The sequence below is a fragment of the Megalops cyprinoides genome, chromosome 16 (assembly GCF_013368585.1).
Source record: "Megalops cyprinoides isolate fMegCyp1 chromosome 16, fMegCyp1.pri, whole genome shotgun sequence".
NCBI classification, from domain to species: Eukaryota; Metazoa; Chordata; class Actinopteri; order Elopiformes; family Megalopidae; genus Megalops; species Megalops cyprinoides.
The window spans coordinates 16243777-16314599 of NC_050598.1; the positions used below are offsets into that span (position 1 = coordinate 16243777).

The window sequence follows — 70823 nt, forward strand, 5'->3', positions numbered from 1 at the left end:
TGTTTTTCTTGCTAAGGCTCAACTCTGTGTCTCAGGTGCCAGAATGGCTGACTGTCTTATTTCCATATAATGAGCTCTTATGAAACCTCCCTCACAGATAGTCTTAATCAAGTTTGGTCATTGTCTGCCCAACCAAGCCCTGCTGTTTCTCTACTGATCACACACCAAGATTAAAACTTAAAAGTATGTCTAGGATTTCCAGCACAGTAAGCCCCCCACCCAGCTCCATTAGAAAACTCGAAGCAGCTCTTTTTGCAAATGGGAGGGATGGAAAATGCAATTATGTAGAATATTTTTCTCTCTCTGTTTACAATTTATTCACTTAGGGAATCCTCCCATTTGCCCAATTCCATTTCTCTCCGACACAGCACATTTCAGCACTCTGGAAAAACTTGGACACAGAGAGGACATGACCTCAGCATATAAATGGATCAATCACCTATTGACTTGGACATGGAATGAACACACAGCATTCATGCTGCTTTGGTGTAATTTACAATTTTTCACTTCAGCATATCCCCCTTGAGACGTATTTCTTTGTCAGAGTAAATAGTGCCGTGCACTATTGTTAACATTTTACCATCAGTCTAAAGCAAAATAAATCAGACCAGATCCGGCATCTACAAAACAGCTGTCATCCTGACTTATTATTCCAAATGCAAGACCAGCTTTAAACGCGTTATAGAGCAGCTCCCTGCTTGAAAAGAGCCTAACTGCCGGGTGGAGCTGCAGCTCTTGCCCTGGGTCACAAGCCACAGACTACTGCATGTGCAGCTTCGGTAATCATCATTCTTTTCAGACCAGTGCAAGAACTACAGCCCTAAATGGACTTGTTTTACCCTCTTCAGACAATCTGGCGTGGTATTGAATGCAACGATGATGTTTTAAAAAAATCATATGTTTGGTCTGAGGAGTTTACGATAGGAGCTAAAGCCCTACCCTGCAGACAGATACACTTTTCTTCCTCAAGCAAAGGCACGTACACACGTCATTTCCAATTTGCTTGCATTGATTAGTTTTTCTTTTTTATCTTATGCTTTTTTTCTTGTCTATGCTTTGTCATATTTATAACCGTAAAACAATTTCTGTCTTTTGTTTACTAAAAACAATTAACGTGAGACTAAATGAAACAGTAGCAAAGAGAGCAGTGTGATGGTAGATGGGAGTGATGTACATGTATTACCACTGGCGAGGTCACTGCGTGGAGCAAAGCACTCCTATTCTCAGCCTGCAACTGCCAGCCTCCACGGAAGGGGATCACTCTTGGATCCTGCATCTCCTTTAAGGGGAACTGATACAGAGTGTAACTGGTTGTGCCACCTTTGAGTAACAAAGTACAAAAGGAGATTGTGTGTTGACGTGATAGGACACTTCCAGCGGCATTCAAACTTGTGGCAGGTATAGACGCTCAGCACAAAGTCATATGACGTGTCGATTAAGCGATCCTGCGACGTTTGTTTCATGAAGTTGGGACCTCTTTTAACACACATCACGACCATTCTGAACTGTGCTTGTGCACTTTTTCCACGTTTAGTGTTAAGTTTATCATCGCTGTATGTTGCATGGAAAAGTTCCCTCCTGACAACAGGGGCAATGTTATGGCTGAATAACTGCATTGCAAAGCAGAATCGCATTGCTGTTTTTTGACAGTCATATCGTGAATGCAATGTGAGGTTGTAAATCTGTTTTTGATTTTTATGGCAAACAACATTTTCATTCTGTTTGACAGACGAACAGCGTATTATCACAAGGAAGCAGTGCGCGTAAAATCAAGTCCGTACTTTTACGCAACTATTGTGATGATAAACTGCATTGCAGATGTGTCCGCAATCTTGATAAATGATGCCCCTTGAACCTAAATCATTCATAAACTGAAATGCCGTCCATTAAAGGAGTTTGCTCCGCTGTCTTTTTGGGTTCTTTTTGCAGTTTGTATTTGTGTAAATATTTAATTCTGTTCGTTTCAACGTTTTTTTTTTTTTTTAATTGTGTGCAGTGTCGTACTTTATCTCAACTGAAATGTTTCAGATAAGTTGTTCTGGAGTAGTAGTCGTTCTCTGGAGGTGCTTTCTACAAGTCTCCTGCAAAAAAGTGACACGCTTTCTGTTGCCTTTAGAGAAGGTAAATGAAACCAGTAGCTAGCATTAGAACTCTGCAAATAACTCTTCAAATGTCATATGATTTAATATATAATAACCCACCAAACCTCTCATATCACTTATTTCTTAAATAAAATGATTCTGTTAAGACATGGTTCCTTGGCGATCTCAAATTCATGAAATTCAGTATGAAAATGTTGCATTATGTGTACTTAGGAATAACATGCAGCTTCATTTATAATATTTTAAACAAGCTGGACGGCGTGTAAACGGCAGCATCCAGCAGCTTCCCTAAGTGATTTAGCTGGGCGCAAAACATCTCCAGAGCATGCTGACTAAGAGACCTTCACAAGATGTGGGCGTCACTTCAAAGCTGTGTTTTCCGCGAACTTCATTGGTTTATGAACTGCCGTTAATGCAGCTCAGACCAAAACCTTGGGGTATTTTGAAAGCATTTGTCTTTTGCACTACAATACAACAAAAGCTGGATGCACGCTGTACCACTTGTGCGCCTCCATAAAAAGACTGAGCTTGCAAATTAAAGGTAAGCGCTGTTGTTCTTGCCGTTGCTGACTGAAATAGGTACATGGGTAGAGGCTCGTCGATCCTGCATGAGCTCGTAATTGCCAAAGATCAAGCAATATTCCTGCTGCTGGACGGTATTATAGCTATATCTCACAGCAGTCTTTCTTATTTCTCAACCGAAAATAAGTTTGTGTGGTTGTGTGTATCATGTATAGTTTATGTTTGTGTCATAGACACACTACCCTAAGCAGAATAATCACAATATCTGACAAGAATGTCGCATGATGTTTTGTACATAAATTTTGGTAATGGGGGATGAGGAACTGGTGAACATATCATAAATGAATGTCTTAGACCTATACTGTATTAATCTGTACCACTTTGGTAGTGATGAAATGAAATATACACTCCCAAAACCTAATTATTACACTACTAACTGACAAAAAGGCACGATCAAAGGCAACCACCAGTAAAGGTATTTTTGGATGGATTAATGTCTAACTCAAGCATGCAGTTTTAAAGGTAGCATTACTAGAATCACATTGGTAGTGTTTAGCTGTTGCTAGGGGCAGTATTTCAAACTGAATCGTGTTTCTGTCAAACCGACCTTTACCTCCATGTAGTTACACATATTGACAAGGAAAGTTTTGGTGTTAAATTATTAATCAATTTATAACACAAATGTGGCATTACACATAGGTGAAGAGGATGATACTGAAAATAGGAGGCAGAGGTGGAAAACCCCGGTTTCAGAAAGTAAAAGTCCTGCAACGTATTTGTTCCACTCATGCACTACACCAGCTCAATTTAATTAGCGCAACTCTTCAGCCAGGTAGAGAGGCTAATTAGTGAAATCACCTTGTTTAGTGAATGGCTAGAATAAATACATGGTAGGACTTTTACTTTCTGAAGCCGGGGTTTTCCACCTCTGATAGGAGGAACAGAAAAACAAACAGCCCAACCCATATGTCTGCATCCCACCCCTGTATTTGTCAAGGGAGGTGCATGAAACATTTTGTCCCTTGCTTTACACTACACAACGTTACATTATATTACTGTCATTTAGCAGACGCTCTTACCCAGAGCGAACTATTGTACATAGGTTACAATTTTTATACAGTGGCATTTCTACTGAGGCAATTCTAGGTTAAGTACAGGGGTACAGGAGCAGCACACCAGTGGGGAATCAAACTAGGAACCATTTTGTTACAGGCCCCGCTCCTTACCGCTATCCTACACTGCCACCCAAACATGAAAACCAAATTGTGACCCCCCTCCTGCTGGATAAAGGGAGAATGCTGAAATATTCTGCTCCTTTGGCGTGATGTTTGATTTTTTGGGTCTAGTTTTTGGTTTTGGCTCTACCGGAATAGTCAGTTAGAAAATCTGGAACTGTAAATTGAACCACTGCTTTTAGGGGAAGGATGGGGTTTTGACATGTTGATGCACAGGGCAAATCATGCACTATCAGTACAGAAAGGAACCTACACTCCAGACTCATCACTAAAGCACAACAGTTATTTCATTCTTGTTTGATCTATGATAATTATTAAGTTGTGGTTGAGATCGGCCTTTGCAAAGTGCATGGGACGAACGTGTGTGCAGGTGGTTTAGATTCAGTTAATTAAATTTATAAAATTCAGATAAACATCTTCTCATTTGAAGTCTGATAATGGCTTCTTTTAATCTTAATGGAATCAGTTATGGGCCACCGGCACTGGTATATGATCACACATAATGTAAAGAGGCACGGTTCTCCATTTAAAAAAACATTCTGCTAATATTTTCACTTTTCAAATTATGTATATGCAGGTATAGCCCTTTCACATGTTACAAATATCACTCAAGATGAAGATTTCCCCAAACACCTTAAAATAATACTGCAACTGTGGTACATTCATTTTCACATTAATATGTGGCACATTGAGCATCTTTAGACCTAGAAAAACAATTTTCAGTTAATTGTATGTAGTTCTTGAATCGGTAAACATTTCCTGCACACTGTGGTAGCTGATTATATGAACAGGAACATCAAGTTGACTATGAAGATCTTATTCAGTGTGCTTGGATTTGGATAGAAATGAATGCTGATAGATAAGTACACCTCAGATTGAGGTTTCTAAATCAAAGTTGCCTCTCCCTGCCCATCCCTGATCACGTTTCTCATGTTGACCTTTAAAGACTGCATGGATTTTCCCATTCACAGATACAAGTGTAGAAAACAAATTAGATGTGCTTTACAAAGTGACCGATATATGGTAGCATACTTGGCTTATCTTGTCTAGTCAGGCTGCACGAGCAATAGTTGGTTTGAATAGTGTTATGCTCACACTCACTGGTCCGGGAGTGTTGTTAGTCTGGTCTGACAGTCTTGGTCATTCACCTTGAATGGATACACTTCTGCTCTTTTGTGCAGGAAGTTTCTCTGGATAAGAGCATCTGCTAAATGAATATAATGTAATGTAAAAGGTTTCTCATCAAGGCTGTATTTTCACAGAGATGTGGGGAGGTCAAGACAGATCAGCCACCATGTAGTGATATATATTATGATGTCTGTGTGCAGAGTTATGGTTCTGGTTTAATCTGCTGCCCATATCAAGAAGCTTCTAGTGCTTTCTCAGAGCAGGCTTGGCAGTGTGACAATGAGAGATAAGAGCGCAGTGAAACCACAGAGGAACTTGATACATCTGCAGGTTAAATGTTCTTACTTGTTTTTTTTTGGGTTTTTTTGCAGGCTGTATATGTTGTGTTTCAGGTTGTTTCAGGACATGTTTTTGTGTACAGATTTTATTGTATCAACTTGTGAGGATAATTGATAATTGTGAGGCTACCAAACAGCAATTTGGGTCCTGTGTTAATCTCTCTTCTCCATCTGTCTTGTTCGAAGATGTCTGCAAATAGTTCTGCCGACAGCAACCAAACTGACATCGCCAACCAACAGTGCGAGTCTATTGATGACTTCCGCAACCAGGTCTACTCCACTGTCTACTCCATCATCACGGTGTTCGGCCTGGTGGGCAATGGCTTCGCCCTGTTCGTGCTGATTCGGACCTTCCGCCAGCGCTCAGCCTTCCACATCTACATGCTGAACCTGGCGGTGGCTGACCTGCTGTGTGTCAGCACGCTGCCACTCCGGGTGCTCTACTATGTCAATAAGGGCCACTGGGCCCTGGGCGACTTCCTGTGCCGCGTCAGCTCCTACGCGCTCTACGTCAACCTCTACTGCAGCATCTTCTTCATGATGGCCATGAGCTGCACCCGCTTCATCGCCATCGTCTTCCCCGTGCAGAACCTCAAGCTGGTCAGCGAGCGCAAGGCCCGCATCGTGTGCATCTGCATCTGGGTGTTCATCTGCACCACCAGCTCGCCCTTCCTCCTGTCAGGCCAGCATCTGGACAGGGAGACCAACAAGACCAAGTGCTTCGAGCCGCCAGAAAGGAGAAAAGGGTTGGCGAAGCTCATGATGCTCAACTACTTCTCCCTGGCCGTGGGGTTCATCATCCCCTTCCTGGTCATCCTGGTGTGCTACGCCGGGATCATCCGAACCCTGCTGACAGGCTCCAGCAGCATGAAGAAGCAGAAGACCACCCGCACCAAGGCCATACGCATGATCGTCATCGTCATGCTGGCCTTCCTGGTCAGCTTCATGCCGTACCACATCCAGCGCACCATCCACCTGCACTTCCTGAGCCGCACTGATGTCTCGTGTGCGGACCAGATCTACATGCAGAAGTCGGTGGTGGTCACCCTCTGCCTGGCTGCCGCCAACTCCTGCTTTGACCCCCTCCTCTACTTCTTCTCCGGGGAGAACTTCCGCCACCGCCTCTCCACCTTCCGCAAGTCCTCCGTCAGCTCCAACGCCACCCACCGCCGCAACAACCACAACAGCATCCCACAGGCCCCGGAGGAGCAGAACCGGCTGCACGGGTGCAGCAGCCCACACCACAGCCAGTCCTCAGCCGGCCTCCTCACTGCCCTTAAGGAATAAAAAAGTATCCAGGTCCATTAGAGAGGTTCCATGTGCAGGATCGAGAGTTTATAGCTTTGTTTTTTTTTTCCTCTAATAGGAGCAAGATTTAGTCTGATAACTCCCAAGGGGAGTAAGAGAGTTGAAAGAGAGTCAAAGAGAGAAGGAGAGAAAAGTTGTGTGTAATTGATGTTTAAGGACAGGTTTCAGGGGAGTGGTGGTCACACCAGAGGTAAGGGGTAGGGTAGCATGACCCTGGTAAGATGGGGGAAAACTGGTTTTGTGTTTGAAAAACGTGTCCTCATAATGAATTTATTAAAAGTGTATCAGTCCACATGTTGGTTTACACTGGCTTGGCCTGATAAATCTATTTCTTACTGCTCACCATTTTTTACCAAGGACATGAATAATCAAGCTATGTAAGTCTCTGGCAGTTGATATTGTATCAGATGTATGATTTAAACAAGCTTGAGAACATTACAGATATAATCGTTATCTTAACCAGTGCTATTTCATCATTGTGGATTTAATGTGCAATTTTTCTGGCAATGTGCCAGACACTTAAGCATGTACACAGTCTGCACAGTGTGTAAATCTGTTGTGTAATTTTATTGTGCTGTTATAAATATTGTATATTTCAAGGCTGTATGCTCAATTTAGCTTTTTTGCTACAAGTGGCAATGTATTGTGTGCAATTTGTATGTTACAGTGGATGTAAATGTCATGTAAAAACATTATAAATACAGTACTGGATGTATATGTGCTAATGTATGTTTGCATTGCATGTTCACTTTATTCATGTTGTGAGCAGGATAAAGTTGATCTTGGCAACAAGGAAATGAACTTGTTTTCCATTCTTGTTATGTTTGAATATGTTATTGTATCAATGAGTGTTCTGTTGGTATTAAGATGTGTTTCCTACCATATTTTAATGTGAAAATATGATGGTGATGGTGCTGGCAACTCCAAAGTTTAAGAGAAAATGTAACACCAAAACTACTGCACTGCTGCAATTACTGTCTGAACAAAATAAAGATGTGATGTTCCATGTTGTAACACTGTCACAGGAAGTCTGTAACTGGGAGGATAACTTTATGAGTGAAGGGCTCTTCAGACACAAGGTTCAAAGTTATTTCCAGTAAGAAGGGGAAAAGAAAAAAATCACAAAACATAACAGATAATAAAAAGTAATTAAACAGCCACAAAGCTTATTTCAAGAAATCAATGTAAAACATGATTTTAATACAAAGCAAAGGTCATAGAATAATAACAAATAAACCATACTTCAAAAGAGTTCAAATCAAGTTTAAAATGGTGAGTATTAAAGCATGCATACACAAACAGTGGACAAAAAGCTTTCCCAGCTTCTGGTGAATAGACAGTAATGGTTGGCAAGGAGTATGAAAACTTAACATACTTCCCAAAGTTAATGTCATATGCATGAATCATTATCATAAATGTAATTACTTTTCATTTCTGATTCCAAAGAACAGAGAATCACCATGTAAATGAATAAATAGTCACATGTTTTTCAGACAGCCAGATCCAGAAATACTTTTCATACTGCAGCCCACACTGCTGCTTTTTTGGTATCTTGTACTTCCTCAATGACTCAGACAGCAGGGGTTTCAGTGATACTGTGCACCCATGAAGCCATGAGTGAGGTCACGGGCAGGTGAAAGCAAAATCAACACTGACACACTAAGTGCCAATCAAATGCTTGAAAACATGAACACCTGGCTACAGTGTACACAGGATGCGGGAAGTCTGTGTCCATGACCACATTTCATCCTGCCTGGAAGCTCTGCTAGTCAGCAGGATACAACCCAGGTGACAGCACGTAAATGACACTGTTCAAATTAACATAGAGGCTTGTCTTCCATGTCATATTTGGAATATTTGCATATCTGAAAACGCGTCAGATTTCACTTCCAAACTGTAGTAGCACACTCCTTGTTGTATACTACTCACTTAATTTATAGTGTAGTGTCAAATCAATTCTCTCCATGACCAACTTATCAATAGCCTTCAGCGTTTGCTTAGAGCCGTGTTTCCCAACCCTGCTCCTGGAGGCACACTGTCCTGCATATCTTCTATGTATCCTTCCTGCTTGACTAAATCAGGTGTGCTCAGCTAATCAAAAGTGCCACTGATGAGTTCAGTCAGGTAGGTAGAGCAGGGATAGATAGAAGATATGCAGGACGGTGTGCCTTCAGGAGCAGGGCTTAGAGCAATCGAAATGCGTCTGTCGGCCATGAAATACATTATCTCACCTGCTTAAAGTCAACAGTCCACTCAATAATTATGAAGAACCTAACCCTAAGCTCATATTGGGTGTCATTATCTATACTTTTCATAAAATGTTTTTATAATCAGGATCACAAGTCCATTGAGAAAAATGGCAGATAACTGGCTTTATCGGTCAGGGTTTCTTGCATCTTTTCCATATATTTGAGGGTGATCAGAAAAACCTTGAAGTGATCCTATTTCCTACGGCATGCGCTTTTCGATGAAAAATATGAATCTGATTTGTTAGCATTCATTTATATTTATTCGCACATATGCTAGCTTAAGTTTTGGGTGAATGAAAAATATATATCTTTATATTTAGCACGGTGCTTATATTTATGGTATAACGGCTCACTAGATTCCACTGATAGTAAGTTTGACTGACTGATTTTTTCCGAGCCTTTCCTGACACCTTATGACCAACAAGTGGTACTACATGCTCCAGCGAAATCAGCCGTCTCACTGCTGGATGTCGCAGCAGCTATTTGCATGGGAATCAAGGTTGTCTATCAGCTTTGCCAAGTTAATATTAAGGCTACGGGGAGAAAGAGTGAGTTCTGAAACTATTAATGGGAGACGGGAGATTTTCATAACAAACTGAAGTGCTCTTCAAAGTAAAAAAAAAAAAAAAAAAAAAAAGAAGAACAAGAAGAAGAAGAAAGAAAGAAACTCCTGGTGCATCTTTCTCCCAATTAAATTTGATGAGGTGCTGGATGCAACCTGGGGAAATCTACCCCACACTCCATCTACCCAATCGCCTAGTCATATTCCTTTAATTAAATGTATCCGTTACGTTCACAAGCCATATAACACAACCCTTCTCCCAAGGACTTGCGTGTAGCTACTGAAAAACTAGATTGCTAGAGCCCGCTTAAAGTGTGTCGACACTACAGGATGCTAGCTGATGAAACCACCAAAATATAGTTTTACTCACTGATCATGATGATTTCTGTCGAATGATTAATCCACTCCGTAGTATCAATAAAACACTGAATTTAGGGTGGTGATGTCTATGCTGTATGTATTCTCTTACGCTTTATGGCCCACAATGGATCAAGGGAAAGATCCTGGAGGACAAAAATATGGTAATGATTGCTTTATAGCGTAAGACGTGGGATTACTTTTGTTTAAAATAGCCTAAGTTTCAGTGTTGTCGATGATGCTAACCCTCCCAAAAATCAAATCTGGAACCGACGATTAGGCTAATTATAATATCGACTGATATGTAGAAAAAACATTGCCTATAGATCTATAAGCGTGTAACAAATTAAATGAAACTGAATGCAGTGATCGGGGTGTTTAGTGGTGGGAAATCATCACACTAAATGAAGTAGCCTAATCAGGATGTTTCAGAGTGGAAAATCGTTTTAATTGCAAGAGATGTGTTGCACTACTTTAATGACCGTGGCTGATTCTTTGGGAGTCGGTGCATGGAGACGTTAAAATCTGTGTATACAAACTTTAAAATGATTTTCTTTTACTCAATGGCAGCAGAATTTACAAAAACAGACCTGGTGACCGTTGACGCGACACCACTCGTTACATGATACTGAACAATCTGCTCAAAAAATCATATATCGTGAGGTGGTTTTGCTGTTGTTGATGCAGCTGTTATTATGATAGCTACTACAAATTATATCACCGTAACTAATTGTGATAATGATGGGTAACAGCTACACCAATAATGATGCTCAAAATGATACCCTGGCTTGGACTGGATAAAATGTCATCATTACCATAATCATAAACTATACATGTGCACAGTTGACCATTAGCTTACTATTAAAAGTTAGTCCATTTCAACGCGATGTCCCTAAAGCAAATAGGAAATAAGATATTTTCGTCCGGACCTGAACACATTTTAGTGATTTTGAGAACGAGACATTTTAAAGAAAGCCTAACTCTTAGGTCCTTCTCCAATGACCGACAATGACATTGATGTCTGTAAGTCCGCACACTTATTACACATATGACACATACAAGTAGGCATTTCCCTGTCTTGGCATGATCGCTTGACTCGCCGGACACAGTCAGCTATAGCGGCTGGCAAAGGCTGGTAGTGCGCATGTTCTGGGACAGCCTGTGATGGCGGTGTAGTCAAGCCAAAGCGGGCGAAGTAAGGAGTCACTCCAGTTAGGAAAGGGGGAGCGGACAGGAGTGTCTAACGAGAAAGAAAATCAAGGAAAACGCGTGCAGTGTACGGAAAATTCCTCCAGGATTGTAACTTACTTCAGTAGCCACTGGAAGTCTAAACAATCACATGAGAGCTCCGCTTGACCAAACTGTAGCCCGTCAGCTCCTGTACCCTGGCAAAATTGCGGTAATCTAACATTTTCTGGATTCTTTTTAGCCAGCCAGCTACCTTTTTCTTCTCGCTTGGTGTTTTGAAGGTAGCAATAGCTAACTTGTTAGCAATGAACGCCTAGCATAGAAATATAACCTTAGCAATCTTGTTAGCTGCAACATAGCTAGAAGAAAAAATCATTTCTTGATACTAAAGGTGAGGTAGCATTGCTGATGCTCCCCATTTTATTATTTTAATTTTAATGTTAATTTAGATTCCCAGCCAAAAATGTTTTGGATGAGAGGAATGTGCCCAGCGTTATCTTAACTTACTTCTTCCAGATCCAGTAACGTTAGGTAGTTAGCTATCTCGCACAGATTTCTAGCACTAGCTGAGTTGTTAAAGACGAGTGTTTGCACTTTTATAACTTACAGATCATCGTAGTTAGCATAGCCAATTGCGTAGCCTATATGATAAAAATCCTTGGGTGTGTAATTGTTGCCTTTTCTAGCTTGCTAGCTAGCTAACTAGTGTCAAACAAATCTTATTGTGGCTTAATAACAGACCAACAAATACTAGTCGACCAATAACCAGCTAATTAGTGTTAAATGTAGACCGTTGCCGGTAAGTAGGTGACTAAGTATTTTAACTATTCACGCAACTAAGCAGCTGGCTAGCTCAAGGTTGGCAAGCTAATGTTAGCTACTTATGTTGCAAACTACAGATAATTGAAGCAAACATAATATTTAAGAAATTCCCCAACTGTATAATTGAATAGGGCAAAAACATTCAGATGACGAGCTGGGCAGATGAGGTAACAATATATTGTTTTACTGTTTAATTTATCCTCCGTATTCTTCATTATATGGTTAGCTAGCTGGCTAATACATCAGCTGTTCGCTATTCTGCTGGCCAACAATAAAATAGAAATTACGGGTAAATATCCATTTTTATATCTCTCAGCCTGTGTCGTTCACTGGTTGAAAGTATTTATAAATATCTACATTATTTTTTTCCTATACTGCACAGTTATGATGGCTACTTAGCAAACCCCAGCTACCCAGACAGTTAGCTACATGGCAATATTTTAAGCGTTGTCTGGCAATGCCACGTATACTTTCAGTGATGTAAATTGCACACTGAAGTCAGCTGGGTAGTTAACGTTAGGTAGGCTATCTAGCTAATGTTAGCTGGATACATTCCTTGCTCTGTGGCCCCAAATGTAGCTACAGTGCATACTTAATGAAATGGTGTTTAACCTCACTGTATGGCTACTTTCCTTTATGGTCTCCTTATTGAATGAATGTGTAGGCCTTTATATGTGGTATAGTTCTGTGATGGAGCTATTTATTATTTAGCGGCGCAGGTATTAATTGATGAGGTATGCATTATTGCAGTAAAGCAGGCATTCTCAGGTTGATGATTTTAACAAGGTTTTCGTAGAGCTAAGTAAAAACCATTATGGTAAAAACCATTATGTATATAGATGGATATAATATGTGGGCTGTTCCTACAGTCATGTAGCGTTAATTTTTCCCACTTAAGTACATGATAAAGTTGGTTAAATAGATAGAACACACAAGCATACATAACTTCATTTTTGTGACCATGCAAATTGGAGAGATTTTTGGAGAATTCTGTAAATTAGGATAAAATAATTAAAAAATAATAATTTAGACACATCAGATATGGAGTTAAATCAGATTGTTCAGACATCAGTGAGGTCACAGGTAGGTGAAATTGTTCAATTAATATCAAATAGTTCAGACTGCTCTGAATATCCCCTGCTCTCAAGAACTAAAAGTATTTGATGATTTTGATAATTGAAATTGGTCAGTTAAGATCAAATTGTCCAGACTGCTGTCGGTATTCCCTGCTGCCAAGGTTAAAAATGTTTGATGATCTAGATAACTGAAATTAAGACACATGCTGCTGTAATGGGATATGGCTGTGCCACTGTGCTCCAACCTTGAGGAGGGAGGAAAGAAAGGCAGAATTCCGCCTTGGCAGTTTGGTACTGAAGAGAGGCTCTACATGCAGATTGACCCATGCTCTCACAGTCACACAGGGAAGTTAGTGAAGTGCCTTACTACTAAACTGGCAGTGCTGGCCAGCAGGGATGGTTGTGACTTGTCCTAGTTCAGGACCCACTGATGCAGCTCCAGTTATTCTGTGTATAGACACTGGAAGATTTTTTTTTTTACAGACTTTATGCACAAGGTATGGTTTGTTAGTGTTAATTACCTCTCCTGTTATAGTTTTAAGTCTCCTCCAGTTCAGCATTGTTCTTTCCCCTTTCTTGTGTTTCTTTGTTGGATAGGGAGTTGTCTAAATTAAAAAAAAAAAAAAACTCAACTGCAAAACCTTGGATTATGGGGATGTAATCCAACGATCCTGGATATAGGTTTATTGTGAGACAGTAAACTGTTCGGTTGGTCCTCGTGCCCCTCAGAGTGCTTGCTGGCTTTGTGTACGGCGGCCATGCGGCCGGGGAGGAGCAGGGCCGATCCCGGTCCTCTCTCAGGATGTCGGCATAGGGGCACTGACCTCCGCACGTCCTTCCTGCGCCAGGCCTGGCTGTGTGACCGGGCGGAGGAGGCGGCCCAGCCGGAGGCGCGCATGAGGAAGCGAACGGCAGTAAATCATGTGACGGGAAACTGTGGTCAACCCTTCAGGAGGAGGAGGGGGGGGGGGGGGGGGGGGGGGGGGAGTGGAGACGGAATTGTTTTGGTTTGTTTTTGTGGAGCGAATTCTCTCTCTTCCCCCTCCTTCTTTTGCTCCACGCCGTCAGTGAGGGTCGCTGCTAAACAGTGTGTAAATCCTTTTTATGCTTGAAGGATGACAAGAGATAATATGCGGACGGGTAGCAAATGTACGGCACTGCTCTGTTCATCATTAGAGTGAAGCCCGGAGTCTTGAAAACCAAGTGTCCTTAAATGCTCCGTGAAGGTAATGCGCTCAATTACAAATAAGTTGTTGATCTACGGGCGTACTGCTGAGCAGAAAATGGCAGTGCGTCAGCATGCATGCTTACAGAAGCAGGGGCATCTTAAATGCCACAGTTTCCACCCGTTTTTGATACACCAGTGTTGTCGAATCGGTTGCCCGCAGTGAGGCCTGGATGGGTTTGTGTCTGTCAAGTTCAATGTGCATCTCCTGGAGAGACTATCCAAAGAGTGAGATTACACTGCGTCGTCCCTTAACACGGTCATATAGGTGTGCCGTTTGTCTACTGAGAGAGAAAAGAAGATGGATGAATTGAGTGGCAGGTTGATGAATGGGTTACAGATGAGTGCAGAGTAGACTGAACAGGGGAGGCAGAAAATCTCTCGATTCTTGTGATGTCTGTATATTTCAGAAGACTTAAATCCCTTGGGACTTCGTGTCCTACATCACCATTAAAGCACAGGCCCTTGAGAATGGTGGCAGCTCCTCTCTGTATTTCTCTTCTGTCACTGTTTCGCCTCACTTTCGCTCTGCTGCCCCATAACGCCCCTGTTTAAAGGAACCTTGTCCACTGACCCTTCAGTTTCTCAGCGTCTTTTCCCTCGATTGCTTACCAGCTCCTGCCTTGTCAGGCCTCATTGTTTCCGGCAGAGCTGATCATTTATTCATGACCTCTTCTTGATGCAGTTGTATTGGGTCTAGAGATGCGCTGAGTGTCATTTCACAAGTGCTCAAGAACAAGTTATATCTGCAGGCTCATGGGAGTAGAAAAAGGCAGCAACTGAAATTAAAATATGGTTGAAATAAGAATAGAGTTTTGAATTTGGAGCAGGTTGATGTATATTGGCTTTAGTAAGGTGATTAAGGACATTTGGGGAAAGTACAGTTTGCAGGTTGAGGTGAGAAATGGTGGTGGTAGAGAGGGAGACGCAATACAGATCTGTCTCTGTGCTCCATTTACATGTTTATTTAAATGGGCAGCTGTGTAGCACAGTGGTAAGGAGTGCAGCTTGTACCCGAAAGGTTGCTGGTTTGATTCCCTGCTGCGACACTGCACCACTACCTTTGGACAATGTAGTTAACCCACAATTGCCTCAGCAAATATCCAGCTGTATAAATGGATGAACCTGTAACGTATGCAAGTCGCTCCGGATAAGAGCGTCTGCTAAATGACAGTAACGTGATGTAAATGAGCTCATGAAAGGCTTGGTCATGACGTTGCTGTTTGCATTAAGATCAGTGGCAAACTGAAGGGCTTAGTGGAATAATCCCGCAGCAGTCCGCATCAGGTGAGTCAGAGGTCAGCAGGAAGCTGACGGAGGTGGCTGGAAGTGATGACGCCTCATGCGGTCACTGCCCTGTCGGTTACCGATTACGTCACGATTCTTTTACAGTTCATTTCTGTCTCCTCCTGTGGCCTTTTCTTCCTTCCTGTGGGCTGTTCCCACCTTGCAGTGGGAGGGGCATCCGGTGGAGCTGGCACAGCACAGCGTCACTGTGGAAGCTAGCGCGCACAACATTGCCTTTTGTCCCCCTTTGTAATGCACAGACGGGCAAAGTTTTTCCAAAAAGAAGTCTCAGATTCTTAGCCGTTAATGAGGTGGGTGTTTCCCAAGCAGCCGGCGTTGCTGGAGCGCTGCAGCAGCGCCCCCCCATCTAGCCCGGGCTGATTTTTAACGCAGGGCAGGCTTCCGTCACGCTGGCATCGGTGCGTGGCGGCGCGGGACTGTGCAGATAGGGCAGGCTTGCCGGTCCGGGCGCTGTTCCGCAGCGCTGCTTGAGGCCGAGCGAGTGGAGCGTGGCTCGCCGCAGTGCCGCAGCAGCGCATGAAAGCCGGTATTGACCCGGGAGGGGGGGAGGGACAGGCCTGGCAGTGTCCCGGGCCAGGCGGCGCGGCCGGGGGCCCTGCGTGCGAGCAGCTGCTGAATGGGGAGCTTTTTACGGGCTGGTGCGAAGGAAAGGGGTGCCGTGTGTGTGTGTGTGTGTGTGTGTGTGTGTGTGTGTGGGGGGGGGTGAGGAGGGGGTGGATGGTGACTTTCACGCGGGCAGCGCTGGATGTCAAAGAGTCATTGTGTGGCATGGGGTGGCCGCTGGCATAGGAGTGCCTGGCAGTGTCGGTGCCCCGCACCCCCACCCGGTTTTTTTGAGGCAGGCCTTCAGTTAAGGCTGCCTGTGTTCCTTCAAGTCAGAGAAAGACTTGCTAAAGGAGTGATGGAAAAGCAGTCCAGTCCAGTATTTCACATTCAGCAGAATTTGTGAAAGCAGATATAAGCAAGACATTCATGGAGGGCAAGTGTTTCTGACACTTGTGCCATTATTCTGTGTTCCAGCCTGCTTTAGTGCAGCATAAAAAGGGTACAGATCGTCTTCTCTAGACTGCTGGCAGGCTGATCAGACAGTGGCAGTGGGCGTATTTCTCTGTACATTATGTCCCTAACATGTGTACACCTTCCAGTACAGTTGTGTGAAGAAAGTGGACTGGTATGGCCTTCACTGAGGTGAAAGCTATCATTTTGCTTTCAGCTGATTTGATCATGTACTCTGTCAGGGAGCAAATCTAAAAGCAGGTAGATTTTATAGCCCGTTTTTTTGTAATAAGATGCACTAAGGCCTCTCAAAACACTGCAGACCCATGGTGACAGTGCCCACTGAAAAGGGTTTAAGTCGTTTAATGTCATTTTCTGTTTACATGCATACTACCTCATTTTAGTTATAATGGAATTATAACACCATGGTCTGTCAGTGTGGAAATGGACCTCCACCAAGGGGAGGAGAAGATTGATGACGTCCTAACTCCTGGTGGGGAGAGAAAGAGAGTTAACCGTCTGACAAATCCCATCAGCTGTCGTCCGGGCCTCTTCCTCTCTGGGCGGGAGCTTGCCACTCAAACGTCTTGACTGCATCTCTGATATCCACTCAACCCCCCCCCCCCCCCGGCTGCACTTTCGCAGGGAAGACAGACAGGCAGCTCTCTCTCCCCGGCGTTTGGGCTGTCCGTTAGCAGTGGGTGGTGGAGACTCTGCTGGGTGGTCGTATGCGTTGCATTGCATGCGTTCCCTCTGCACGCCTGCGTTTCCTGTTTACCATGCCGGCTCTGTGTGTATGTGTGCGAGGAGGGGTGTTATTGACTCCAGATGGGGGAGGAGGGAAGGCTGCCAGCTGATGCAGTACAGTGGAAACCCAGGGGTCGAGCAGGGCTTTATCACTTCCACGCTAGCACGCTTCTAGTCCGAGCGCCTGAATTGGGCCTTTGAAGTGCGGACAGAGACTGGTGCGTGTTTGTTGTTGTCTGCCTACAGTGTGCTGCTGAGTCATTTACTTGGTTGAACCAATGAGAACACTTTGCTCCCCGTGGGAAAAATACTGATTGGTTCAAATGAGTGAGTCGATGATCATGCATGAAGGCTCCACCCGTTTTTGTGGTTCATGAAGACTCACCATTCTCTCCGTTTAATCACGTGTCTCTCGTTCCCTCTCAACAGGAGCTGGTGTCAATGAATGCTCTGCCCTGCCATGATGACAGATCAGCCCCCCCCACCTCTGGAGGTCACGCCCATGCTGGCTGAGGTGTCGCTCGTCCCGCACATGCTCGGTGGAGACGGCATGCAACAGGTGAGCGGTCACGTTAATCAAATCGGCACGCAATCGGGTGAAAGGTCGCGAGGCGAATTTTTCTAAAGACTTCCATCTTGGGTTTATTTAAGAGACTTTCAACAAACAACAAGCGCAATTTTGTGTTGCCTTTTAAGGAGTTGTTGTATAGAGAGCGCTTTCAGATTGAGTTCATAATCCTCTGCCAGGGCACTTCTTCAAAGTGTAATCTTCTCTCAGACCTTAGCTGTCTGTACTGGTCTGTGTCAGAAGCCACCTGAGGTTCTGATCTGCAAGATCAAATCCAGAGAAGGTGTCAGGTGAAGCATGCCAGGCATTTGTACACCCACCTCATAGGGCTCCTTACTGGGAGTGTACCTGGTAAGTCTGACTCAATTCCATCAGGGTTCATTTTCATACATTTTGTATTCCAGAGGAATTTAAGTGAATTTAGGGAGTTCAGCAGAGATTTGCTGACTCCCTTTTGGGTCTGTTGTTGAGTGAAATATTCATTGTTTGCCATCAACAAACTAGCGTGGAACTGGAAAAGAAGCAAGAATTAGATGCGTAATTCTCAACTCCTGTTCTCTCTTCCTTTCCTGTTATCAAATTAACAGTAACAGTTATCACCACAGTTTGTTTCTATGTCACCCAAACAGAAAGCCTCCTGATACCAGGAAAGCTCGTCTATCTCCTTCTCTCCTACTCACGCACTCACACCAGCACACAGTGGCCAGAGCAGTCCACAGTCACGCCGTATGTCACGCACACAGACGCAACGCTCAGTCCCCGTTGAAGGAGAGCGGCTTGCAGAAAGCACGGAAGGCAGCACAGTGGCTTCGCACAGCATGTTTCTGTGCTGGACGCATTCAAAACAAAGCGCCTTCTTTGCTCCAAATGACGGGCTCCGAGTGTTGCACCCCCTCTGCAATGCAGTTTCCCCCCCCGGGTTGGGAGGAGAGCGGTGGGGGCCTTTGGGGGGAGAGCAGTATCAGGACTGAACCCTCAGCCCTCCTCTCTCTCTCTCCCCCCTGACCCTCCAGCTGCCCCTCCACTGCTCAGCGTCTGCATTCCTGACAGGCAAGCACTTTGCCAGCACCATTTCCAGTAAAGCCGGGGGAGGAGGGGGCTGGAAGCGTACACATCCGGAACAGAGCCTCGATGGCCCCTGCGAGCCGCGCGCTTCACGCAGAGATGGCTCCTCTACAGAGAGGACGCTGTTTTTATGCAGCATTTACACAACATTGATACAACGTTTTGTACGAATCGGCATATTGCTTCTTCACTTAATTTTTTTTGGACTGTTTTACAAAAAGATGAAGATCCAAAATCCAAAATCTAATTTGCAGAAATGTTCCCTGACATAAAGGAAATGTCAAATATGATATGACTGTGTGGAAAGTTGCAGACCTCTGCAAGTGGTGTTTCTTTCTGAAAACTGGATATTCAGTCAGTAAGTGTAACACCACCTCTAGTGTCTGAGGCCCCATACTGTTATATCTGTCTGAGCTGGGGGTTTTCCATTACCTCTCACACACAACCTACAGTATCTCTGAGCCAGAACAGGAATGACGATCCTTATTTGAGTGTTGGAGGAAGATGCCATGCTTGTGAACACGTGTACGGCCTGTGCCATTTTAATGATCGATTTCCGTCTAGACAAATGCAGCACTAGGTTGTCGGTTTTTTTGTTGTGTTAGCATTGGCAAGTCACTGGACACTGAAGGCTAAGACGGGCCCTTAGGACTTTGGCACTGAAGTCATCTAAGGTGGGCAATCGCATTGTTTCTAAAAATATTCCCAAGAGGATGAAGGTGGTTTTGCGGCCTCTCTTCAGGGACTGTATAAGCGGTTTGACGTGACGGAGAGGGGGGCGTGCTCTGAGCGGCGGCGACCCCTGGGACCTTCCGCCTACCCCCCGCCCACCCTGACATCGGGAAGACAAAATATTTACACTGCTCTCTCGAAACTGCATCCTCAGCCTAAACATATCGCGGGATTGTTTTTCCTCGTTCCGCCGCCCGAGGAGATGACCTCCCGGCGCACCGCTGGTTTCGGCTGCGGGCGGGAGGCTGGAGAGCAGCCCCCCTCCCCCCCCCACACGCCCACCCGCCCTGCCCACAGCCTCACGCAGCAGCGGCGGGGGACCTCGGCTTCAGCCTCTGACAGTTTATCTTCCTCCGCGGTGATGTCATGCCCAGCGATTCCGTCCCCTGCCCTCTTCCCCTCTCTCCTTGCTGTATACATACAGAGGTTTTCTCCCGCTAGCCTGCTCGCTCCATCCCCCAGGCTTTCCTTTTTTTCGAGTGTTTCTGTTTGTGGGAGGATCTCCGGCTTGCCTCGGTCAAGGCCCGCTCGTCCTCTGTTCTCCAGTCCCCGCCGGACTCCTTTCTTCCTGTCTTCCTCTCCCCATCCCCCCCTCTCCCCGGCCCTGCTTCTGGCTCCGGCTCCCAGGGATGGCAGTGGCTTTGGGGGCTGGACTTTACATTCCTGGCATACTTGTGTCCCTCTCACACTGCCTGTATCCTGCATTCCTGACATACTCACCCCCCCCCCCCCCCCCCCCCCCCCATCCCCACCCCCACTCTTTCACGGCTCTTTCTCTTCGCTTTCTTTTCCTCTCGCGCACACATGCTGCACAGCGCCGCTCGCCCCACACAATCACGCTCTGTTCTCACACACTCCGCACAACACAGTTCTCACACCCCTCACAGCAGAGCGCGCTAGGCGTCTCTATAAAGGGGAACGAATCTAAGAAAAACAGTAAGATATAAAATAGTAAGATATCTCTCTAAGCTGAAGCTTCAGCCAAAAATCTTTACTGTTCATTAAATGAGGTCTTCTTAGCAACCTGTTGCATTCTCTATAACGAAATTCAAATTAATAGTGTCACACTCTGAACCAATTATATGACTGTTGTTATCAAGAGTCTGATTAAAATATGTAAATTGCAACTTGAAATGTTAAATTATGCATGGAATACATCCATTGCTTAGAGGTGGGTCAGATGCCCTGTATCTACTGATGTGTTGTTCATTTTCCCTGCAGGCAGTGTCCAGGGCTTCCTGCACAGCTTATATTTTTGCATCTTATGCCATTGTGTACTGCTGAATATATACTGAAGCAATTCTGTTTGGAATTCAGCCTGTTGTCTATCTACAGTTGAGATTACTTCCCCAACCGTAACACTCCTGGCCAAATTACTGCTGCTGATTAAAATGACCGTGATGGTCTTTTTTTCTCTTATATTAGCATACTCCTCTCCAGTTAGCTTAGATACATTTACCACCTGACACCTTTCAATCAGTCAGTTAGCGAGTATCTTTGATAGTCTTTTGAATGGCCACATTAACTAATGGCTAACACGCACAGAATTGTAACTCTTTGGGAATTGAGTGGGTCAGTCTGTCATAGGTTATATTTCTTTCCAGTCTTCACCAGAGAGTTGACCCACAGTGGCACACATTCCTAACCTAAATGCACGCCTGTTTGAAATGCCAGACAAGCTGGTCTCAGCCTGAAAGCAGCCCTGAATCTATTCTGTGCCGTCCATTCAGCGCTTGCTGTGTGGATACAGGTGATGCTGAAACAGGCTGCTTCAATTCATTCATATTGCTACTCGGTATACTCGGTGTCTGTGTGTGTGTCTGTGTCTGTGTGTGTGTGTGTGTGTGTCTGTGTCTGTGTGTGTGTCTGTGTGTGTGTCTGTGTGTGTGTGTGTCTGTGTGTGTGTCTGTGTGTGTGTCCGTGTGTGTGTCTGTGTGTGTGTGTGTGTGTGTGTGTGTGTGTGTGTGTGTTTGCGCACGCGCATGCGCACGCACGCAGCAGCCCTGGTGTACATTTCCCAGGGTAGGGTAGTGTTTGTCAAACACAGCCTGAGCCCAGCACACACAGGCTCCGAAGGGGGGCAGACAAACAGACTCTGTGTGTGATGGTATCGGCGTGTTTGCATAGTGCAGGATCAGGCCGCCGCTGCTGCTGCTGCTGCTGCAGGGAGCTCTCCTCCAGCCCTGTACGCGGCATGAAGCTTCCTCACCCATCGAATACGCAAGGCAGGCATTGGCTGGACCTGTGTTTCAGCGATCAGATCCAGGCCCGGTCATTAGCTTTAAATTCAGCTGCAGGCGTTTAACAACATACGATCAACATCATATCACTGTTTAACTTGCTGTGTTTCCAGTAGAAGTTATAGCGTTCATGTGGAAAACGGGGACGAGCTCAGTCGAAACTGTACTTGCTTTGAGCAGTTATGGAGCTGATGTACAAAGTATGTGAATATTTACATGCACTCTTGCACAGTTCATTGATAAACAAAGGTCACTAGAGGCTGAAGGTTTCTCTGTGAGAAATGTAGACGATTTTCTGCAAATGTCCCATATTTTTTGATGTTGTGGTTTGATGAACAGAAAACGGTCATTATTGTTTTATTCACAGGTACTGTAAAAATCGAGTAATCTAAATAATCTAAGTAAAATCCAGTGACTGCAAATGTTTCTATAATTCTTTTAAAGTGTCTTGGTCTGGCAACCAGATGGCCAGGTGGGCAATGCTGTAATCAAACAGCATGAATCCTGGATGAAAGCTGAGTCAGTCACAAAATAGAAGTCCAGCTCATTAACCACTGCTATGCTGATGCGCTTAGCATGGATAGGAGTTGTTGCATATGAACTCAGCTACGGTTTAGTGATGGCGAGCCCGAGCGTTAACAGCAGATGTGTGTCTGTCCATCCGCAGATGATCTTGGTGCAGGTAAACCCAGGGGAGACCTTCACCATCCGCACCGAAGACGGACATGTCCGCTGCATTGCAGGTTGGCACAGGCTCCGCCCCAGTCCTGTAATGTCATCACCTGAATGTGATAACTACCTCCAAACTACCTCCCTTTCACCATATGCTGTCGTGTTGTTTCACTCTGTCTGTATGTGCCGTTTCAGGTCCAGCACACGTGCCAATGGTCTCCCCAAATGGCACCATGCCCCCCATCTTCGTTCCCCCTGGATATATTTCTCAGGTAGGTTCTGGCCCCACAGCTCATAGTCACTGCACTCTGCACTTGTAATAATGTAATCGTCCGCACTGACAGGAGAATAAGATCATGTGGGGCTACACTCTTTATGAAGTGGTTATGTGTGTCTGTGAAATAGAACGTGTTGTTCAAGCCAAGTGGATGGAGATGCATGTTTTGTGTGACTGCATTAGAGAGACTTCAGAGAGCTTTTCTCTTGAGAGGTAATGAATCGGATGCATTAAAGCAATAACAGGATTCAGAAGTGCTTTATACCTCTGTTCAACGTAAGTGCCTCGTTAACATAGCGGCATCCAGTTATTTACCGCAGCATCTTTGAGCTTTTACAGGCTGACCACGTTCCTGTCGTCTCCCCTGCAGGTGGTGGAGGAGAATGGCATGCGGAAGGTGGTGTTCATGCCCCACGCCGCCGAGTTCCACCCCTCCATGCCGCTGCCACCCCCCCACATGTCCCCGTATCTGCCTCCCCACCCCGCCATGCTGCATCACCACCACATCTACCCCAGCGAGCTGCCTCCCCAGTACATCCCCCAGATTCCTCCTCCGCAGGTCTACAGCGAGCAGGGTGAGTCCTCATTGGCTCTCGGAGATGCCCGTCACCTCCACAGGAGCCTATCGCGCTGCACGGTTCTTAGATTAGGTTACGTACAGTATCAGTCAACAACCTCGACACACTTGATTAAGATAATGGAAACACACATTCAAAGACATATAGATCTAAGCACTTATGCCTAAATGCTTGAAATTTGTTCTGTAGACAAACATGAATACTGAAGTTAATGTCTATGTATGAGTTTCTCTCCAAAAAAAATCATTTAAAAAAAAAAAACATTTTTTGGATATTTTGAAGAATCTAAAATATTTTTTAATATATATAATATTTTTTAGTTTTGATTTGTTTATAGTGCTTTTTTGGTCATTGCATAATTCCATTTGTGTTATTTCATAGTGCTGATGTCTTTACTGTCATTCCAAAATGTGGAAAATGGTAAGAATAAAGAAAGAAATGTGTGCCTAAACTTTTGACTGGAAGTGGATATGCAGTAGCAGAATCAGGCTTGTGCCTAGCCGCCCTGGTTATTGACAGTGTGCGCCTGTCTGTTCCCCCTTGCGCACGTGCGTGGCTTGTGTGCGCGCAGACGTGGTGTGTCACAGCGCGTCCGTGCCGCTGCGGGACGAGCGCGCGGCGAAGATGCAGGAGCAGCTGCGCAGACGCCTGAAGGACCGGCAGCTGAGCGCGGGCGTCGGCGGCGGCGTGCAGGTCAGCCACAGCCCCCCGCCGTCGCCGCAGAAAGGGGGCCCCGCCGCCCTTCACAACGGCCACAGCAAGGGCCCCGCGGCCCCCGCCGCCTCCTCGGCGCCCTGCAAGCACAAACCCCCCAGCAGGACCGGAGCGTCGCCCTCGTCCTCCCCCTCGGAGAGCCCAGGTAAAGGAGAACCGCTCCAACGGTAATGTTTTCGTCATAACGAGAGCGCCCTCTACTGGCGGTGTTTTGCCACTCTGTTTGAGCTCATATGTGTCCGTTGTCGATCCAGCCTGTTCATTTCCTGTGAGCTTTGTACGTTGTCTTCATCATTCAGATGCAGAGGCAGAAATGAAGAAGGTCCTGGAGCTGCTGTCTAGTGTGCGCAAGCCCACGGTGAGTCAGTCAGTGTGTCTATTTGCCACTGTTGGTCTCTGTCTGTCTGCCTCTCTGTCTGTCTGTCTCTGGCAGTTTATCTGTCTCTCTTTAGAAGAGTCTAATGGGTACAGGGGCCTGCAGTTTGTGTCATTAGCATCCAGGGAACGTCCCAGTGGCTCAAATGATAGGCCTAATAAGATTAACCTACACTTCCTTGTTTAGTATATTTGGTGTCTGTAGATCCCATTACATTTTGTCTGTTTTGAGTGAAAGGTGCAGTTTAATTTAATTATATGCGAAAGCTTTTTGCCTTGCGTGCAGTAATGAGACCTCTCAATCTCCCTCTCCCTCTCCCTCTCCCTCTCCCCCACCCCCACCCCCCCCAGGTGTGTAGTGTTACTTCTCGCTCAGCCGTCCTGTCCTGGCAGCCCCCCCTCAGCCTGCAGAACGGAGACGCTCCCCCCCAGAGCACAGCGCTGCCCCTCAGCTACGAGCTGGCCTTGTCGCACAACGGCAGCGAGGGGGACTTCAAGCCCATATACCTGTGAGTGCCATACCCGTCCTCAAGGAGAGAGGGCTGACATGGTGTGGCTCACATAGACTGTGAGCCAAAGTGAAGGATCAAGCTGGCACCCATGCTGCCCTAGCTTGAATTTGTGTAATATCGGATCTAATTTGAGGATGGGTAGTGTGTGTGCGCATTTGTGATACAGACCTCTTTCCGACACCTGGGTTAAATGACGCATGAACACCGTCTAACACACACAATAACGTGGCATGTTAACTGTCACCTCTGCAAATGGATCCCGCGGATGAAACATGCTTGCCAGGTTATATGTAGGAATTGTGAAATAATTGCATATTGAAATCACTGGCCTATATTTCTGAGTTGTAAAGGGGGCCATTTATCATGGAATCCCTCCAGTATGAATTTGGATTATTTTCAGGGGGGACCAGGGTGCTGGCAGGCAAAGCGTGTGTGTGGCCACGCCAGCCAATCGGTCTTTTTCTTCTCCGCAGGGGGAAGGAGACCAGCTGCACAGTGCAGGACCTGCGGCCAGCCACAGACTACCACGTTAGGTGAGATGCTCGCGGTATTGCACGTGCGCCTGTCCGTCTGTCTGTGTGTCTGTGGGTCCCAGTGAGCCTCACTGCCTGCCTGTCGTCTTGTGCCACAGGGTGTGTGTGTCGTGCAGCTCAGCGAAGGGATCTCCCTCGGAGGTCACCGGCTTCACCACAGAGGGCGGCGCCCCCGACGCCCCGGCCCCGCCCCGGCTCGTTATGCGCAGCAAGAGCTCCCTGGCCCTGCAGTGGAAGGTACTGCGCAGCCAGGACACCCTCACCCGCAGCTGCGTGCAGACACGTGTCCAAGTGAACCTTAGATGGCCTGTTATGTTGAAATGATCATTGTTTCAAATCGTCCTTTTTTATTTCACAGGCACCCAATGACAACGGATGTAAAATTACTGGATATCTCCTGGAGTGTGATGAGGTAAGCGTACTTGGTGCCCCCCCCCCCGCCCACTGGTGGATAAAAGAAATGCTAAGTAGAATAGATACCTTTTGCCTAATACCTGTCATTCTTGAGCGGATTTGTTGTGGCAAAGACATCTGGACAGGAAAAAAAGTGAAGGCATTCTTTTTCCTGTCCCAAATCCTGTTTGTGTATGTCTCTCCCTCCTCCGGTCTGTCACTCCTGCTCATACGAGTCTTTCATGCTGTGTCACCAGGGAAAACAGAGTGCCTTTAAGGAGATTTACTGTGGACACGCAAAGCAGTACAAAGTCATCCGTCTCACCCCTTCAACAAAATATGCCTTCAGAGTAGCTGCTAAGAACAACGTGGGAACGAGGTGAGTATCGGCTCAGCACAGCACCTTCTGGTGGTTAATTTGTTTTGTATTGATACATGGTGTGGTGTGAGGCTATGAGAACGCTTAGTGGCGTGAGGACGGGTTTGCATCTCTGTCCCAGACTTGCAACTTTCCCCCTCTCCAGTTCGTCTGGTTTCTTTGTGGATATTTTAGTGATGCGGATCAGCACAGGGGAAAAGGTCGTGGAAGATAGTCCTGAGCGTGATCTTAGGAAGCCAGTCTTTTTCCAACTCAGCCCTGGAGGAGAGGTATTAGGAACTTGGTGTGGCAGCTTTTATACTTCTATACACAACCGGCCGTATGCTTGGATATCTGATGTATCCGATACTTATCTCTACCTCTGTAACAATAGGCAGTTGGAGGTAGGAGTGCGGTCTAGTGAAAACTTACTTAACCTGAATTGCCTCAGCAAATACCCAGCTGTATAAACAGACAACATGTAAAACTTGTAAGCTTTGTATGTCACTCTGGATAAGAGCAGCCGCTAAGCAAAGGTAATATTGACAAAGAAGCGCCCCCCCGTGACAGGGTGTGGGTGTGTTTGACGGCCATTCGGCCCTTCGTGTCCGCTGTTCGGAGCGTTGGGAAGGGAGGAAGTGGGCGGATTGTGAAAGAGGGCTGCATGACTCAGCTGGGGATAAAGCCAGCAGTGTCCTGGGCTCAGAGCGGACGCTTCGGCCTCAGGGCGTCTGGGCCACAAATTAAGAACTCGTGGGAGGACTCGTAGACACCTTCCAGACACCTTTTCCCCTAAAACAATCAGGTAGAAATGACTGTGATGGAAGTTAACATTGGCTTGCCCTGTGTGTTTGCTGTCTGTCTGCTGCGTGTTTGGCACTTGAGAGAGAGAGAGAGAGTGTGTGTGTGTGTGTGTGTGTGTGTGTGTGTGTTCAACTCTGTGACACCGTTTGTACCCCGCAGCGCGTTCAGCGATGTGCTGACATGCAGCACCGCCGGCTGCGCCCCCGCTCCCCCTCAGCCCCCCCGCCTGGCCGGGGCGGGCGTATCCTGGCTGACCCTGGAATGGAGCGCCCCCTGCGGGCCGGCTTCAGACAGCGCACTCACCTACACCCTGGAGATGGAGGAGGAGGGATCGGTGAGTATGCAGAAGAACACTGCTGCTCGTCACTGCTCTTCCTCTCCCAGTTTCAGCGCTGGATTCAGCTAGCAGCCTGAATGCGCCTGATGGCTATAATGATCATGGTGATGGGATGCCGTGTTGATCAGGGCTTGTAAATGGTTGAGCGCCCTGCTATTTTGTTCTTAAGCAAAGCAGTTTAACTGCTTCAGTACATAGGCTGGTCTTTAAATGAATGAATAACATGCAGAAAAGTAAGCTATGCAGTTGGGTCTGGATGAAGGCCCCTGCAGTTAACGTGTGCTGTAATGGTCCCATTGCAAATGTTGCCGCAGGGCTACGGCTTCAAAGCAAAGCACAACGGCGACGAGCTGTCCTGCACTGTGAAGAATCTTCGCAGGAGCACCTCCTACAGGTTTCGGGTGAGTACAAATTTGGACGCACCCTGAGGAAGGGCTAACGGTGTTTTTTGATAAATATGTAGTGTATCGCACATTCATCCCAAAAGACCCACCTGAAGACCCACCTCTTAAGACTGCATCTCGGTTCCAACCTCAGTCCCCACCCCCTATGTTTGGTATTGGGATGTGTTTTGGATTCTGCGATAAAGTGACTGATGTAGTGTTGTTAGCCTAGCCTGACGCTATTGCCAGTCTAACTTGAATGAATACACTTTTTGTTCTTTTGTACTGGAAGCCACTCTGGATAAGAAAGTTCTGCTAAATGAAATGAAATGTAATGTATCAGTGAATGTGGAGTGGTAGAGTGGGTGCAGCCTGACTGTACAGTGTGAGATAAGGTGTGTGTGTGTGTGTGCAACCTGTGCAGGTGCTTGCGGCGAACGCTGAGGGCCGCAGTCAGCCCAGCGCGGCAGTGGAGTTCAGCACCTGTCCTGACAGACCTGGCGCTCCTGGAAGGCCCTCACTGAAGGGCCACGCCCAGCCAAACAGCCTGCACGTGGCCTGGGGTAAGGATCTGGGGAACACAGTCTCACCTATGGGGGCGCACTCATATACAGACACACACTTTCACACCCAAAGATGCTCTCATTCACATAGTCAGAAACACACACACACACACACACACACACAGTCACACTCACTCACTTCTATCTCTTATTCCCTTCTTTGCAGATGCACCAAAGGATGATGGGGGATCTGAGATCACACAGTATGCTCTAGAGATGTGCACGAGTCATAGTGGTAAGAGATCATCGATACATAACATCCAGATGCTCACAGCTTCACAGCTGTCACATAGTGATAAGGAGCAGGGCTTTCAGCCGAAAGCTTGCCAGTTCAGTTCCCCGCTGGAGCACTACCACTGTACCCTTGGACAAAGTACTTAACCCACAGTTGCCTCAGTAAATACCCAGCCGTATAAATGGGAAGCATGTTAAAAATTGTCGCCGAAGTCGCTCTGGAAAGGAGCATCTGCTAAAGTGACAAAGTAATGTAATGTGTTCTCGTGCTTCTCAGGGAGCCAGTGGGAGACGGTCTACAGTGGGCCCTTGAGGGAACATGTGTGTGATCGCCTGGAGCCGGGAACGTGGTACAAACTGAGGGTGTACTGTCAGAGCATGGGAGGCCACAGTCAGGTACACAGTCCTGCATCAGTTCACACTACAGTACACATAACGTATCTACAGCACAGCTTTCATAATGCCTATCTTCAGCATGGATCTTATCGTGCCTGCGTACACCGCACCTGTGCTTGCGCAACGCATGCCACCAAATTTCATCACGTGACACACATATCTGTAACCCAGATCTCATCGCAGAGCACACACACACTTTCATACCGTTATCTGCGGATATGGTCTTATTATATATTGCACGTCTCCGCCAGCAAGTGGGAGTTATTAGCTCAGCCCATCTCGCCGTTTCCCCTGTAGGCGTCAGACAGCCTCTCCGCACAGACAGCCCCTGTGCCGCCTGGACCGTGCCAAGAGCTGCGACTGGCGGGGAGAGCCAAGCCGCGGGAGATACCACTGACATGGGGTGAGACGCACACTGTGCACACACTGCTTTAAAGACACACGTTCCTTTTTTATATTTTTATTTATCACTCCTTTGTCCCACTATCTTTTATTAAGTGTTAATGTAATATGTGTTCACACACACACACACCCCCCGCAGGACTCCCGGACCGGGATGGCGGAGCCCCTGTCTCGCAGTACGCGGTGGAGATGGCGGAGTCGCTGGAGGGCTCCCGCTGCCCATTGTACCAGGGCCCGGAGACAGACTGCACCGCCAGCGACCTGCTGCCCGGCCACCGCTACTACTTCTGGGTGAAGGCAGCCAACCAGGCAGGGGTGAGCAGTCGGCGACAGCATGATAGAGCCACAGGATGCTCAAGCTCACAGTTCATGTGATTCTTTCACATTCCTTGTATACTAGCATGGACAGACCATATTGCAGGTATTACACATTACTGGATATAGTACCTAGTAAAGTTTTGTTACTGCATGTCTGCAGGCTTGGTCTTGTGTGTCTGTTAGCATGTTTGCTGTATGTTGCAGTGGGGCACCTTGTCAGAGGTGTGTGAGGCCTCCACAGCCCCCGGACCTCCGGAGCAGTGCCCTCCCCCCGAGCTGACGGTGAAAACGGCTACATCAGTGCTGGTCAGCTGGGAGGTGAGCTTGATGTTGGTTCTGTGTAGTCTGCAGAGTTAGAGTGCCCTCTGCTGGAAAATTTTGACAGCGCAATGAAGAGGGGATACTAGTGTCTACCTCAGTTTGACTTGACCTGTGAAACCTCAGATTATATATCTTGTATAAAACATTAAAGCTCCTCATACTTAAATATTGCCTTCGATATGCTTTCACTCTTACTGAACCTGTTTACACAGCCACATTGTGTAAATTTAAATTTTATTTTTTTTGTTTATAACACTCTATTACTCAGTCTTCTCTCTCTCTCTCAAACTCATGACCTTCTCAAACTAATAAGGGACTTTTATTTTTGCCATCTTCTCTGTCTTTCCTCAGGTCCCAGCATGCAATGGGGCAGAGGTTAGCGAGTTCAGGCTGGAATGGGGGGCAGCAGAGGGCTCTATGATGCTGATCTACTGCGGTTCCTCCCCAAGTTACGAAGTACGGGGCCTGACACCGGCCACAGCCTACTACTGCAGGGTTCAGGTAGGGTAAAGCCCCACCTACTGAAACACTTGGCAGTACATCTGTAAGCACTGGCCCTGGTTTGGTGGGTCATTTGTTAAGTGTGACATTTGTGTATGTGTTTTTAATTTCCATTTCCATTTAAGTCCACCGAAACTGAAGTGGGTATGTTTTTGCACACAGGCAGTGAATGTTGCAGGGGCTGGAGTCTTTGGGGAAGTTGCCATGGTGACGACTCCTCCTTCAGTGCCTGCCGCAGTACGATCAGTAGAGGAGGTAGCGGAAGAGACCCTGCCCGAAACTCTACCCGGTCCTGCCTCCTCATGTCTGGCCTTACGGTGGGAGGAGCCCTGTTGCCATGGTGCAGAAATTACTGGCTACAACATAGACTTTGGGGAGCAGCTCCCCCTATCTGTTGGGAGGACCAACTACTGCGTGCTGGAGAACCTGCAGCCGGACACCACATACAGGTAGAAAAAAACAATATGCAAAGCACAAGACAAAATAATGTATAGTTATTCCTGTGAATAACTAACACATTACAGTCCCAGAGAGTCCAGTCAGATTGTCTGTGTAACCAGCAGAGGCAAAATGTAACAGCTCAGCATACTTAGTATGGAATCTATGTCCTCTCACCTCCACTGTGTGATTTATTGACCTGCTGGTCTCTGTCTACCACGCGTAGGGTACGAGTGCAAGCGGTCAACAGCGTCGGGGCGGGGCCTTTCAGCGCAGCCTTGAAGGCGAAGACCCGGCCCCTACCCCCCGACCCTCCAGTCCTGGAGTGCGTCGTACCGGGCCCTCAGAGCCTGAAGCTGAAGTGGGGGGAGGGCCCCAGCCGGCCTCAGCTCAGCGGGGCCACTCAGTACTGCCTGCACATGCAGGCTAGTGCAGACCGGTAAGGGGTGCAGGGAACGCGGAGCTGAAAACACTTATCCCCCTTCACCTCGGAAAAGTGTGGCCAATGTTTTGTATTGTCGTCTTGTTCTTTTCCAACTAAAACATGTGGCAACACAGTGTCCCTCAAAGCATCGGTGCAGGCTTTTCTCTCAGTAGTTGAATTGTTTTTATCAGCTGTTTTTGGGCCGTTAACTGGTTACACATTTGAATTTCAATGTCGATCCGTTTTAGTTATTTCCTTTGGAGAACAAATTCCGATACTAATTTAAAGCTCTGTCTTAATGTCACTCTTACATGTTGTTTTAACTCCGAGTCTGAAGGGGGAGCTGTGTGTGAAAGCTGTGTAGTCATCCTTTAAACATGCTGTTCTCTTGTTTGCTCTTCTCGCTTCCCTCTCATGAGCTAATCCTTTTACCCCACAATCCTTCTGTTTTCTGATCCCCGTATATAGATGCAGTAGTTTTCCCCTGCATTTGTTTTGCCTGAAGGAGATGATGTTGGAAGTCACTCCTTGAGTCAGGCCTAGAGGGGTGTATGAAACAGTACATGAGCATGTTGCAGCTTAGTTTCAAGCAAATGTCTGACCCTGGTGGGTTTTTTTTAATGTGTTTGTGTCTCTCCCAGGTTGGTGTGCATCTACAGTGGTCCCTGTCACACTTTCAAGGTGCAGCGTCTGAGTGAGGCCACGCTGTACCACTTCAGCATCCAGGCGCACAACGAGGCCGGGGTGGGACCTCTGTCCCCCCTGTACAGCTTCAGCACCACCAGGTCACCCCCTCCCCAGCTCAAAGGTCAGCGCCTTCCCCAGCCATCTGTCTAAAGTAGCACTGGTCATTACAGGCGTGTTCCCAAAGCTCAGCACCTGCGCTATCCGCCCAACCACATAAAGTAGCGCTGGAAGTGTTCGTTTACAGGCACGTCCCCAGAGGCCAGCCCTGCCTTCGTCATGCACTTAAGCTCTGCTCTGTCTCTGCTCTCCGACAGCGCCAAGGGTCGAGCTTCTGGACTGGAACCGCTACGAGGTCACATGGGAGGCCCTGCAGCCAATGAGAGGAGACCCCATCGTGTACACACTGCAGCTGCTGAGGGGGCGGGAGGCGGAGCAGGTGCGATGAGGCCGGGGGCCGGCCGCAGGCGCGCGCTGGAGGAGGACGAGCGATCTAACCGATACTCCACTCGCCCGTGAGATAAACATCCTGTCTCTTCTCTCTCTCTCTCTCTCTCTCTCTCTCTCTCTCTCTCTCTCTCTCTCTCTCTGCCTCTCTCTCTCGCTCTCTCTCTCTCTGCCTCTCAGCTCTACAGGGGCGCGGAGGCCTCCTTCGTGTGGCAGGGCACGGTGCCGGCGGGCGAGTGGCGGGTGCGCGTGTCGGCGGGGCGGCAGTGCCAGGACGGCGGCGAGCTGTGGGGGCAGCACAGCCCCAGCGCCGCCCTCCCCCCGACGGAGCCCCCGGGCGCCGCTCAGGTGGAGTCCAGGGCCGCGCCCGGAAACGGGGCCCACCCCAGGAAGGGCCGGAGCCTCACGGACGAACAGTTTGCCCTGCTGCTGCTCCTCGGCTTCGCCACGGTGGCCATCCTCTTCGCCGTCATCATCCAGTACTTTGTCATCAAGTAGGTCTCGCCCAGCCCCGGGAGGGGCCAACAGTGGGGGACAGCTGAGCAGAATTCCCGTTATAAAGCCCCGCCCCATCACACACAATGGCCTGCTACATCCAAACGGAGATACTTTAATTTACTTCAGATTATTATTATTGTTATTATTGTTGTTATTATTATTATTATTATTTTCTATAGAGGAGAACTGTTATATCATATTTGTTATAGCAAAAGGTACTTTTCCATGTTCCTAGTTTCTGCTTCTCCATGACCAATTATGACTGTGAAAACTGTGATAGTTTGGCTTATCGATCGGGGAAAGCAGTGCGCTGCCTGCAGCACAGAGGTTGACGTGCTGAGCAGTGTCATGTACTGTCTTTAGGGTGGGGTAGGGAGGGGTGGTGAAGGGGACAAAGAGGACAGTCGAAACGGGCAAAGGCCCGGGAAATGTGGGATTGTTCCTGAGCGGTCCCGGGCCTCTCCGGTGAACAAATGCACCTTGCGGCTGTGAAGACTGAAATTTCCATGTACTGTCGTTCATTGAGGAAACTCCTTGCTGTGGGAACTCCCATCTGCACAGATGCATTATGGGATCTTCACAGCATGAGGGGAGGGCATCCCGATGAGAGCCTTTTTTGTAAATCATCATTGGTTTTAAATAAGCTCTCTCATCTAATTAAATCTGTGTTAGTCGTAACAGTTAACACTAGAAAATGATAAAGGGAGGTGGTGCCAAAGTTTTAATCAAAATGATTTACATGCTCTTGGAAAAAAAATGAACCAACTCCTCCAAGAGGGGTTAGGGGTTGGGGGTATGTATGATTTTAGTTATTTTTAAGCATTGTTTTTAAACACCCACTAACATCATTATTAAGGATAGACTTCTAAGAAGCAATTTATTTCACTTGAGAATTTGGGAGGAATAGAGTTTCTTTCTTCTGATATTGCCAGTATATGTATATATACATACATGCTTTGTTTGTGTATATATAGATAGAAACTACATATAAAAATCTATGAAATATGCATTTGTTATAAATGTCTCTCTGTTTGGCTCAAACTGAGCAATTTAATCCTTTTCTGCATTTGCTTGAACTCGATAAAAGAATTGTACTGTTTTGTACATCCACGCAGAAGGAAGAATGGGTTGTCCTGGGCTTTTCCAGAACATGTGTTAGTAGTGAAACACGGTTTGCCTATGGGCACGTGGCTGTTGTACTGTAGGATATACGAATGGCTGTTGGATGAATTCAACTTGCGATGAGCTGAAACCGTGTAGTGATGCGTGTTAAACTGGACCCCCTCAAAACACAACCAGACAGGAAGGACTTCTGGGAGTAAAGGAACAGGAAGTGAAAAGGTTCCTCTCTCGTCTCAGTGTTCCTTGTCTTCACGGTGATAAGCGTGTCACAGTACATGCCGTGTACATGTGAGTCCTCCTGCTCTTCCCGTGGCACTTTGACAGCCCATAGTTTTGGTTGGGGGTGAATACACAGAAGAGCAAGCGGGAAGGTCCCAAAGCATTTGAAAGGGTATACTAGCTACCCCCCCTGGAGTGAGGTTCTGGAACAGCGTTGTAGCTGTGAAGTAGATTGTACTGAAATTTTAAAAGGATGACATCCCTTAGTCATCTAACAGAATCATATTGTAGCATTACGGCTCTAAATGGTATTGGTCAGACTGATGTCAGTCACACTTTCTCTTTTTTCTGACTGTTTGTTCCAGTTTGAGTCAAAGGAAATGAATGTCTGACCTTGTAATAGCTACAGATAATGTAATAACATTTTATCATGCAATGCATTTTGCATCTATAATGTAATAAAACCTGATAATGTAAGAACTTCAGGAAAATGTAATAAACCTGAAGATAACATGACAGTTATTATGTTTTCAGGTGAGTAAAAAACTTTAACAGATGATGTAACTTCAGTGTAATGAATAATGTAGTAATGTAACTTGCCAAAATCACTGTCTTTCTGTGGTCTTGTTCATTTTAATTGTCATATGCACATGCACGCACACACACATTTTTTTAACCCAATCGGTTAGGCCTATAGTGAAATTAAAAGCAGTTTTGTTAGGCATTCTGTCTCATCCTAATTTCATTTCATCAAAAATAACACTTTCACATTTTGAATTGGTTAAGTTGAATACCCATTAATTGTGAATACAGTACACATTTATGAGACCCCTGTGATGTTCTTTATATAGCTTGAAGTATACATTGTTTCTTATTTCAAGATTTTTATCCTCACTGATTTTTATGTCAGTTACATTTCATTGTCAGGAAGCTGTAACTCTTTTGTCTGGTATTTGGTAGTAAAACTTGAAATATGTTTCAAATTAATATCGATTGTCTATCCTTGTGAAATCCTCGTAGGATTTCAGTAGTTTGAAATGCTGTTATTTGCCATACTGAAAAAGTATGTTTTCCTCTTAGTCTTGGAGACCATTTATGTTATTTTTTTCAACTTGATAGAGAGGTTATATATTTTATGCTATGTTCTCTGGTGAAACATCCAAAAATAATGCATCATTTTTTCACAGTAAAATTATATGTAATATATATGTGTGCTTGTGCATATGTGTTCTTGTGTGTGTGTGTTTGTGCATGTGTGCGTGTATATGTGTCTGTGTTGGTGCATGTGGTACTTAAAGTGAATAAGACAGCGTAAAGAGTGATTTTGGTAAGTTATTACAGATTCATAAAAAGGTTTATTCACCTAATAACATCACTTTTATTTAAATTTTCCGTTCAAATGTATTACATTATCCAGAGCTTGCTACACTATCTGGGTTTATTACATTATAAATGCAGAATCTATTACTTTGTAAACAGCTATTACAGTATCCAGATTTATTACATTTTCAGTTGTTACAGCCTTGTTGGAAATTTTCTTGCCTTTTTCAGAAAATTCAAAAGTGCCATGAGATTGTGCAGAGTGGGCATACCCTCTCTTTAACAGAGCGAATGTCCCATTAATCTGAAAATAAACAGCTGAGTCTCTGCCCTGTGCCAAGTAATGACTAAGCCCTTTGTATATAAATCTGACGGTGCAAGCCACAAATTTACGGAAATATTTTTCTCTGGAATAATCTGTATGGTGCCTGGAGCCTTGCCCAACTGTGAGAGCTTGCTTTTAAACTGCCCTAATGGATTTTGTTTTACTTTTGGTTCCCCATTTTAATCTGTCCTCCATTAGTCATGCCTGTTTTCCTGCTCTGTGCAGCATACTGCACTGCTGACTGGATACCTTGGAGTGCTGTAGTTGAACTCGCCGACCTGTTTTTTTTTTTTTTTAAACCATGCCCTGGGTCTTCTGCATACCTCTTCATCTTTCAGATTTAGATTTAATGGGAGTTCAGCTGCTAAAGTTGCTTAATGAGCTGGAAAATTGAACTTGAGCGAAGAGGTAGTAACACAGCAGTTGAAAAGAATCATAAGCAGGGAAGGGAAATTCTTCCATCGTGATAATCGATTTGTGTGAACCCCTCTGTTTTGAAATCTACCTGTAGCTACCCCCAGACCTTCCCACTGCAATATCCCTTTATTTCAGGTCCAGGGTTGAGTTGATATAAGCTTTTACCAGCAAGCTGTTCATGACGCAGTACTGTTTTATACAAGACGCTTATCTCCATGGCATCTGCACACGTTTTACTCGTGTCCAATTTGTGCCTGCACCTGCCTGGAGAAACTCATCTGTTAAAGTCACGCCTTAGGTGGTCTAAACACAAGAGAGGCTGGACACATTCCAAAGATGTTTATTCTTCACTTTTTATGCTACTTTTAAATTTTTGTGTGCAACTTTTTTTTTCCCAAATCTTTTTACAGTGTTAACAAAGGCGTGCTCATTGATCACGCTCGCGTAGGCTTCCGATTTGAAGGCAACATCTTCCAAGTCGAAAGCTGCTCGCGTCTTGGCGGGGTGTGTGGCACTTGGCGGTGGAAGCCAGATGGGGACTTGTGTGACACTCCCTGGCCTTCTGTCGGTCAGTCTCTGATGCCTTTGGCTTTCATGAAATGCCTTTGTTACTTTCTGAGCTGCTGCTAACTCTGTTGCCAGGTAACTGGCTGTGTGGTCTGAAAACTTTAAAGCATTACCGGTCATAACTGATTATGTGATCAGTGTGGGAATGCGCTTATCCGTTATCCCCCTGAATGATGCTTATGGAACTGTAACGAGTGTCCGATACGTGTATGGCCACGTTACGTGGGCTACCCAAGCTCAGCAACCTGAGCTATGAACACTGCTAAAGGAGTCTAGTCTAGACGCTGCCTTCACATGTTATATCAGCCAGTATGTTCTGTAACATACACAGGGAACCAGAGCTGCTGCTTTTTTATTCTTTTACAAATATTTCATAAATAAGAGATGTTTTTTTGTTGTTGCTGTGTTCCCTGTGCAAATAAAAGTCAAGGATGCAACCCCCCCCTCCTCCAAAGGACCAATCAGTGTTGTGTGTGGTATGAATGTAGCTCCCAGTTAACCATTTTCTCACATGTATTCATGCAGATATTAGACAAGGTATTAACCCCCCAATGTCTCCTGTGTCTCTGTCTTCTCGGCATTAGTTTGTGATCAAGAGAGCTGTGTATTTGTCCCCTGGACCTCCTCTTCCCACGCGGCTGTTGCAATAAACACAACAGGAAAGCACTGGCATATACTGCGGGATATTGCCTTGTGACTCGTGAGGCTGCAGTATGCCATATTCTGTGCTCTCAGCAGTTCGTCACACTCTTAGCCGTGGGTCGGGCGTGGCGTCACTTTCCCCCCTGCCTCATCCTCCCATGACAGGAGGAAGGAATCCTCTCTCTGACTCACATGCGCAGCGCTGAGATGTTGCCTCAGCTACAGAAGTGCTCAGGGCTCTACAACACCCTCTGTGTTCTGGGTTCTGGCTGATTTGAGGATTGAACTGGTCCGTTCCCCCATTAAATTGTAGAGTCAGTCAGGATCAGCCATCCTTTTAAAGTGGGAGAGGTTGCCTCCATTTTAATCTGAGAGCTGTTTATTCTGAGGGAGCTGAGTTCCAATCAGTGAGGGAGGAGCTGTTGGTGGCTCATTTCATTTGTAAGAGCCCCAAAGTGAGAACTGCATGAGCTGTAACTAGGTTGGTTTCTACACTGTACTGTGGGGGCAAACGCTATACCATAAATTTCTGTGATCCCCGTGGGGTAAGGGAACATTTACAGCTGCTCTAGCATCAGTCTTCTCTATGAAACCTCTGCTGCCAGTATCAGTAGAATGTAATGGTCTGCCTGTTACATCACATTTTCCGTTGCATTTTTAAAAGACAAATATAATACATTCCAAAAACCTTGTACGTTATCAGCATTGTTTCTTTTTTCTTTTTCTTTTTTTTTTGTTTTTATCTTTATTGCTGTTTTTTCTGTTGATGTTCTTTTCATAAACACATGTTAAAGATAAACTGCCATGTATTATGTTATTACTAAATTGTAACAATCATAGATAATATATTTAATATGGCAAATAAATTCTAGTCCTTATAGTAGTTTTCCTGTTTCCTGCCTCTTGTTTTCTCCTGTGTCTCTCTCTCATGGTGAATCTGACTTGGGCATGGTGCAGAGGTGCTTGATTTTGGGTGTTGTAGTTGACTGTCCCACTCATTGCTCCACTTTAAAAGGAAGAGGAAACATCCATTTGCTTGCATTCAGTAAAGACTGCAGCGAAGCAAGCAGCGTTTCAACTGACTGGTCATGTGAAAATGTTTTGGAGTGATGCTCACCCATCACAAACTGTATCCCTGTCACCCAAACAGGGGCTCAGCTCTTTAAAATGGTTGTGTGCTGGGTGCTGCTGCTGGTAGTTTGCACTGAGGAGCAGGCGGTTGGACATCTTCGTCAGACGCTAGTGCAGAGTTCCGTGTTTGGCGTGAAGGTGACCTGGCTGGGGCGGCTGGACCCGGCTCCCCTGGGGGACCGCGGCAGGAGGGTCCGGCGCAGGGCGGAGCGGTGCCGCGCCGAGACCAGCCCGTAGAGGACAGGGTTAATGGAGGCGCTGAGGTAGAAGAGCAGCATGGCCACCAGGTTGAAGTTCTGCGAGGCGGCGTACAGGGCCGGGCCCCGGTCCTCCTCCTCCTCCTCTTCCTCGCCTGCCCGCGCCACGCTGGAGAACAGGATGCGGCCTGCATGGAATGGCAGCCAGCAGAGAGCAAAGGACAGCACCACTGCACCTGGAACGGGAAGTGGCCCTGGGGTCAGCGTCTCACAGGGTGTTGCCCTTACAAAAGTCAATTCCACAGTAACTCCCTTTATGGGATCATTTTGTAAGGGGAGATGGAAAGATGAGAGTTAATGTCTCAATCTGTATAGGAGACGGTTAACACATAAAACTGTGCTTAGGGGACTATCAACTCTTAACCCTACCCCCACGCTTTAAATTGAACCTGCTTCCAATAAAGTGGCTGCATTTTTTTACTGAATTACTGCCATTGCTTTGTCACTATAACTTTGCAGCACTAGCCCAAGAAGACAAAAAGGAATAATGCTAAAATGGAATTGATTGGAGCTGTAAAAAGGCTTCCCTTGCACATTAGTTCATTAATCAGCCAGTAAGCGATCTCAGCCAGACAGACATTAATCTGTCTGCAACTTGCAATGTCTGGACTGGAGCTGGTGACTGGAGTCCCCCTTCACCAGATAACAGGAATTGAAGGGCTGTTATAGTTATTGGCATTTTTAATTTTAGAACACTGTTCACCTCTCACAGCATCTTTTTAGTATGTACTACAGTCCTCTAGACTGTCAATCCACTCATTGGGTTTTAATTGCTGTGTCATGGCTTATAGAGCACCTCATCCATTTGTATCCATCCAGTTGAAATAGGCTGTTTGGACAATAAAAAGCTTGGCATATACTGAAAAAGAGCACCACAGTGCAGAAGAGCGGCGAGGGTGTTGAATTAGCTAGTACAGTATAGTAATAGCTATACTGAGAAATACTGTCTCCTGAAAATGAACATAAGATCAGCCTCTGGGTTTATTAGCTCACACACTTCCCTATGTAAAATGAAAAGGCAGCAGTGTAGCATAGCGGTGAGGAGCAGGACTCCTCACCAAAAGGTTGCTGGTTCGATTCCCTGCTGGGGCACTGTTGTACTCTTGGACAAGGTACTTAACCCACAATTGCCTCAGTACAGCTGTAGAAATGGATAACATGTAAAGATTGTAACATATGTAAGTCGCTCTGGATAAGAGTGTCTGCTAAATGACAATAATGTAATGTAATCTTACCGAGCAGCTTGACGGTTTGTCGGTGGTGCCTGTGGCGGATGCGGCCGCGGGGCCCCAGCTGCGTGGCCCACAGCTTCCTGCAGATGAGGCCATAGAGTAGGCAGAGGCAGGCGAGCGGCAGGAAGAAATAGAGCGTGGAGACCCAGGTCATGGCCCGCAGCAGGCCTGAGCGCACGCCCACCTCCGTGGGCCGGCACTCCTGGCCCTCCACATGGAACAGGAAGAAGACGGGACCCGCCGTGGCCCCGGCCACGCCCCACAGGCCCAGGATCAGCAGCCGTACACGGGCCCGGGTGACCAGGCGGCGGGCGCACAGCGGGAAGCACACGGCCAGGTAGCGCTCCACGCTGAGTGCCGTGATGTGCAGGACGGTGGCGTAGGTGCATGACTCGCTCAGGTAGAACTGGAAGCGGCACAGGAAGTCGCCAAAGGGGAAGGGCCGGTAGCGCCACAGGCGGTACAGGTCGAGGGGCAGGCCGCTGAAGATGAGGACGTCGGAGAGGGCCATGCTGGACAGGTAGAGGGTGGTGGTGGAGCGCAGCTCCCGGCAGCGGCAGAACACCAGAAGCGTGCTCAGGTTGCCGCCCACCCCCAGCAGGAAGAGCAGCACGCACACCACTGTCACTGGGGCCAAAGTGTGCACCTCAAACAGGGACAGAGACTGAGTGAGGCCAAGGCCGTCAGCTAGGAAAACTGATCGATTGGTCCCATTCACTGAAAGGCTGAGGTTCCGGACGACATCCATGGAAGGTGAATCAGGGGCCAATGATGTCCAAATGACACATGTCCTAGTATGAGAGTGCACAAAAAAAGCAGAAATCTCCATGTGTCAGGTTCTTACAATCCTTACAACAGAAGTAATCTGAATGTCTTATCAATAATCAGTAACAGAGGACCATCTCATACACAAGTCTGTCTTTTTTATGCGAGGAACTGTGTTGGAATTGAACCAGCTTGTTTTTTCATTGAATAAAATGTTCTAATGAATACGCAGCCACGGTGCTCTGTAAATATGTACAAAAATCAGTTCAAATGTTTGTATAAATATAAAATGTTCAGCTATTCCACAGATACTCAAACATGCTACTTATTGGTCCATAAGTAATTTCTGAATTAAACTCACTGATATTTTAATGCACTCTCAGCTTTCTCAGTCCTCATCCAATTCAACTGTAAGGGAGAAAACATACATAAAGTAAGAGTTGCTGGTAACATGTTGATTGGTTCTGCATCCTGCATTCAATTCCAAGCAACAGTGAGAACATCAGGAGGGACTCACACTGATGGTCCTTCAACAGGGGTTCTTCAGTGCCTTACCGTATGATGCAGTCCAGCACCTGGTTCCTTGTATCCCCGTTCCCCTAAGGCAGACAACTTGCTCCCCTTCTCTCTCTGCTTTTCAGGATGTGCCGCATCTGCCTCTACCAAAACTCAGAGCAAGCACAGTAGAGCTGGAATGCTGCTCTTTCACATCTCAGGCTGCTGTATGAGGACAGTGAGCCCTGGCAATGCCAGCTAAAGGAGGAAGAGGAGAGGGCAGGTCTGAATGGGAGCTGTAACTTTCCTCTGGTGCATCTGAGAGGACCCGGCAGACTCACAAACATCCATCTCTCAGTCGCTACACATACCACAGCCCTCGGGGGAAGCAATACCATCTACCCTGGGTAAAAAGCATCTCTACATCCAGTGTGTTCTTCAAAACCTTGCAGAAATCCAGAGAAAACCAGTGTTGGAATGATATCTCTTCAAGAGAAATGGATGTTCACAGAAAAAAGGTTTATAGATTCTGTATTTCGCCCCCTCCTTTGTCCACCTCTATAATTTAAGTCGAGGCTGGAAGGGGCTGCCTACAGTCTTACTTCTTACTGTACCCTCCCAGGCAGAAGTTGTTAAATACCGCAGCTGATGTGCACCAGTTGCACAGGGCCAGTGGTGTTTACCACTTCTGGTCTCAGTACACAGGCAGTGCTGTCACGCCCATCTTCCCCCAGAATTCAAGCACAGGAGTGGGTCATAGGAAAGCCCGCCCTATCGTGCCCCCCCCCAACTTATGGGGGAGTGCCATAAGTGTCCCATCATACAAGAAAGAACAGGTTGCTTGCTGGTCCACAGAGATCAGATAGTTTGTGTGAACTATTGCCTTTATTCATCTGTACATTGGTGGAAAGTACATTGGCTCCATTTGGTCAAGTTGGGCTTTTTGAAGTTGTGGAGGTTTTGAAGTTGACCACACCACCAATGTGGCGGTCAACAGTTCCTTTACTGTTCCAAGCTGCTCCTCAGCTTTCCAAAATGCAAAGGTACTCACAAAACCAGCACTATCATTCTGGAGTGGGTTATTCAGACTTCCTTACTGAATGAAAGGGAAATTTTCCGATGTAGTTTTACCAGGATCAATGCCAAAACAGAGGTTTCCTGTCCATTGAGAAGCATTGGCACGTTTGTAAAGTTTGTGGAGGATTTGTGTCTGAATAAGATACTGCTGCCGTCTTACCCAACAGCAGTACAGTGAGAGGTGTGAGGTGCTCCGGAAATCATGGCCCATTAGCCTGAGCAGACAACGCAGGAAAGCACACAGCTCGTCCGGCTGAGTTGTTTGTGCACCATTAGTTGCACAATGGACACCCTGCCTAAGGAGAACGTGAGCTCTGTCTCTTTCTTACTGCCCACTCACCTCTTTATCATCTTGACCTGACACACCCGCGCTTGTTTTTCCGCTTTCCAAATCGGCCGCCTGTCCAGATGTGCCCTATTGATTAATCTCACCTGACCTGGTTAAAATTTGAAAACCTTCTGATAATTTTTGCAAAACCGGGAAATTAATAGCGGTAATTACTCTTCCGCATTTTACAGGATTTGGTGATTGTATAACGTTTTTTTTTCACTTCAGTGTAGCCTAACTAGGGTATTGTAGGCTAATGTTGGTCCCTCTTTTGCTGTGGCGAGGTTACCGTTTAACTTTTCCATATTTACATAGGGGGTTGCTTCTCCTATTCACATGGTCACGTTACTTAATTCTTAAAAGTGCTGTAAGTGGTTTACACAATAAAATAGATGATGCAGATCCAATGTTATGGAAATCATGCTGGACAGTGATGTTAAAATGCCACAATTCTGCATTATAAAGGCAAGTGAGTCTTTGCAGCGTCCGCTCCCTTTTTTCATCAGTAGGGCTACTGCTCAGATTATATAGCCTATACTATGAGGTGCCGTTGACAAACTAAAAATGATTGCATGTGATATAGTTCACGAGTAGGCTACGCGCAATGCAGATAACTGCAAAATCGATGAATATGCTCAAAATCTTCAAAATAATAATAACTCGATTGTGTTTTAGTAACCACTGGTAACGACAGGTGGGCATCCAGTTACGATCGAAGTTGGCTACTTTTAAGAATGTATTTTGCTGATGCTCTGTGACACTCCCGGTCACATGCGAATGCGATCAGAGCGACTTGTAATCGTGTGACGAGGCTGATCACGTGAAAATGAGTGTGGAGATTCCTGTTCTGGGCCTGGCATTTGTCTTACAATATAAACATACCAAGCGAGCAATGGGACCCATACGGACATAATCCAACACAAGTAATGTAATTTTTGTTTTAAGTACATTCGCTTCCGAAACGTTTGTTGTAATCGATTTAGTTGCAGCTAACGACGGCTTGTTTAGATACCTTTATGGGTCATCATAGCTTGCTTGCTAGCTGCTGCTAACTTAGCTAAAGTTACTTAATATAGAAATTTCAGTAATAACACTATGAAGAACTTAACAAGCAGGACAACGTATGTGTGGAGCAGTTATGGATTCATAAGTCGTGCATGTTGACTTTTTTGAAGTCGCAAAATATTAGCGACTTTAGATTATATACGACGTTCTGATTAAGAAAGCTATCCCTTAGCTGTCAGCTAGCTAGTCTGGCCAGCTTGCTTTTTATCTTCTTAGACGGCAAATGGCTAACTTCTTCACTGTTCTTTTATATTAGTAGATAGGTTGCTCACGTCTTTTGCTGAAATGTTGGCTAGCAAACTAGCTATCTAAATTGTGTCAGTGTATGATAGCCACAGTATCAACTAGCAACTACCTAGTTAGCTCCAGTGTTAGCTACATATGTTCATCTGGTTCCTGCTCGATTGGAATGAGGACATTGTCTAACTTATCGTTAGGCATATGGACGTTTTAAAGGCTGTTTTGTTGACATCGATTAAAAATGTTCCAGAGCAATCACAAAACACCCTTTTCCCCGTCGGTCTGAAGACTGCGGTTCCACAGCCTGAAATCTTGGCATGGACTCCATGGGCATGACGGGATGCTAAATCTATGTTCCCAAATATTTCTCAAGAAGTGCACTGACAAATCCATTTTCTGCTGTATTCAGGGAATCGTCCTAATATCTTACCGGCCACTCCTGTATTGAGTCATTAATGTGGCTGCCTTCTTAAATTAGCATGACAGTTTAAACAAATTATCATCACTCTTGCAGGTTGCAGTTAGATATATGGAGGTTTATCTCATGCGCTATTGCGCACGCAGTCAGTTTTAGGATACACACTGCCGGTTTTTTCTAAACAGACATTCGACAACTAATCTCAGCTGTCGTGCACTCTTTCATTCTGTGCTCTTTTGCTCTAATGACGTTCCCCTTGTGTTTTTCCGCAATGCCAGACCAAGTGGAAGATCTTCGAAGAGAAGAGAAAGGAGCCACAGGGCACATACTGTACGTGCTCTGAAGAGCAGGATACAGCTGGTTTCGGTAGCAGACAGAGGGCAATGTCAAGCACAGCCATGAAGAAAAAGGTGCGAGCATATCCGTCCTGCCTGCTCTACCAGTGGGCATCTGATGTTTACTACAGGTCACCACCACGTGTCATGAGGCCCAGCAACACAGTAAACCTGCTCAGGGCCATGTGTGTCGAACAGCTATCCTCTGAACATTGAAGGGCTTTTTATTACGTGTCATTTGTTAGCTGCCATTATTTATAACAAAAAATAGGGTTAAATAAAGCTTGTAAAATAGCAAATGGCAAATTATGACTTGCTAGCTATAATGCACATTTGCAGTTAGCCTCTATGTGGCTTCAACAGCATTAATGAGATAAAATGTCATCTAGTGTGGTCATTAGACAGTGGTGTTCGTATAAAGCCTCAGAAGAAAGCCAGGAGCAGTCTGGTGGCATGGCTGTAATTCTGTTGCCTGTGTATTGCAGTTTCATTCTCTTCACTGCAAAGTTGTAGGCAGTAATGGTGGGAGAACTGGACTGCTCCACTAGTGGATAATGTATATAAATGTACTCTGTTTTTGTAGTTATGCATCAGTAGTAGGTAGCGTGAAATAAGAATGCTGTCCTGAATTCCGTTATTTTCCTTACTTCTGCGAGATGACATTTTATGTAGAATTAGAGGGCCAAGACGTTGACTCTCCAGCAGGTGGCACCATTGTTGTTTAGCTAAGTGAATGCTTATAGCCAGCGTAAGAGCACGGATGTGTGTCAGAGCCGTGCACAAGGGCACGGTTGTGAGCTGATGGCAGAAGGAACTGTAGAAATGGATGTTCATATATCACTGACTGCATTCTAGCCTGCCTGGCCAGGTTCATGACAGTGCCTGATGATGCAATGTGTGCCTGCCATTGCAGGTGCTGCTCATGGGGAAAAGTGGGTCTGGGAAGACCAGCATGAGGTCGATCATCTTCGCCAATTACATCGCCCGCGACACGCGCCGGCTGGGGGCTACAAGTAAGTGTCATTCTCTGAACATGCCAAAAACGGAGGCCAGCTCCGCACCCCGAGTCCCACTGCTGACTGAAACCTGGGTGAAATTGAAAGTTCGAAGATCACTGTTGACTTGAAAGGACAGGTTCCACCCCCTCCTTTCCTGAAATACAAATTCACAGAAACTCGAAGGAGAATTTGCGGCGGACAGCTGGCAGTATATGACAGGCATGTGGTGGCCACATGTGGGAAACAGAACTCAGGTGGATAGTGGGGATTGCAGTCACTGAGAATGGCTCTGGGTGTTCCATCACTGCTGCTCACATCCTGTTTGTGCTGGCTGGCAGTAATTGAGCTCATTGTGGGGCCCACAGGGTTGGTTGTCTCCGCCGGCTGTGTGGGACATTTGCGTTTCCACCCACGTCAGGTGGGTTTGCATTTACTTGTCTTCCTGCGTGCCATCCCGTGGGCCCTCGTTCTCTGCACACCACTCCCTGCTCATAGTGTCCTTGGAGCGGCAGATAGAAGCACGATGTCAAGTAAAATATTTGGGAAGAATGTCGTAGAATCACAGATGAAGGGAGCTGAAGTGGGGGGTAGGTTGTATGGGAAAATGTTAATGTTTGGTTGGGCCAGAGAAATATTTACACTTCAGCATTGTAAGGGCCGTCGACTTTGTGTATGCATAATACATCCAACTATGCATTTTTCCGAGGGTCTGTATTCAGATACTTGTTTACTTTGTCCAGAAAGCTGCCAATGAGTTTCATACCCTGGTTGGACGTCTGTGTTGATCCAAACCTACAGTAACTACCCTTTAAAACCAACCTTAAATCATGTGCTCTCTCTCATCAGTTGATGTGGAGCACTCCCATGTGCGCTTTCTGGGCAACCTGGTTTTGAACCTTTGGGATTGTGGAGGGTGAGTTCATGTCCGTCTTGCACACCCACCCCTTGGCTGCTCTTAAAAAGCAACAGTACCCTGCTGTGAAACCAGTCCACTCCCTCTGCGGTCTGAGGGCTGCGGCTCTTAAAGTGGGCCTTGGCTGTGTTTGGTTACAAGCAGGGAGCATTCATGGCTACTGTTGTCCTTGAATGGACATTAAAAGACCGCAGCTGGGAATAATTGCTCAACACTCAAACACTGATATCCTCGTGTGCACTTAACAGTGTGGCAAGAATGGTGCAAGAAGAGTAACAGAACACATCCTGAGAGAATAGAGGTGTTTCTTCACAAGGCTCTTTTCAGAGCGCTGTGTGGGTGGGTGAAGGAGGGAATGCACTCTGTCTCTTACAGTTGGGGACAGCTGTCATTTAGCAGTACAGTGTAGCCTATCTCAGTGTGCAATATTTATAGTGTCAGAGAAACAGATGCGGGGAATATGTTCCTGATACTTGCTTTGAATGCCTAAAGATATATTGTCATGCATAGTAGGGTGTCAGTGACCCCTACTATGCATGACACATGTGTCATGACACATGACACATGTTCACATGTGATTGCATTGTCATTTCTATATAGAAAGATTTAAAATGAACATTCATAAGCCATTGATCATGCATTTTGAGGAAATATTCTTGTCTTTATCTATAGAAAAAGCAGAGTTAGGAAGTTACAGTTGGCATCTCTCACTCTGGGCTGTTATGGCCTGGTTACCTCAATCCCCAAAGTGACAGTTGTATTTAGACACATGGGTGATCTCAGGTCCTTTAGTACCATTCTTCTAAGGTGTCCTCTAACCCACCCACCCCACCCAACCACAGGCAGGATACCTTTATGGAGAACTACTTCACCAGCCAGCGAGACAACATCTTCCGCAACGTGGAGGTGCTGATTTACGTGTTTGATGTGGAGAGCCGGGAGCTGGAGAAGGACATGCATTACTACCAGTCCTGCCTGGAGGCCATTCTACAGAACTCTCCCGACGCCAAGGTCTTCTGCCTGGTTCACAAGATGGACCTGGTGCAGGAGGACCAGAGAGACCTAGTGAGAACGGCTGTTCTTACGCACCACACAGTTGCAACAAGAACTTTTCTGCTCTCTCATACTCACTTCTGATAGGATTATGTATACATCAGCAGCACTCCACTACTAATCATCAGAGAGCATTAGCATTGATGTGTGTGTGCGGGTTCCGTGTTATTAACCATTCTGTGCCTTTACATGGTTTCAGATCTTTAAGGAGCGTGAGGAAGATCTGAAGAGACTGTCCCGCCCTCTCGCTTGCACCTGCTTCAGGACGTCCATTTGGGATGAGACGCTGTACAAGGTAATGTTCCCGTGTATGTGTGTGTTTTTCTTTGTGCTGCTGTTTCAGATCAGCATGTTGGGCCTCTGGCTATTTTAGTGCAGTTTAAAAGGTTAGAAACTCGGTGTGCGTGCTTGTTTGGGGCAGCCCCTTCTCTGTGTCAGTAATTACACCCCCTGTGCTCGGTCTGTCTAGGCCTGGTCCAGCATCGTCTACCAGCTGATCCCTAATGTGCAGCAGCTGGAGTCCAACCTGCGCAACTTCGCCCAGATCATCGAGGCGGACGAGGTGCTGCTGTTCGAGAGAGCCACCTTCCTGGTGAGAGAGGGGCAGGGACACTGGAAATGGAGCAGTTGCTAGCGCCCTACAGACTGGGACAGTGGTAGTAACTGAATGAGTGCTATGGCTGAGGAAACCTGCCTGCTGTGAGTGCTTAGCTTAGCAGCTCTTCCTGCTGTAAATACTATGGCTGAGCTGTTCTGCCTGCTGAGAGTACTATAGCTGAGCAGCTATGCCTGCTGTGAGTATTATAGTTGATCAGCTCTGTGTTCTATGCGAGTACTGTAGCTGAGGTGTAGTTCAGAGGGAGAGGACAGGAGAGGCATATCCAGCCTTTCATCAGTGGAATATGAGCCAGGTGTGAGAAGTCATAAGACATTTTCTTAGGCCAGCAGCAACAGACCACCCATACATTGCTTTCCCTGTGTGTGTGTGTGTGTGTGTGTGTGTGTGTGTGTGTGTGTGTGTGTGTGTGTGTGTGTGTGTGTGTGTGTGTGTGCGTGTGTGTGCGTGTGCGTGTGTGTGCGTGTGCGTGTGTGTGCGTGTGTGTGTGTGCGTGCGTGTGTGTGCGTGTGTGCGTGTGTGTGTGTGCGCGCACGTGTTTGGCGGATGGGGGTCAGCAGGCCCACATCAGTGCCAGGATAAGAGCTGTTTTCTGTTCTCTGGAATTCCTCCCCCGAGACACAAAATATGTCCTCTCAAAACTCAAAGTCCGCACTGCTTTCATGTTATATTTCTGCATTAATTTATCGTGAAAAAAATCTTCCAGGATTTCTAGAACACTCTGTAGTTTTTTTTTTGGAGTGTTGATCCCTTTCATCTGTCCATAGATCATTATAGTCTGTTTTATCCCCCACTGCACAGACCTGGTCTGAATTGTGCTGCCGGTACCTTCCTTTGTCTTTTAGGTGATCTCTCACTACCAGTGTAGGGAGCAGCGCGATGCGCACAGGTTTGAGAAGATCAGCAACATCATCAAACAGTTCAAGCTGAGCTGTAGGTAAGACCGCGGTCCCAACGTGGGAGTGTTCGTCTGTTCTTTGTCAGCTTCCCCTCGGTATCAGTGCCTCTGATACGAGCGGTTTGCTCTCAGTGACCTCACACTGCCCTCAGCGTGTGCCCCACTGAGGGGTGTGCGGGTTATCTCCCGCTCTCCAAACTGCCGCCTCTCACCCCAGACCTGTGGTCTGTCTTGTCTGCTTGCACTCTCAGCAAACTGGCCGCCTCCTTCCAGAGCATGGAGGTGCGCAACTCCAATTTCGCAGCCTTCATCGACGTCTTCACCTCCAACACCTACGTCATGGTGATAATGTCAGACCCATCCATACGTAAGTACAGCTGCAAGGAGAGGAGCAGTGCTTTCTGCCTCTGTGTGTGTGTGTGTGTACTGATTGGTCACTAGGATGTAGGGTCAATCCAAAGCTTTGATGGTTTCTGAGCTGCAGGGTCTTATTCCAGACCGGTATTTACTCAACACGTTTCACTTGAGTCCTTGAAATGGAAGCATCTTGCATGAGATGAATTTTTAGGGGGTCGCCAGTAACATCTGTACCCCCCACACTACCTCTGTCCTCAGCTTCTGCGGCTACGCTCATCAACATCCGCAACGCCAGGAAGCACTTTGAGAAGCTGGAGCGTGTGGACGGACCCAAGCACAGCCTGCACATGCGAATGCGCTAGATGCCCGGGGTCTGCGCCCAACCAACCAATCAACAACAAGAGTCAGGCCCTCATAATCTGCTGCCTCGTTATAGGAGGTGGAACCTCCAAATAATACGTGAACCCACCATGTCTCACTGTGTCACTCAATCACAATGTGTTTTCTACCGTAATACTAAAGGAAAGTTCTAACAAGAGAATTGTTGGGGTTGAAGGTGTTTGGCTGGTGTCTGGATTTGTTTCCTCATCTTCTTGCATAGAATTACTTTATAGGGGCTACAGAGTTTTCTTTGACAGTAGAGTCTCAACACACTGTGCACATGTTCCCTGAGCAGAGCAGGGAGAAATTAAAAAGCATTTTAGGCACAAATGGAGTTAAATGATCTCTCTTCATTTCAAACGAATGTGTTTTATTAAGGATGCTGTAAATACTCAGTACAATAAAATAGATGTAAGGCTCTTGTTATGTGCAGAAATGTGCCTGTATGAAGGAATACATCCCTAAGAGATTCCTCTCTCTGTTGCATCATAGGTGACTGCTGTTATTAATTTTAGCACTGCTGCCACACTTTAAAACAAAAAAGATAAAATGTGTATATTTTATAAGTACTTTGCATGGTGTGTTGAAAACTGTTTTATCTAATGTCATAACAGGACTCTGGTACAAATTCATCAAGGAGAAAAAACAGTCACAGTCCATGTGAAAATAAAATGGTTACAAGTTTGTATTTTTTGGTGTATTACTAGGGGTCATAGGGGTCAGATCACCACAGGAGATATTTTTTACATGAAACAGCATTGTCAGAGTTCAGAAAAGAACATTTTGATACAGGAACAGAGTGAAAAACAAAGTGTATCTGCACTTGGCTTTTTCTACAGGATTTTGCAGTGCTGTTGTAGGTATGCTACTGTTGTGACCTCACAGTAGGGAATTTTGGGTACAGAAAGAGCTTGAACAATAGACTGTGGTATTAAGGGCCTGTACACCCCACTATGTTGTAATATTCATCTGCTGAGAATCTTCTGCAGTGTTCCTGACCTACTGCAGTTGTTGATCTTGGATTGTGAAATAAATGCAGATGATGTGGGACAGTTTGAGTTAGGTGGCAATTTCTCTCCCTCCAAACTGGTATTCCTCAAAGGGGTTAAAGGAAGAGGCCAGGCTCCAACTGGACAAAAACAAATCCATTTTGAAGCTTTCTCAAATAGCATTGATACTGACACTTTGTTATGGATTTTCAGTGGAACAAGGGCACTCCTTTGTTGAAAGAGCAAGCAAAGTTGATTACTTTGGCATCTAATTCCTTAAATGCACGTATGACTCTTCTTCTGAGGAATGATGGTCGGGTTGGCTTCGTACCCTGAAGACCATTGAATTGTTCCGCAGGGATCATACGATATGATTCATATAATCCAATAATAAAATATGAAAATGTCACTCAAATACCTGTCAATCGTCAAAGATTGGAACACGAGGGTGGAACTGGACATTTTCCTCTTTGTCCATATGAAATCTTGGTTCAATGTATTACATATGACTCCTCAAAAGCTGGAGGTCAGAGAGGAGGTCACCCACTTGGGATGGATGAGGTGGGGGGGCATGTAGAATTCTCTTGTGGAGTTTATATAACCAGTCATAACCACGATCCAAGGGACTGCTTTAGGGCTGAACCCCTCAGTGTCCTGTTGTGAATCCAGGTCAAAGTGCTGGTCACCTATCTGAGAACCTGAGTGCATATCTGGGGAGGTGGAAATGAAAACATTCTTGGGGGTTGAAGTATGTAGTTACTTTTATCAGAGTTATGGTGAGACTCAAATGTCATTACAGGCCTTGCATTCCAGCAGTTGTAGGTCTCAATACCACCCAGAAGTCTGATGCCCAGCTCCTTTAAAGCTTGGCTCTGTTTATGCTTACACTTCCTCAAAAATGACTAGATTCTGAATAGTGTGAAGTAAGTGTGCAAGTTGATGTCAAATAAAAGAAAAAAAAATGTATATGATGTATAATTGATCTTCAGAGATAAAGCATAATCTTGAGCATCAGCCAAACCTATAGGCGGGTCCTTTACAGGACAGAAGTCGACAGTATCTTGGAAAATGTGACAGTTAATGTGGATTTGCTGCCTGATCTGTCCAAGTTCCAGCATTGCAGACATGTTCACTATTGAGCAGCTACAGTGACAAAAGTAGATTTACATTACTCAAAAGACCAGGTGCACTCCAGTCAATTATTTTGTCAGGGCCAATGCTACAATAGAAAGGAATAGTTTAAATAGGAAATGCTGTGCAATGTGAACTGCTGTGAAAGTGTGCTACCCATTCATTATTTAACGTATAAATCTAATCTATAAATGTGTCAAGATAAAAGAGCTGTAATGGAACAGTGGTATAACTGTCTTTGTAATCTCAGGCGATCTTTGAGGCAGTTTTAGGGAACATAATGTACAACGCCATTGAACTGCTGCTCAGTGAGCACATGTTGTTGGGATGAGGCCACTGACAGTACAGTACAAACAAAGCAGAAAGTGCTTGGACGCTTGTTAATAACATAGGTCCAGTAAGAAGGTTTCCCCTTTTCGTCACACTAAAGCCCTGACTCACACAGCTTGTCTGTTCTGCTATGCTACGTATTACCTGAAACACTGGTTCATTCTGAAAATCTGTTTATCATTCTTAAACTAAAGGTGTGGAAAGCAGAGAGAAAAAAAAATTCTTTTTAAAGACAAATTGATTAATAGAGAGTTGAATTCTAAACTTTTTTAGTAAACTTATTACCATCTTTCAAAGGCTTCATATTCCTCTTACACAAAGAGATGCCTGATGTGTTGCAGAAAGCTGAGGAAAACATGGAACAGTGTTGGTTGAAACATAGGCATGGAACTGGCTGGTCAGAGGATGAAGGAGGACATCTCTCTTCAAGTTCCCACCCTGCAAATACAAAAATCTGTAATATTTACTGCATATGGGCATACGGTTTTTCCACAAACATTTAAACACAGGGTGTTTTATGCTGTTATATTTATTTAAATTGGCAGAAAACCCTTACGAAGACTACAGTGATGCGCATACAGTGATTGTTTGTGACAATGCCGTTAAGTCATACCTACCAAACAGTAGACCCTTTGCCAACTCGCCTCATTTAAATCCCTTCAGATGGGCTATGGGGCCAGAAATTTCACGGTCGTTTCCTATTCAGCAGGACCACCCGCGGTACAGCAGGCTCGAGTGCCCAGGCAGTTTCAGAGGCCTGCTGACCTCTTGAGTGCCGGCGGTTATTGCGTGCATCGTTTTTCTGAGAGTACATCTTCATATGAGAGTGTTTATGATGCGCACAAGGGCAATGAGGACAGACTTCAGAAGTCAGGACAATTTATAGAGGCTGTTGACTTCTGTGTCATCACACATCTCGAGCACGCAGTCTGGAATGTGTTCTGAGAAGAACGAGGCGCTCGCAGTGTTTGTTTAGCTTCCTTTATCAGCGGTTTGTGCTCTGTGTCAGTGGAGACAACGAGGAGGAGGAGGAGGGCTTCGACGTGCCCTGTTCGAAGAGGGTCCTGGGACCCACTGCAGCCCACACACCCAGCAGTCTCATAGCTCATTAAGGAGCTCTGTAAGCTCTCTTTAGGGGAAGATCAGAGAAGGGCTCGGATGCTCGTCAGCCAGAGTGGCAGCCTGTCGGTGCTCTTTATCACAGGAAGTCTTGCGTTTTCCTCCACACTAATTGCTATGGAGGACTGAACTCAATGTCAGACTTGTCTTTTCATCACTACTGTACCCGAAGCAGTGGTATGAAGTCATAACATGTTTTGACCCTCTGTCCTTCATTATTGAGAACTTACGTTAGTCTCTCTCCCCTGGCAGTGAGACGAGAGGAGGCTTACGATGACTTGGAGATCCAATTGTATCAATTTTTCTACTTGAATATATGCTTTCACCTTGTATCGAGTTACTCCTTTGCTTTAAAGGGAGTTATAACACAGCAAAAATGCCAGGATTACAATATGTTACATTACATTACGTCATTTAGCAGACGCTCTTAATCCAGAGTGCCTTCCAAATAAGTGCATCACAATGCTAAGAGTAGTTATCGAAAAGTACTACGAAATGTCAGTAAAATACTGAGTTAAGTGCTTTTTTATAGAAAATTGGGATAGATAGATAGATAGATAGATAGATAGATAGATAGATAGATAGATAGAGAGGAAGGTAGACTAGAGAGGAAGGTAGACTAGAGATAAAGCTTGAAGAGATGAGTTTTCAGCTTTCTCTTGAAGGCACCCAGGGAGTCATGATGAAGCTTAATGGATTGCCAGCAGCTCCCCACAATGTGAAATAAAGACAACAATGAGAACAAAACTGACAAAATCCTGCACTCCTTTTGTTTTTAAAAAGACCTTTACCTGACCCTGCACCCGGTCTCTTCCCTCATCTTACACAAAACAATGATCATGTGTCCATGAATCTTTATTCATAGTTGAAAAAATAACATGTAGAGTACTACCACATGAATGAGGCAGGGTTTTGGACACTGCAAACCAGCATATGACCAAGCCACTCTGAACAATGTTTTTGCTCTTTTATGCACTTTGGATAATACAATATGAGAGAAGTTGAACCTGTTTGTTGCAGAACTGATTCTGTATGTTATGCAGTGCCTTTGGAGGATTCATCTCCCTTCAGAATAGCATATACCTGCACAGAGTGTATGTTTATGTATATATAGTGTGTATTTACCATGCACAGTTGGTTTCTCAGCTACGGGTCATCAATCAGGAATGCTGAGGACACTGTAAACAATGTAGACATTCAACCAAAAAAGCAACTGTACAGGTAACTTCCTTTACCCTTTTCTCAGATGTTTAGACAGCAACAATGTGGAAAACAAACAGTTGTACGTGTCTAAAGCAGTGGCATTTGATCTGAAAATATCAAAAGTTTGTTATAATGCAATCAAACTAATCCCCCTAGCTTGGGCCTCGTCAGGTTCGTACATGGTTGGGTAAACACATACCTTTCTGATAATGGCGGAATGTACAAAATGCTTTCTTTGGACTTGGAACCAGGCAAATGATAGATTAAACTCATTAAACACATTCTAGGCTTTTATTATTTTCTGTGAAGTTTGGCATTATGGCCAGACAAAAGATTGATTAATAGGGTAGGAATAAAAGGATCCTGGTATGAGCTGTATATAATCACATTGCTAGTTGGCTCAGTCTGACTTGGTTCACTGAATCGGGGCCAAATGAACAGGTTTTCCTTTAATCTGCTTAAAAAACATATTTCGTGAAGCATTTGTGATCTCAGTTTGCACCTATTGTAGACCTACATCTCAGAAGGGCATTAGCAAACCCAGAATATCATGAGCTTTTCTTCGGATTAATTCATCAGCCTGAAAAATGAGCTGCTCAGTAGTGACCTAATGAAAATAAAAATTGGACACTCTTTTGTAATTTTTGGGCCAGCTGGATTTTTTATTTCAATAATGACTGTCTAATATAGACATCTTAGGGTAAAAGAATTTACCCTCATAATTGTCTTGAATGTGAGCATGCCAGGGTCCCTCATCAGAAGTTGAATCACTTTTACTAACATGAGTTTCATTCTGTAGCTGTTTTTGTTATTCCATTATGTGCAAGAAAGACATAACACAGGTGATGTATTAGAAGTCTAAAGGACTCAGCCATTGAGGACTGCCCTTTTTAAACTGCATTTATTTCACATTCATCTATTATTATCAGCTCCTCCCTGGATGGAGTGGAGAGTGCGATCAGCTGGAGCTGACATCTAATCAGAACTGCTTCACCGGGACCAGCTTAGTGTGTGCCCCACAGCAATTTAACAAAGATACAAAGATCTGTATCTTTCCAGAAGAAAAATCAAAGAATCTCAAGCACAATGCTAACAATGTTGGCTATTCACAGTGCTGGATCAGAAGGGAAGTGGCTGAGGACGTAGACTTCAGGCACTCTGGAGAGACAAGCAGCTAGACAGGCACACAATGAGCCATTCCTCTCACTGCGAATCGCAGAGCAGGGTGACTCCACACGCATCGCCGCATGCACAGCCCTCACAACCTTTTACATTCCAGCAAGCAAAAGAATTGGAGTTTGCCATTGGCGTTATCTCTGTGGAAATTAATCTTAGATCAGCCGGTTGTCTGGAATCTTTTTGGAGAAGGAGGCAGGGGAGAGGTGGTCCTCTTCTGGGAATCAGCCGGGTCTGCCCCAAAAGCAACTTTACTGTGTTATTTTTGTTTGATTCGTACAGTCTGTTCTCTTAAGCACTGCTTGTGAAAAAGGTCCTCGAAAATTATATTCCCCACGCTCTCTACTTTCTGGGCAGAGGAGCCAAATTTTCTGGAGGTTCTTCCTGAGGTCCGACAGAGGCTGAGACGTAGAGATCAGCCATGGGTTTCTTCCCATCCCATCCTCCCATCTTCTTGTGAGCAGGATTGTGGGGGTGAAGAAAGTCAGACTTCTCTTCGCCCATCTATCTTCTCCCTCAGACATAAGCAGCAGTCTTTATATCTCACACAAACGCTGGTCATCATCTTTATGTCTCACCATACTCATGACTCAATGACCTGGAGGGAATATTTTAAAACAACACAAAGCATTATTTTTCCACTTTTCTTGAATATTATCATGTTCTTTGTCTCAGGGAGTTCTCTATTGTCTTTGTGGATATGCTGGTCAGATCAAATCTCCTTGTTCGTCGGGAAATATACGCAAAGAGATAGAGAGGACAGAAATCAGTGTTGCAACAAGGAAGGGAAGGCAAATAAGGTGGAGAGTAGAACTGTAGGATTATCAAACGTATCAAGTTTTCACCTTAATCAGTAATACCTCAATTATACCTCAGTAATACACAATTATCTCAATGATGACTTAAATGTTGAAGAGATATAAAAACTCATATAAAAATGCTTTGGGTATGTGGCTTCCCTCACCATGTGGGTAGCAGAATTCTGTGGCTGTGGTTTGTTTGCTGTCTAGGCCTTTTCTTGAACCTACAGCAGAGGCCGCCAGTGTCTTTGCTTTCACCAGTGGCACCCATAGTTTTTTTTTACAACACACACACACACAGTGCCTCTGCACTGGGGAGTAACTCATGACTGATTACCCAGCATGCACTCTGTTTTTTTACTCTACCTTCCATGGGTGTATTTTTATCAGTGTGTGTATTTTTGGCTCTTTGAACAGTTTGCAATGACGCAGATCGACCAAAGAGAGAAAGGACCCATAGTCTCCTGACCCTCCCATGTGAAGATGTTATCCTCTGTGCATGGCATTGCAAATCACATTAAGCCACTCACTATTTTTAAATGTAATCATAATTTATGTAAGAGCCTTTGTGTGTGTGTTTGTGTGTACATGCCTCCCTGAGTGCGTGCCTGTGTAAATGCATGTGTGTATGTGTGTGGGTGTGTGTGCATGCGTGTGCATGCATGCCTCCATGCATGCATGTGTGCCTGTGTGTGTGTGTGTGTGTGTGTGTGTGTGTGTGTGTGTGTGTGTGTATGTGCATGTGCACGCCTTCCTGTGTGTGTGTGTGTGTGTGTGTGTGTGTGTGTGTGTGTGTGTGTGTGTGAAAGCTATGCACACAGCACTCTGTGAAAGGGAGCTTTTGCCAAACAAGAATTCTGACACAGGCTGGACCATTCACTGCATTCCTGCAAAGACTGACAGCTTGTAAGGCTTCTAAGGCTGAAGCCACAGCCAGATTTGTTGATCATGTGCATTTCAGGTGCTTGGGTTTTGGTTACCCTCATCATAACAGTTGCAGGGTCTCTATACCACCTCTGGTACATCTTACCTTCCATCTGCTGCTCTGTGTTTGCCACATGCCAATGCATTGCTCCAGATCATGGTGTGTCTTTTGCCAGGAATGTGGGAATGGAGCGTGGAACATAAAGTTCTGCACACAGCTATTTCTGTCCTGTAAAAAATGTAAATGTTTCTGTGTGGAGATAAGAAGTGACAAGAACCAGAATTTGTGTGAGTGTTTTCTTATAAATGACATGACTCTTTGAATCATGTCATTTAATGAGAGCAACTGTGGTGATGAAAGAAAATGCTGAAAAAAATGACTCTAATACCCCTGCTTCGTTTACAAACCACAGATGAACGATAGTATTGTTTCATCATTGTAAATGGAGTTTTAGATTAATTTGGAATTTAGCAATGAATAAACCTTTAGCAATGAATCTTAGCAAGTATTGGAGTTTTTTTCTTTATTATTGAAATTATTACAAAATATTGTTGTTAATTTTGTTTGATGATCAAAGTCATGGGGATGTGTATTATTAGAAAAATGTGGTACTGGTATAAATGCATCACTCAGTCTTAAGGACAAAGCACCATAGTGGTTAAACTGAATGTTTCCTTCATCATATGCAGTATACAATATATGCCATTCAGGTCCTATTGAATGTGTTCCTCTAAAGACTTCCAAGGCTCTAAGGCAAATCTTCTGATAGCCCGACTGTTCTCTCTAAAGTTATGTTTTCCTTATTCGTTAAACCACATTTACCTAACGTTTATCTAAAATGAAGTTCTAGCAACATGTTCCTTCTTGTTTATGAGTTAATTTACTCTGAAAAGTTATGGTGGTGGACAGGGATTTTAAAAACAGGAGACGAGCGAAAAAGGCAGCATTTTTATTGTTTTTAAATGCTTTCAAGGTATGGCTATAATTTTATTTAGATACTGAAGGCTGTGAAAATAAAATTACAGATTTACCTACCTATTTACCTCTCCGGATGTTTGCCAGAGCAATTCAGGTTGAATTCCTTGCTTAAGGATACAACAACAGTGTACCCCTAAGCAGTTTTGTATGTGGCTGTGCTCAGATATTGATCTTACATTTATCAACAGCATGATTTAGATTAATGACCAAAGTCATTTAGATTCTGACAATAACTATATTTATTAATTACAGTTATTGTCAAAATTTAATTCAGTGGGGATACTACCCTAAATAGTAGGGCAATATGACATTATTGTCATTTAGAAGACGTTCTCATCCAGGGTGACTTACATACTGTATGTAACAATTTTTACTTGGTATCCATTTATACAGCTAGATATTTTACTGAGGCAATTTGTGGACTAAGTACCTTGCTCAAGGGCACAGCTGCAGTGCACCAGCAGGGAATTGAACTTGCAACCTTTTGGTTACAAGCCCTGCTCCTTACCACTATGCTACACTGCTTCAAAATTCTGTCCACAGAGCAAGCTTCCTCTACTCATTTTCACTGCTGTTAAATCTACCTCTTCTACGTTTTTATGTGTGTTGGCAATTTTTCATCAGTTTTACCTTTCCCCTATAGTAAAAAAGTCTCCAACACACTTTTGATCCTTATAAAATCCTGTTCCATCCCTGTAGGCATGAACCTGGCAACCAGTCATATAACTCGACAGCAAGTTGCACGGCGACCTAAGAAATTTGCCGATAATCTTTGCCTGTCTTGTGAAAACAGGAGTGGGCATTTAAAGAATAAAAAGGTAATTGAGCAAAAGCTGGTATGAGGAGCCGCTTTGTCTTGGGTGAACAGATGCATGTCTTACATATACCGCATGCTAATTAGCATTTCAAATTTAATTTAAAAAACAAGATCAGTTTGTCAAGGAACATATACAGTAGGGCTAATAAGGCATAGTATGGGTCTGTAAAGGCATTTCCGCATCACAGTCACAGATGGTGGAGCCTGTATTTCTGTATAGGATGTGAGAAAACAAAAGAGGCTTTTCTTTACTTCATAACTGCCATTTCTTTTACTAGGGTTTGATCTTTAAATGTATGACAGCAGTTGCATATCCTTGAAAATTATGTTCAGTTTATCAGATTGTCATATCAATTTCTCTGAATATCTCCATCTGTGTGTCCTGCAGAAATGCAGACTCCAGCATTCCACACTTAATCTGTTTTATTATGCTGTCTTAAAACTGACATTAAGTAATTAAAATGAATCTATTTCAAATGAAAGTAAGTGTGGACAATTGTTTGAAAAAGGTCATTGAAATAAGATAACCTCAGACCAGGTTTGCCCAAACACACTGATTTGCAAACAGACACAGTGTTCCATAAATTCATCCACCTACATTAAAATAGTATCCTTCACAATGGGATTACCACAAATGCATTTATAAAAGCAATTTACAATCACCAGACATGGGTTCTCTTCAGACAACATGGCCAGGTCAGTGGGCTGCTGCGGAAATTTAAACCATGCAAAGTTTAACAGCCCAAAGAGTGCATTTGAAAGAAATATGTACATTCCTGCCTTGTCGGCCATATCGCATTAGTCATTGCTGCCAGCAGGAGAACAGGTGCTCTTCAGCACCCAGGACAGCTCCTGATGGCCAAGGTATCTAAGAACATTGTCATGTGCACCTCACAAGCATAGTGATCCCTTTAAGTCTTATAATCCTGCCTCCTTTCACCACACCATCCTTACCAAAAGGTAAGGTTCTGTCTGCACAATATGAAGAGCATGACAGAGAGTACCATATAAGAAAGGTGCCTTATTGCATGTGATATTTTTCCATGTCACTGAATGAAGCAAACGTGATCCTGGCATACATTTACAAACAACAGTGGCAACTGCATTACATTACATTATTGTCATTTAGAAGACACTCCTATCCAGAGTGACTTACATATGTTACAATTTTTTATGTGAGGCAATTGTGGGCAAGGGTACAGCTGCTATGCCATAGCAGGGAATCGAACTGGCAACATTTTGGTTACAAGCTTACACTACTGCATACTTCTGTCCACAGAGTAAGCTTCCTCTGCACATTTTCACTGCTATTAAATAAGTGTGTGAAGCGACAGATATGAATAGAAAGAGGAATCTGGTGAACTCCTGTAGTAGTATAGTAATGTTTTGCTCAGAGCTCCATTGCATGAGCCTATGTGCAGTGAGGAGCTGACTGCAAACACTATTCAGGCCCAATGACTGAATAGAATTAGGGCATGAGACAGGTTCCTAGAGAGCAGTGTGAGCTCGAACCAGACTGTATGTGAAAGACATTGTAAGGGAAGTAAGACAGAGGACAATGTGAAACGTATGACATCCCCCATACCTGTACTGCACCAAAAGAATCATCATTCACCGGCTTCCACATAATACACTCACTTTGTCATATACCCTGGAACAGCCCAAATGGCTATGCGCTGGTAGTGGCATGTCCATCTCTGCAAAAGCCAGCAACCTGTGTTATTTTGCAACTCTAGGTTTACCACCTCTGTTAAAATGTTAAAACAATGTTATAAATTGTATCCAAATGACAATCTTTTAAACATATTTTTCATGGTTTTGGATGTATAATGATGATGATGATGATCATTATACATCCATTGTTATTATTATTACTGCTTTCACAACTACTACTGCCACTATTACTACTTCTACTACTACTACTTCTTCTTATTATTATTATTGTTATTATTAACAATAATAATAATAATAATAATAATAATCTTTGTGAAAGCAATGATTTTGCATTGTGTGGGTTTGATCCAGTCGACCTTATGGATTTATTCCTCTACATTCAAATCACAGTCACAGTTATAAATATCCTCCTGTCAAACGTAGGGCAGGAAAAGTGTAAGGATGGGAATTTAAATCTTTCATATTCCATTATAGGTGAGGTCCTGTCAGAGAGCTGTTGTTGCCATGCTTGTTCTATTATTTACACATGGTCTGGATAAGGATACACCTTGTTGCTAGTATTTGAGTAAAAATAGTTTTAGCATGCATACGTTTGCACACGTTTATATATATATTGTATGTGTGTGTGTGTATGTGTATGCGCACACATGTGTTTGTGTGCACTCAGTAGTTTGCAAACATTTTAATTACTATTTAATTACTTAATATATGTATTTAATTGTGATGCACACTTGGCTCAATACACAATGCAACTAAATATACCTGACAAGAGTGTTCCATTCCAGCACATTACTTAATTCATAATAACACATAGCTTACCCATGGCCTCCCCTGGTGGCCTCCTTTGATGGACTTCCATATGCATACACACCCTTGTCTTTCTCCACTGAGGCTGCTGCTTAAGCATAGATGCACCCAATAAATGTCTTGTCAATGAGTGGATGAGCAGTCAGCTGAGAGGGGGAAGCCTAAACTACCAACTAATTATACTAACAGTTAAAATGCATCCCAGAAACTAACCAAGGCAAGAAACAATAGCAAAAAAATCACATGATTGCTACATGATATTATGTGAATGCCAACAGTGTTAAAATGCAACAGTAACATGCAAAACAAGTTAGAAAAGTGATACTTAGTTAACCATTGTGGTGTTTGACCTGTGCTATGTCTACCTTTTTCAGTTTAGTCATTATTATGTATTGAATTTCCACATTGTATTATATTTGCAAAATGAAACTGCTTTATAAACATTTCATCCTATTTTTATATTTCTAAATTCTGTATTGCTTTATTTTGCCATATTAATGGCTGGATTACAATGTATTGTAGAAGGACAAGCTTGTATTATAGACAAATGGAATCAAATGTAGATGGACTTATTTTCTGCACCTGTTTTCTGGTGATGCCAGAGATACTCCTCATGGTTTGGACTCTGTTGTCACTTGCTGTGGCCTTTGCTGTCACCGAAGGGCTGAGATAATCACACAAACATGCATCAACGGGTGATTTTTGTCGACACTCTGTGATTGGCTAATCCAATCTGCATGACACACGGTTGTCATGCATGCCTTATGAATGCATTCCTCCTCTCCCATTTACGGCACATTCATGAATTTTATCACCCGTTTATAACAGGGAAAATACAATAAAATTAGCAAGGAATTGCAGGGAATAAAATGCTGCTAGAATATAGCTATTTGTTGCAAGTCACCTCTCACATCCAGCTAAATGGTGGAATCATGCAGATATATTATACAAAGTATGTGCAGAGTGCAAATGTTGGCGTTGTGTCAAAAGTGGCGTCTGCAGTGGCAGGAACTTTGCTGAAATAGTAGTTTGCTGCCTTTTTAAAACTGGCGTCATGTGCTTTCTGATTCATGTGCTTCGTATTTCTACACTTCACATCTCTGAAGGAGGAGGTGCCATGCGTGTGTCTTTGGTGAAGGTTGGTCATGTTATAAGCAGTGTCAGGGAGTATCTAGTTACATGTAACGGCGTTACGTAATTAAATTAAAAAATAAATGTAACCTGAAATGTTAATGTTACATTACATTAAAGAAATGGACCTGAATGTAAAAATATGTAATTAAATTACAGTGACTAATCAAAATGTTGGCAATTACAAATTGGTTACATCCAAATATATTCTTTTCGGTGAAAAGCTTATATGTAGTATAACATTCATTCTGTTGCTTTGCATCTTTTCGACGTACAGGAATGCCTTCTTTTGGCATATTTCCAGACAATGTGGGTCAGCAAAGCTGTTGGGATAAATTTGAGTGCAACACCATCAAGGGTTGGATGGCTTACAAGGAGCTGTCTCTACATCTAGACAGGCTCCATTCATTTGGCAGTATGCGCTCAAATGTTGAGCATTGTTTTTGATTGGCTCTCTTGTTTGAATTTGCACCGCCTCTCGTCTGCCAGTCAAATCAATGCACATTGCTCTAAGCAACCTGAGTCTGCCATGCCTGTGACCAGCCGACCATACCAAGGCGGGTGGCCATGTCGTCGGACAAGAATGCCTTTCAGTGCTGGAAATTCAACAATGTTTTCCTTCTGAAATCAGAAAAAGGCTCTAACATTACTGTACAGTGTAAAGCTTGTTTACCAGTGGTGAAAATGCTGTCAACATTGAAATGCTCGATGTCAACCCTGAGGAAACATCTACAGGTAAGTTAATGTAACCGCAGTCAGTAACATAAAATAAAGTACATCCCCCCCCCCCCCAGCTAGCTAACAGACACCTTTTGCACAGCTGTACCTCCATTTATGAACCCTTTGACAGAAAATCTTAGCTAACATTAGTCCTCCTTGAATAGTGATGTAGGTAGCCTATGCGAGATCTAATAACACTCACTAACTTAATTCAGCATTGTGTTTTCATTAAATATTAACTTGGAGAGGTCATTAGGTTGTGAAACTTCTACAGGGCACCAACAGACTAAATTAATGGTCCTAACTGTGCATACTGTGCTTTTTGTTGGGTACACAACAGTAGTTGTTGCCAGTTTGCCCTGTGCGCAAAGGACGGTAAGACAAGGCAGATTCTCACTAAAACCAGCAATCAGTGTTGAGTACTGCTGTGAGGTTTACACTGCCTGGTTTTAATGTATGTTTTTAGGATTTTCCAGCTTTATTGCCCAGTTTAAAACATTTAGAAAAGTAATTAAAAAAAGTAATAAAATGTAATAAGTTACATTACTTTGATGATGTAATTAAAATAGTTACATTACTTATTACATTTTTAACAGGGTAACTAGTAGTCTGTAACCTATTACATTTCAAAAGTAACCTTCCCAGCACTGGTTATGAGCATTAACACCAGCCCTGTTACCTCATCAGCATTTGAGCAAGAGCAGGCAAACAGTTCAAACAACTGTGAAACAAGGGATAATGGCCGTGTCGTACTGAAAGCAAATGTATCCATGTTATTGTCAGGAAGCGCCCTGATCCTGCTGCCTGTTTAGATGAGAGGAGGGGAACCCAGTACAGTACTTTTACCTCTGTCTCCTTCCCTCACTCATTTTAGCACGGTCTTGAAATCAGTACAGACTTGCTAAGAAAAGATTCTTTAAAGTGTCCCTTTATTTCAGCCTGGATTTGAGCAGATGAGGAGCCTGTGTTGTTTTGGAGGTACTTGCAACACTGACCAGGCAACATCACAGCAGTGTGGCACAGCGAGCCCATCGGTCAGATGCTTCTACACCCTCCCAAACTGGGACAGCTATTTGAAAGAGGTGCTTATGTGAGTGGCCATGAACAAGGAGAAGAAAATGAGGCTCTGGGAGATTTGTGAGGCAGCTTGAAGGCTTGCACACTGCGGCTTCTGTATGTTTGAAAAATATCATCCCATTCATAATGGGTCACAAGGCAAGACGCATGTGACCTGGGGGGGCCTGCCAGTTCAGCTACACTCCGCCACAGGTCCGACCCACAGGAATCTGTCTCCTTGCAGGGAATTGTCTGTGCACTCCACCCACACCACTTACCCCTCCTTTCACAGAACACTACGGAGGAAGGCGTAACAGCACTGTCCAAAGGGTACCTTCTAAAAATGCTACATTTAACACTGCTAATCAAAAAAAAGTCTACAGGAAAGCACAGTGCCATTCTTCTACACCAATGGAAACATTCCACAGAGCAATTTAACTTTAATACTTTATATATTTCTAATATCTGAAATAGTTATTGCGGCAGCTAAAATTCCTGGCCTATTTTTTGCTTTTTGTTTTCTTAAATTTGTGAAACAAGCTTACTGACATCTTAGATAACTTAGAATTCTATGTCACAAATTCTGAAAAACGTGTTTTTTTTTTCCTTTGCAAAAAACCTGTAACGTTGTAAAGCTTTATCTAAGATGGTTAAATGGAGTTAGAGATGTGTGTTTTTGAAATTAGCATTTTTTGTGTAAATGGGACATGTGACATTTTAATACACTTTGCTTAGTATTGTTAGTGTTTGCAAGCTTCTTCTTTTTGATTAGGCAATAATTTTGAAATTTGTTAAAACCTTAACATATATAACATGTACATCTACCATATATATTTTGCAAATGTGTGTGTATAGGTGTGTGCACGCACGCACACACACGTGTGTGTGTGTGTGTGTTCAGTACAGAGAGATGGTTGGTCCAGATAAAGCTATGCCCTGAGGGCGGAACAGAGATTTCGGACAATCAACCTAGAGAGCTACTCTGGTCATCGCCACTGACATATATTATTGAGAAATTAATGAGAAACAATAGCCCTTTATCTGCTCTCAGAACCCAAACTCAGAAGGGGTGTCCTGCTTCTTTTTGCTGTGGTCTTTTTCAAGGCACACAAAGCTTACAAGTGAGCCTTATTCAAGGCCCCTCAAGCAAGGCATCAGAATGAGGTTAAGAGGATCCTTGTTTTTCAGTTGATAGCCAAATTAGTAAATTCATGAGAAGTCTTGCATTCCACCCCACATAAAGAGAAGAATCAAAAACAAACACAGAGAATGCTTCCATATTCAGTTTCTTCATGGGCAGGAAATGTCCTACTTGGGAAAGACCTGGAATGATGTCAGTGCCAAGTGTTTTCTTTTTTTTCAAGAACACAATGACAAAACACCTGACCTCTGTGGTTATATAGCTAAGTGTGTACTGGAGCTAATCCTATGGCCCCAGATGGATAAACAATTTACGCAGTTCATTTTATGCCTGGCAAAAGAGAGGCTAGCATGCTTCTGTTCAGCAGTACTAACAGTCATATTAAATACTGGCATCCGCACCCTGGCAGACCTCATGCAATTAGCCAACTGATTGCCTGTGCCAGCAAAGATAAGCCCAGATCCTTAACAAGAGGGGTAATTGTAATCATAAGTTGTTATTTAGACCAGCACAAAAAATATTGAGTTAGGTAACCATTACGCAAAAAGTCAATTTGGTCTAATTTAGTTCTTCTGTCCCTCTATATGTTGTTTTATTGAGCAACGGTGTCATTAAGTGAATAAGTGAAAACACTGATTTTGACCCAGGAGACTGTTGCAATGCAGCGCACAGACTACACTTTCAAGATTAAATACAGTGATTTTATTTGTAGAGAGATTAGTGATAGTTGAGAACATCAACAAAATACTTTGTTTTTGTTTTGAATAAAAGCACAAAGCACAAGCTCAAATTTTGACATCACAATGTCTGGTTAGCCTATGGGCAATAAGATTAATACACTTAATGCCTCATAAACAGGGGGTAAAAAACTTCACCTCAGACAAGCAAATGATCCCATTTTCAAACCGGCAAACTTTATTACAGGACAACATAAAAACCATGTCACCAAAGTCAACTCCATGGCAACAGAAATTTTTTGCCCTCCTAGTACAAAATTTTAACAATAACATTCTGGCCCCAATTGACAGCCTTGCATCTTCACAGATTAGCCCCCCCACCAAACCCCTGCAGGCTCTTATGTGCTTTGAGGTGTTTGACCGGGGTGGAGAGTGCCAAATAAACACAATTCATTATTACCTACAATACACACAGCAGCTGCAGACGTGGAGGAGTCTGCGGTAGACCTTAAGTTGCTGCAGTCTGTACCTCTCAGGGCTCAAGTGTCTCTCAAGTGCCTCCTCCCAAGTGGAGTGGCCTCTTAGACCGGGTCCAAAGGAACGCCTTTGTGCGTCTGAAAAAACCAAGCCGCTCCACACTCCGCTGCAGCCTCAGGGCTGGCTGCACATTTGGAGGTTAGAGACCTCTGATTGAAGCCTGGGCCTAATTCATCTTCCTGCGGGGGGGGGGGGGGCTGATGTTCGCTAGTGGGGTCAGAGAAGTCCTGCGGAGCATCCACTCCTGCGAGACTATGGAATGTAGCAAAGGCCCGCAGGGAAGCAGCGGGGGGTGAGGGTGGCTGGCTACATGAGCAGCCACTGAGTGAATGATGATGGAGTCCTGGTGACAGTGTAGCAGCATGGGGCATCCACTCTTCCCATGCCCTCTGAGATAAATGAGTTGAACTGCATGTCAAGGTGGGACAGACACATTGCAGGGATCTTTCCCAAAACATGGGCTATCACGTTTTATACATGCACATGGCATGCACAAAATGTGATAGTCTATGTGCATGCATACGTGCAAGAAGTGGTAATAGCTGGACATATACAGATATAGTTCAGGTTTATTACATTGCTTTCCAGGTCGAATATGGTAATTGAACAATCCTCAGGTCACCAGCCCAGATCCCTAATCTCTATATGTTACTGGTGCTTACAAGTACTAGTTACATGGTTATTGATTATGCATATAAACTCCATGCTCAGTTTGCCTGCTGTTCAGTTTGTTTCCCACAAAGTGTCCATTGTGTTCCTATCATCTGTCACATGATTTCTGGTCTCCCAATATCCGTAAGGCTTGTTTTTGACCCTCGAAACAACTCCCCAAACACAATGGCTCATTGTGGGGCGCTTGGGTACATGGCCCCTGCTCCAGATGTGAGGGGTTTTGCAGAGCATCCAAGTCATGATGTTGGCATGGTGTTCTGCCCATTCTCAGCACCCTGGTTCAGTCCCATTCACTCAAAACCATGGTTCCTGCTTATAGAAAAGGTGACGACCAGCATCAGACTATTCTAACAGAGAGCTTCACAAAGCATGTAGAAGTCAAATCATTGCACAGACTGCACTTTTGTGGAACCAGACCTGACCAGACCCTTGTTCCTGTTGAATGTGGAAAGGGCTATGCTCACTTTGTGTTGCAGGAAACCCCCAACGTGCCGAAGTCACCTCCAGTTCTGGTTCTTGTTACATTCTTGCTACACTGTCTGGCCCCTAACAGAACTGTCTCCGACGAGGCAGGTCTGTTTATTATGACAACAGGATGTAACACAAGGGATTTTCCTCAGGCCACTCCGACACCCAGGGTACCCAACCCCAATCATCTTGCTATTAGTGATCTGAACAAGAGTCACGTCAAACTCAAAGGCTTCCAATGCCTGTGTTTTTTTTTGTTTTTTTTTTTACTTTTTCATGCAGACAGACATTGGAGCCTCACCTTCATAATGCATCAAAGCAAAATCTAGCTGAGCAGAGTTTTTTTCAATGGTCTTCTTTGCTGGTATAGACTAAATATTCTTGACATGAACCTGCCTGTGTGCTAACAGCATGGTGTGTGTCCAGGGAACCAGCTGAGAAGAGGGCAATTTGAAACAGATGTACAGTTGCAAAAGATGGATTATGGTGAAAGTGTATGACAATGTTATATAAATTTTGTATGATTTGTCACCTAAAATATTATTGGAGGAGGTGTAGGGAAATAAGGTATGATGTTTCTCCACTGGAAATTTAAAAGTATAAAAAATACAAATGGGTGTCCTTAATTTTGTAAGTGATGGTTACAGATAACCTTTTAAATTGCTTAACTCACTGAAATATTATTCTAGATAATTAAGGAATTATACTGGTCAAATATCATTGAGAAATTGACCGTGTTTTCTTGAATTTTTGGCACTTGGATAAACGAATATGTCCCACTCCAACTGACCATCCTTGAGTATCTGCCGAAGAAAACAATCAAAAAACATATTCTAGAATTTAAACGCTTTATCACTGAGGTCTAGGGGAATGTGATGTGCACCATGGCTTATCAAGGCTAATAGCAACAGCAAGCTCCATCGGAGATAAGAGGCAAACGTTCCCAGGAACCAGCACAGTGATGTCAGCCAAGACCTTGTGTGAATCATCAGGTCAAGCGACTGCAAACAAATAGCGATTATGCAAACAGGAGCAAAGCGACTCCATTCCCAAGAGAGTACCCTCACAAAAGGCAGGACTGCCCCACACAGCGGACCGTTCTCCAGCATTTAATACTGCAAAACATGCTATTCAGCGATGTCACAGATGACAGCATTCCCTGAAAAAAACGTATGCATGTTATTTTCTAGTTTCAATTAATTTATTAAAATGAATTTAAAGACCTTGTGCAGTGATTTTGTTTGTATGATAAATGGTATTATGCATCTGGTATTTCCTCCTCAAACTGCAAAATAAGTCCACAAACATACAAGTGAAATATGAAAGAATGCTTAAACAGGAGGGTAGTCATTTCTATTCATCGTTTAGGTGTTTGATGGTCAGGTTGTATAGTCAATAGATGATCACCGGTGAATGAGACCATTTGGGGGTAACAAAAACAACCTTGTAAAAAAAGAAAAACCCTTATAGAAAAACCTGTAATAGTATGGATCAGCCCATGCCCAAGAAACTTAGCACTGCTACATGCACAGGTTTTCAGTCTTCTATCAGTTACATTGCAAGTAATTCCTTTGGGTCTGGTCAAATCCAAAACAGAGTGCAAAGTTCAAAATTCTGTGTAGCATTTCACATACTTCAGTAAAACTCAATTCTCTCTAGCAGTTCACTGGTCAGGAAAGCTCCAGCAGGGACAAGTTTATTTATTGGGACATCATCTGCTCTGGAGTTACTTAGCGAAATTATCTTCAAAATTTTATTTACATATACTATTTTTCTGGATTGACTCAGTTTTATATTTGTCAGTGTAAATTGAGGCAATACCTATTACACAAGTTCCACCTGGGTTTTACCTCATGTCTCTATAGACAAATGATGATTCAATACTATGAATAATCATGTGACATACTTTGAAAAGGGTCTCACTGAGGTGTAACAAAAAGAGGCAGTTTAAGGTGCAACCAACAAAATGTATTGACATAGCCTTTCCAAGCAGTGTGGATAAGGTGGTGTAATTCTAGCACCAAGTTAGCCCTGATAAAAGTAAGGAGTGAGTATTGGAATTCAGCATATGCATCAATATATTGACCTTGTCAGTTTCTGACAAGCCAAGATATACCCTCAGTGTCGCATTTCACAAGCCAAGCTGAAGAGAAGGACTAATAACAGCTATTAAAATGTCTTTTTATTATTGAAATGTGCCAACAGAGGTTTCCCACAAGAATGACAGTGCTGTGGAAGAGAAAGACACAATGCTCATGGCTAAGAGGTTAGCAAGGTCAAAGCACATGTTGGTCAGGAGTGGGAGATGAGCAGCTAATTGAGGTAGTGCAGGACGTGAGTGTTAACATGATCTATCAGCTGAGACTATGAT

At 44.5% G+C, this 70823-nt stretch overlaps 4 protein-coding genes across 5 annotated transcripts; 3 read left to right on the top strand and 1 right to left on the bottom strand.

Annotated features, from left to right (window-relative positions):
* The first annotated feature begins 2566 nt into the window (after window positions 1-2566).
* On the top strand, window positions 2567-6944 carry cysltr1 (cysteinyl leukotriene receptor 1). Its single transcript, XM_036549038.1, has 2 exons — window positions 2567-2643; window positions 5512-6944. The coding sequence occupies exon 2, from the start codon at window positions 5512-5514 to the stop codon at window positions 6610-6612; it is 1101 nt and encodes a 366-aa protein (XP_036404931.1). The 5' UTR covers window positions 2567-2643; the 3' UTR covers window positions 6613-6944.
* Window positions 6945-11030: 4086 nt separating this feature from the next.
* LOC118790942 (fibronectin type-III domain-containing protein 3A-like) lies at window positions 11031-33016 on the top strand. Its single transcript, XM_036548087.1, has 26 exons — window positions 11031-11200; window positions 17593-17722; window positions 22436-22511; window positions 22636-22712; window positions 23088-23292; window positions 23867-24154; window positions 24309-24367; window positions 24736-24893; window positions 25370-25429; window positions 25528-25666; window positions 25788-25841; window positions 26080-26201; window positions 27144-27318; window positions 27636-27722; window positions 28129-28267; window positions 28434-28502; window positions 28779-28897; window positions 29195-29300; window positions 29439-29614; window positions 29822-29935; window positions 30290-30439; window positions 30602-30888; window positions 31104-31316; window positions 31943-32109; window positions 32303-32424; window positions 32613-33016. The coding sequence occupies exons 2-26, from the start codon at window positions 17609-17611 to the stop codon at window positions 32928-32930; spliced, it is 3594 nt and encodes a 1197-aa protein (XP_036403980.1). The 5' UTR covers window positions 11031-11200; window positions 17593-17608; the 3' UTR covers window positions 32931-33016.
* Window positions 33017-38774: 5758 nt separating this feature from the next.
* On the bottom strand, window positions 38775-43730 carry LOC118791230 (growth hormone secretagogue receptor type 1-like). Its single transcript, XM_036548527.1, has 4 exons — window positions 43710-43730; window positions 42660-42690; window positions 40166-40789; window positions 38775-39106 (listed from the first exon to the last, which is right to left on the bottom strand). Exons 1-4 carry the CDS (start codon window positions 43728-43730, stop codon window positions 38775-38777), a joined length of 1008 nt encoding a protein of 335 aa, XP_036404420.1.
* Window positions 43641-51046, top strand: LOC118790965 (ras-related GTP-binding protein A-like). Of its 2 annotated transcripts, none has more exons than XM_036548132.1 (10): window positions 43641-43755; window positions 44829-44960; window positions 45799-45898; window positions 46730-46796; window positions 47639-47861; window positions 48049-48144; window positions 48319-48441; window positions 49311-49402; window positions 49615-49730; window positions 49979-51046. In XM_036548132.1, the coding sequence occupies exons 2-10, from the start codon at window positions 44934-44936 to the stop codon at window positions 50080-50082; spliced, it is 948 nt and encodes a 315-aa protein (XP_036404025.1). In that variant the 5' UTR covers window positions 43641-43755; window positions 44829-44933; the 3' UTR covers window positions 50083-51046. The 2 variants fall into 2 exon arrangements, with proteins under 2 accessions (XP_036404025.1, XP_036404024.1); XM_036548131.1 differs by having other exon boundaries at window positions 43641-43750.
* The last annotated feature ends 19777 nt before the right edge of the window (window positions 51047-70823 follow it).

Coding starts and splice junctions, on each gene's coding strand:
- cysltr1 (XM_036549038.1), top strand. CDS start 5,512: ATGTCTGCAAATAGTTCTGCCGACAGCAACCAAACTGACATCGCCAAC.
- LOC118790942 (XM_036548087.1), top strand. CDS start 17,609: ATGCTCTGCCCTGCCATGATGACAGATCAGCCCCCCCCACCTCTGGAG. Junction 22,713..23,087: donor CCCCTGGATATATTTCTCAG/GTAGGTTCTGGC, acceptor TCTCCCCTGCAG/GTGGTGGAGGAGAATGGCAT. Junction 29,615..29,821: donor AGGCAGCCAACCAGGCAGGG/GTGAGCAGTCGG, acceptor TGTATGTTGCAG/TGGGGCACCTTGTCAGAGGT.
- LOC118791230 (XM_036548527.1), bottom strand. CDS start 43,730: ATGGGTCCCATTGCTCGCTTG. Junction 42,691..43,709: donor TGGGTCCCATTGCTCGCTTG/GTATGTTTATAT, acceptor TGATTTCCGGAG/CACCTCACACCTCTCACTGT. Junction 39,107..40,165: donor ACAAACCGTCAAGCTGCTCG/GTAAGATTACAT, acceptor TTCCCGTTCCAG/GTGCAGTGGTGCTGTCCTTT.
- LOC118790965 (XM_036548132.1), top strand. CDS start 44,934: ATGTCAAGCACAGCCATGAAGAAAAAG. Junction 46,797..47,638: donor AACCTTTGGGATTGTGGAGG/GTGAGTTCATGT, acceptor ACCCAACCACAG/GCAGGATACCTTTATGGAGA. Junction 47,862..48,048: donor AGGAGGACCAGAGAGACCTA/GTGAGAACGGCT, acceptor ACATGGTTTCAG/ATCTTTAAGGAGCGTGAGGA.